General features: G+C 39.4%; 1 protein-coding gene across 1 annotated transcript; it reads left to right on the top strand.

Moving 5' to 3' along the window:
* The first annotated feature begins 21,866 nt into the window (after window positions 1-21,866).
* Window positions 21,867-49,766, top strand: LOC147634715 (zinc ion binding protein). The gene is made up of 7 exons (XM_086803871.1): window positions 21,867-22,221; window positions 29,829-30,066; window positions 30,346-30,491; window positions 42,214-42,301; window positions 48,994-49,140; window positions 49,236-49,388; window positions 49,482-49,766. Exons 1-7 carry the CDS (start codon window positions 21,989-21,991, stop codon window positions 49,530-49,532), a joined length of 1,056 nt encoding a protein of 351 aa, XP_086659997.1. The 5' UTR covers window positions 21,867-21,988; the 3' UTR covers window positions 49,533-49,766.
* The last annotated feature ends 22,323 nt before the right edge of the window (window positions 49,767-72,089 follow it).

Below are 72,089 nucleotides of genomic sequence, written 5' to 3'. Positions count from 1 at the left end.
CACATCCATTCTTCATATACACATCCATATCCATTCTTCACATACGCATTCTCATCCATTCTTCACATACACAATCTCATCCATTCTTCACATACACATTCACATCCATTTTCATCATATACACATCCACTTTCATTCTTTCACATACACATCCATATCCATTCTTCACATACACATCTATATCCATTCTTCACATACACATTCACATCCATTTTCATCATATACACATCCACATCTATTCTTTCACATACACATCCATATCCATTCTTCACATATACATCCATATCCATTCTTCACATACACATCCATATCCATTCTTCACATACACATTCACATCCATTCTTCACATACAAATTCACATCCATTCTTCACATATACATCCATATCTATTCTTCACATACACATTCACATCCATTCTTCACATACACATTCAATCACATCTATCTAATTCACATCGCATCTCATCACATCTATTCACATCACATCTCATCACATCTATTCAAATCACATCCCATCCATCCATTCATTCACATCTATCTAATTCACATGACATCTTATCACATCTATTCACATCGCATCTCATTTCTATGCAAGTTTTAGTTTGATTTTCTTTTGAATACAAGGAGTATTTCTTGAATCAGTATTCCCAAAAATTCTTGATCGGAATTTTGAATTTCATACCAAAATTCCTCGAATTCTATAACCTTGATCCACAGATCAATTCGAAGGGTCTCAAACTTAGTTTCAGATTTGGCAGGAATTTTGAGTGTATTTTTCTAAACTGGTCACACCCTCTTTCCTCGAAACTGACGAAAGAGTTTGGTCTTGGTCCTAGTCTGATTCAAGGTTCGAGTCGGATAAGATTTTTCCTAATCTATCTTTCTCAAAAAGGTTTGATAATTCAGTTACTATTTTACTGAATTTCTTTCTTTGAATATTTACTTAATTGATTCTAAATTAGTTACGAATTCCAATGAGGAATAGATTAATCATTTATCTGAATATTTCGATCTCGATAGATTTCCTAAATTCTCTTTTTATAATTCGTGTGAATATAAAATGATAGAAATTTTTCTCTTAGCGTATTTAATTATTCATTTATCAAATACTCATAAATACAGTTTCTATAATAAACTCTCGTCTTTCCACATTAATCCTCATTTATTTCAAATGTATTCCCATTCTCATCACATCATTTTCCGTCTCATCACAGCTTTCCTCATTTATCCGCATCACATCTCATCCACTCGCATCTACCCATACCACATCTCATCACATCATATTCATTCACATCACATATCCCCAATTTACATCACATCTCATTCACTCACATCCCGATTCACATCACATCACATCTATTCACGTCCATCACATTCATTTACATCACATCCATTTACATCCATCACATCACATTCATTCATATCCATCACATTCATTCATTCATATCCACCACATTCATTCTCACAACCATCCCATCACATACATTCTATCCACATTATATCACATCACTTCTTTCCACATCATATCTCATTCATACACATCTCATCTCATTCATCAACATCTATCCAAAATCGTTCACATGTACGTCTATCCATACATTCATATCTATCACTTCACATCCACATATATTCATGTCACATCACATCTTATTCTTTCACATACTCATCCACATCCATTCTTCACGTACACATCCACATCCATTCTTCACATACACATCCATGTCCATTCTTCACATACACATCCTCATCCATTCTTCACATACACATCCACATCCATTCTTCACATACACATTCACATCCATTTTCATCATATACACATCCACATCCATTCTTCACATACACATTCACATCCATTTTCATCATATACACATCCACATCCATTCTTTCACACACATCCATTCTTTCACACACATCCATATCCATTCTTCACATATACATCCATATCCATTCTTCACATACACATCCATATCCATTCTTCACATACACATTCACATCCATTTTCATCATATGCACATCCACATCCATTCTTTCACATACACATCCATATCCATTCTTCACATATACATCCATATCCATTCTTCACATACACATTCACATCCATTCTTCACATACACATTCACATCCATTTTCACATACACATTCACATCCATTCTTCACATACACATTCACATCCATTCTTCACGTATACATCCATATCCATTCTTCACATACACATTCACATCCATTCTTCACATACACATTCATTCACATCTATCTGATTCACATATCGCATCTCATCACATCTATTCACATCACATCTCATCACATTTATTCACATCACATCCCATCCATCCATTCATTCACATCTATCTGATTCACATGACATCACATCTATTCACATCGCATCTCATTTCTATGCAAGTTTTTAGTTTGATTTTCTTTTGAATACAAGGAGTATTTCTTGAATCAGTATCCCCAAAACTTCTTGATCGAAATTCTAAATTTCATACCAGAATTCCTTGAATTCTATAACCTTGATCCACATATCAATTCGAAGGGTCTCAAACTTAGTTTCAGATTTGGTGGGAGTTTTGAGTGTATTTTTTTAAACTGGTCACACCTTCTTTCCTCGAAACTGAGACGAAAGAGTTTGGTCTTGGTCATAGTCTGATTCAAGGTTCGAGTCGGATAAGATTTTTCCTGATCTATCTTTCTCAGTTACTATTTTACTAAATTTCTTTCTTTGAATATTCACTTAACTAATTTCTAATTTAGATACGAATTCCAATGAGGAATAGATTAATCATTTATCTGAATATTTCGATCTAGATAGATTTCCTGAATTCTCTTTTTACAATCTATGTGAATATAAAATAATAAAAATTTATCTCTTAGAGTATTTAATTTTTCATTTATCAAATACTCATAGAATGTAAACATAGAATTTAAGAGAATTCTAATTTTGATATAAAAATTCTTTATGCATAAAAATCAGCTTTAGTGGGAATAACACTTTTATATATAAAAATCCTTTTATGCATCTATTTATGCATAATGGTAATAACACTTTTATTAAAAAATCCTTTTATGCATCTATTTATGCATAAAATTAAATTTAATAGGAATAACACTTTTAAAATAAAAAGAATTTCTTTATACATCTATTTATGCATAAAAATTATTTTTATAAGAATAACGCTTTTATAATTAAAAAAATCCTTTATGCATCTTTCTATGCATAAAAATAAATTTTAATAAGAATAACACTTTGGTAATTAAAAAAATTCCTTCACGCATCTTTCTATGCATAAAATCAAATTTAATAAGAATAACACTTTTATAATAAAATTTTTCATTATGCATAGACATCAATTTTAATAAGAAGAACACTTTTGTAATAAAAAAATCCTTTATGCATCTTTCTATGCATAAAATCAAATTTAATAAGAATAACACTTTTATAGTAAAAAATTCCATCATGCATCTTTCTATGCATAGAAATCAATTATAAGAATAACACTTTTGTAATTAAAAAAATTCATTTATGCATCTTTTTATGCATAGAAATCAAATTTAATAAGAATAACACTTTTGTTTTAAAAAAAAATCCTTTATGCATCTTTCTATGCATAAAATCAAATTTAATAAGAATAACACTTTTATGATTTAAAAAAATTCCATTATGCATCTTTCTATGCATAGAAATCAATTTTAATAAGAAAAACACTTTTGTAATAAAAAAATCCATTATGCATCTTTCTATGCATAGAAATCAATTTTAATAAGAAAAACACTTTTGTAATAAAAAAATCCATTATGCATCTTTCTATGCATAGAAATCAATTTTAATAAGACTAACACTTTTGTAATAAAAAAATTTCCTTTATGCATCTTTCTATATGCATAGAAATCAAATTTAATAAGAATATTAGTTATATCCATGCATATTCATAGGTGAATATGTACATGAAGTAATTAGAATATTTCTTTTAGATGCAAAAATGGTGGGAATTACTCTTTTGGAATAATATAAAAATAAACTTTCTTTTTCACAAAATTTTAGAAAATTTTACCTTAACCTCCTTTGTATGGTTGACCATTTCTCATTTTTATCATTCTTTATTTAACCTAAATTAACCCAATTTAGATTTATAGAACTCTAATCTACATAATTTTCTAGATTTAAGAGAGTAAACAATAAGAAGAGTTTAATTAATCCCTTAATTTATCTTTCTAGGATTGAGAAAGGTTGGAATGTAAAGAGGAGAAGGGGGTGGCCTTTTTATCAAAGGCATAGCATTTGAATTTAATTCAACATTTGCAAAACATAAAAATTTAAGAAAACCATAGATTTTTTATTAAACAAGTAAGAAAATTAGCTTGCATGAAGCTTATAAGCTCTCCTTTGGCTTGAGGGATTAAGGGTTCTACTCTTGTTTGAAGCAAGAGTGGCCACCAATTCACTTTGGAGAGGATTAGGCCAAAAACAATTGAATTAATAAAAAATTCAATGTAGATGGCTCAGGACATGAGCAGAGTAACAGTGCATAAACACCATTAAGCTTTTACAAAGGGGGAGGCTTCTAATTATAGGAAAAAATGAGCCTCTAACCAAGCAAACTGATTCTAGAATTTTCGAGATCAGTTTGGTCAATTTTTGACCATTTTTGGGTCAGTTCAGCTTACTTTTTAGATCTAGTTTTGAAAAAGGAGAGAGGAGAGATGAAAATATCTCATTTTTTTGATTAAAAATTGAGGGTAATCATGAGAAAAAGGTGCCTACTTCATGAGGGGAGATCCCCACACTGAGGTGTCAAAATTCAGTTTTTAAATTCTTTTCTTTAGTCCTTAGTCCACTCTTCATCTTATGTGAGCATTTACTCATTTTTTTTGGGGGGGGGGTTCTTTTATTTCTTCAATTTATCTCCTCCTTACATTTGGATTAATCTTATTGGTTCATAGGAACCTTAATTGGACCATAATCCAAAAATTTCTGAAAAGGTGGACCCTTAAGCTAAGGTCCTTTATACCTATTTTAAATTAATTTCAATTGCATATTGAAAAGTTCTTTTTAAATTTCTCTTTCAGGGCCAATATCCACATCTCATCACATCATATTCATTCACATCTCATTCACTCACATCCCGATTCGCATGACATCACATCTCATTCATTCACATCCCGATTCACATCACATTCACGTCCATAACATCCCGATTCACATCACATCACATCTATTCACGTCCATCACATTCATTTACATCATATCCATTTATATCCATCACATCACATTCATTCATATCCATCACATTCATTCATTCATATCCACCACATTCATTCACATAACCATCCCATCACATACATTCTATCCACATTATATCACATCACTTCTATCCATATCATATCTCATTCATCCATATCCATTCAATCGTTCAAATGTACGACTACTCACATCTATCCATACATTCATATTATCTATCACTTCACATCCACATATATTCATGTCACATCACATCTTATTCTTTCACATACACATCCACATCCATTCTTTCACATACATCCATATCCATTATTTCACATACTCATCCACATCCATTCTTCACATACACATCCATATCCATTCTTCACATACACATTCTCATCCATTCTTCACATACACATCCACCTCCGTTCTTCACATACACATTCACATCTATTTTCATCATATACACATCCACATCCATTCTTTCACATACACATCCATATCCATTCTTCACATACACATCCATATCCATTCTTCACATACACATTCACATCCATTTTCATCATATGCACATCCACATCCATTCTTTCACATACACATCCATATCCATTCTTCACATACACATTCACATCCATTTTCACATACGCATTCATATCCATTCTTCACATACACATTCACATACATTCTTCATATATACATCCATATCCATTCTTCACATACACATTTACATCCATTCTTCACATCTATCTGATTCACATCGCATCTCATCACATCTATTCACATCGCATCTCATTTCTATGCAAGTTTTCAGTTTGATTTTCTTTTGAATACAAGGAGTATTTCTTGAATCCGTATCCCCAAAACTTCTTGATCGGAATTCTGAATTTCATAGCAGAATTCCTCGAATTCTATAATCTTGATCCACAGGTCAATTCGAAGGGTCTCAAACTTAGTTTCAGATTTGGCGAGAGTTTTGAGTGTATTTTTCTAAACTGGTCACACCCTTCGAATTAATCCACATATCAATTCGAAGAGTCTCAAACTTAGTTTCAGATTTGGCAAAAGTTTTGAGTGTATTTTTCTAAATTGGTCACACCTTCTTTCCTCGAAACTGTGACGAAAGAGTTTGGTCTTGGTCATAGTCTGATTCAAGGTTTGAGTCGGATAAGATTTTTCCTGATCTATCTTTCTCGAAAAGGTTTGATAATTCAATTACTATTTTACTGAATTTCTTTCTTTGAATATTCACTTAACTGATTTCTTAATTAGTTATGAATTCCAATGAGGAATAGATTTATCATTTATCTGAATATTTCGATCTCGATAGATTTTCTGAATTCTCTTTTTACAATCCGTGTGAATATAAAATGATAGAAATTTCTCTCTTAGAGTATTTAATTATTCATTTATCAAATACTCATAGAATTTAAACATAGAATTTAAGAGAATTCTAATTTTGATATAAAAATTCTTTATGCATCTATTTATGCAGAAAAATCAACTTCAGTGTGGGAATAACACTTTTATATAAAAAAATCCTTTTATGCATCTATTTATGCATAAAAATCAACTTCAGTGGGAATAACACTTTTATATAAAAAAATCCGTTTATGCATTTATTTATGCATAAAATCAAATTTATTAGCAATAACACTTTTAAAATAAAAAGAATTTCTTTATGCATCTATTTATGCATAAAAATTAATTTTTATAAGAATAATATTTTCATAATTAAAAAAATCCTTTATGCATCTTTCTATGCATAAAAATCAATTTTAATAAGAATAATACTTTTGTAATTAAAAAATTCCTTCATGCATCTTTCTATGCATAAAATCAAATTTAATAAGAATAACACTTTTATAATAAAAAAATTCCATTATGCATCTTTCTATGCATTGAAATCAATTTTAATAAGAATAACACTTTTGTAATTAAAAAATTCCTTTATGCATCTTTCTATGCATAAAATCAAATTTAATAAGAATAACACTTTTATAATAAAAAATTTTCATTATGCATCTTTCTATGCATTGAAATCAATTTTAATAAGAATAACACTTTTATAATTAAAAAAATTCCTTTATGCATCTTTCTATGCATAGAAATCAAATTTACTAAGAATAACACTTTTGTAACATTTTTGCTTATAATTTCAAGGTCTTAGATTTACTCGTATATACTGCAATAAAGAGCTGCAGTTATACCCTCGATATATACGGATAGTCACGGTCCTTGGAATTTTAAGGTAAATATCATCATGTCTAGGTCTCAAGCAAGTCAAGGATTCCATATAATTGCGATACTTCCATTTGAAGACCCAATTACCTATTTATGAATCTTCATTCTGAATATCAATTTGTATGAATTCCAGATTCATTCTTTCACACTCATCCACATCCATTCTTCACATACACATCCTCATCCATTCTTCACATACACATCCACATCCATTCTTCACATACACATCCACATCCATTCTTCACATACACATTCTCATCCATTCTTCACATACACATCCACATCCATTCTTCACATACACATTCACATCCATTTTCATTATATACACATCCACATCCATTCTTTCACACACACATCCATATCCATTCTTCACATATAAATCCATATCCATTCTTCACATACACATCCATATCCATTCTTCACATATAAATCCATATCCATTCTTCACATACACATCCATATCCATTCTTCACATACACATTCACATCTATTTTCATCATATGCACATCCACATCCATTCTTTCACATACACTTCCATATCCATTCTTCACATATACATCCATATCCTTTCTTCACATACACATCCATATCCATTCTTCACATACACGTTCACATCCATTTTCACATACACATTCATATCCATTCTTCACATACACATTCACATCCATTCTTCACATACACATTCACATCCATTCTTCACATATACATCCATATCCATTCTTCACATACACATTCACATCCATTCTTCACATACACATTCATTCACATCTATCTGATTCACATAGCATCTCATCACATCTATTCACATCACATCCCATCCATCCATTCATTCACATCTATCTGATATTCACATCACATCCCATCCATCCATTCATTCACATCTATCTGATATTCACATGACATCTCATCACATCTATTCACATCACATCTCATTTCTATGCAAGTTTTCAGTTTGATTTTCTTTTTAATATAAGGAGTATTTCTTCCCAAAACTTCTTGATCGAAATTTTATTCCTTTATGCATCATTCTATGCATAAAATCAAATTTAATAAGAATAACACTTTTATAATAAAAAAATTCCATTATGCATCTTTCTATGCATAGAAATCAATTTTAATAAGACTAACACTTTTGTAATAAAAAAATTCCTTTATGCATCTTTCTATGCATAAAATCAAATTTAATACGAATAACACTTTTATAATAAAAAAAATTCCATTATGCATCTTTCTATGCATAGAAATCAATTTTAATAAGAATAACACTTTTGTAATAAGAAAAACTCCTTTATGCATCTTTCTATACATAGAAATCAAATTTAATAAGAATAACACTTTTGTTAAAAAAATTTCCTTTATGCATCTTTCTATGCATAAAATCAATCTTAATAAGAATAACACTTTTATAATTTTAAAAAAATCCATTATGCATCTTTCTATGCATAGAAATTAATTTTAATAATAAGAATAACACTTTTGTAATAAAAAATTTCCATTATGCATCTTTCTATGCATAGAAATCAATTTTAATAAGAATAACACTTTTGTAATTAAAAAAAATCCTTTATTCATCTTTCTATGCATAGAAATCAAATTTAATAAGAATATGAGTGATATCCATGCATATTCATAAGTGAATATGTACATGGATAATTAGAATATTTCTTTTAGATGCAAAAATGGTGGGAATTACTCTTTTGGAATAATATAAAAATAAACTTTCTTTTCCATAAAATTCTGGAAAATTTTACCATAACCTCCTTTGTATGGCTGACCATTTCTCATTTTTATCATTCTTTATTTAACTTAAATTAACCCAATTTAGATTTATAGAACTCTAATCTACATAATTTTCTAAATTCAAAAGAGTAATCAATAAGAAGAGTTTAATTAATCCCTTAGTTAATCTTTTTAGGATTGAGAAAGGTTGGAATGTAAAGAGGAGAAGGGGGTGGCCTTTTTATCAAAGGCATAGCATTTGAATTTAATTCAACATTTGCAAAACATAAAAATTAAGAAAACCTTAGATTTTTCATTAAACAAGTAAGAAAATTAGCTTACATGAAGCTTGTAAGCTCTCCTTTGGCTTGAGGGATTGAGGGTTCTACTCTTGTTTGAAGCAAGAGTGGCCACCAATTCACTTTGGAGAGGATTAGGCCAAAAACAATTGAATTATTAAAAAATTCAATGTAGATGGCTCAGGACAGGAGCAGAGTAACAGTGCATAAACACCATTAAGCTTTTACAAAGGGGGAGGCTTCTATTTATAGGAAAAAGTGAGCCTCTAACCAAGCAAACTGTTTCTAGAATTTTTCAGATCAGTTTGGTCAATTTTTGACCATTTTTGTTGGAATTAGGGTCGCAGGAAAGCACACAAAGCTTGGAGAAGAAGAAGCAAGAATGCACACAACACACTATGTATTAGATTGTGTCAATGTACAAAAGATAAGTTAGCCCTAGAAGGATGGACGTATATACAAGCCGGGAAAAAAAACCTCTTAAAGAGGAAAAAAGTGCCCTGGCGGTCCTAAGTGTGTTCACACACATCATTGCCTATATATATATATGGCAACAAATCCCCCCTAGGAGTGATGGTGTGAACGAGAGCTGGCACTCATGTATAGGGGAGTGCCATGCCCGAAGTAGATCAATCCACAAAGGGGAAGCAAGCCCAAAGCTTTACGAAAAGCTTCGAACTTCTCACGAGGAAGCGCCTTTGTGAAAAGATCGACGAGGTTGTTCTGTGTTGGCACATAGGCCAAGCTGATCTCTCCTGCTGAGAGTCTCTCCCTGACATAGTGATAATGCACCTCAATGTGCTTTGTGCGAGCATGAAACACTGGGTTTCTCGCACAACTGCCAATGCGCTTTGACTGTCAGTGAAAATAGAGGTGGCAAACTCCTGTCCAACACCCAAGTCAGCCACCATAAGCCGTCTGAGCCACACACACTCAACCATAGCTGTGAAAGCTGCCCTGCACTCAGCTTCACAACTAGAAGTAGCCACAGTAGGTTGCTTCTTGCTCAACCAAGATATGCATGAGCTACCGAGCAGCATAATCTTTGATTCCAGCTCTTTACACAGGTAAGAGATTTTTACCTCATTACAACCTACATACAAACCAGTTAGAATATCCCAAGCCTGTTTTGCTGTTTTAGCTGAACGAATATGTGGGGTGATGTTACGTTTGACAGAAAGTGCAATCAAGGCCAACGAGCTTGTTTAGCAGTGGGTAAAACAGTAGCAACAGGTAGAGCTGCTAGAACCTGCAACATCCTCAACAGATCCTACATCCACAGAACCTGGACGTACATCCATACCCTTCACAATGTTCTAGCAACAGTAGAGCTGCTAGAACCTGCAACATCCTCAACAGATCCTACATCCACAGAACCTGGACGTACATCCATACCCTTCACAATGTTCCACACTCCTTTTGCAACTAAAACATGCTACATCATGTATGCCCAAAGTGGGTAGTTGCTGTCTCCATCCAATTTGTCATCAGCAGAGATAACATGCAAAATACATCATTGCTGTTATCAACCATGGCCACTGACTGAAACTGATGCAAAAGCTACCTGTGATGAAGCAAAGACTGAACAGAGAACAACTCGTGCTATGTAGCACGGTCCACAATAGAATACGTATGCCTGTTTTGCAAAAAACTGCATTGTCGAAATTTCTACAGAAAATGACCGAAAACACCTGTGTAGAACTTGCAATGCAAAAACGGAGCCCGAAACGACCTCAGATGTGATTTCCGAGAACGCGTAGCCCTATGGGCTGATTTGCAGAGTATAAGAACCTGCAAGCGCTTGTGAAAGCTCACCTCAATCGGAGAACGTGAGTCGGAGGATGCAAGTGGCGTACCCCTGGGAGCCGATGCCTGTTCTGATACCAATTGTTGGATTGGGGTTGCAGGAAAGCAAGAATGCACACAACACACTATGTATTAGATTGTGTCAATGTACAAAAGATAAGTTAGTCCTAGAAGGATGGGCGTATATACAAGCCGAGGAAAAAAACCTCCTAAAGAGGGAAAAAGTGCCCCGGCGGTCCTAAGTGTGTTCACACACCACTGCCTATATATATATGGCAACAATTTTTTGGTCAGTTCAGCTTACTTTTTGGATCTAGTTTTGAAATAGGAGGGAGGAGAGATGAAAATATCTCATTTTATTGATTAAATTGGGGGTAATGAATGAGAAAAAGGCGCCTACTTCATGAGGGGAGATCCCCACACTGAGGTGTCAAATTCAATTTTTTAATTCTTTTCTTTGGTCCTTAGTCCACTCTTCATCTTATGTGAGCATTTACTCATTTTTTTTGGGGGGGGGGGGGGTTTCTTTTATTCTTCAGTTTATCTCCTCCCTAAATTTGAATTAATCTTATTGGTCCATAGGAACCTTAATAATTGGACCATAATCTAATTTTTTTTAAAAATCTGGACCCTTAGGTTAAGGTCCTTTATACCTATTTTCAATTAATTCCAATTGCACATTGGAAAGTTCTTTTTGAATTTCTGTTTCAGGGGAAACCATTTTAGACACTAGGAGGATTTTTATATCCATATCTCAATTTTGAATTACCTCCCTCTAGACATTTTCTCTCTCCAAGCCAAAACAGGGTAAAATAGGATCTTTCTTTTTTTTGAGAGAGGGGAATAATTATAAGATCAAAAAGAAAGGTTCTTACACCTATACACCTCAAAAGCTGGAGGGAGGAATCTTATAGCTTCCATAACATCAAAAAATGCAATAGAATGTGATTTTTAGTGGTTTTTAGCTCTCTTTAGAGTTAAACATAGAGCTAGAATCATTAATTTTTGTTTGATTTGTGTGTTTTCTGTTTGATTTATATGCATTAGAGTGTTAGCAAGTATTAGGAGTAAATCATTTTAAAAATTTTACAAAAACTCTTTAAAATCCTTGAAATCAACTAATTTCCTTTAATTGACTGTTTTTTGTCATTAAGGGTGATTCATCCAGTTCGAAAGGCAGTTCAAGAGGCAAAAAGATTAGAAATGTATTTTTTGGGATCAAATTTGGTCATGTAAGAAGTCGAAATTAGTGTTTTTGAGTGTTTTGAGAGCATCTAGATGCGTCAAAACACCTAATTACATCAATTAGAGGAATTTTTCTCTTTGCTTAATTTTGTAAAAAGAGAAAAAACTAGAGTTAAGAGTTTCTTTAATCTCTAATTATAAGTTAATTTACACATTAGTTGATGCACATAGCTTAGCAATTCCATGCTCCATCCAATTATGTGCTCATTGGTGTGAATTAATTAGTGATTAGTGGTTAATTAGAGCTCTTAGTTAATCTAAAAGAGAAAAAGATTAGTGGACGGATTAATCTTTGATTAATTCTTAAGCACTTTTTCCATAACTCAGTAAGGCTAATGAGCATGCCAATGAGTTATCAAATTGTCCATTTTGGGGGTCATTTATAAAGGGTGTAAAAAGGGGTGTTATAAAGGGTGTAAAGGGGTGTTATAAAGGTGTTGACTTTTTTGATTTCCACTTGCCTTTTTGGGAAAATGCCCATATCTCCTAAATTTAAAATCTAAAAAATATTCCCTTTACACAAGGAAATTCGAATTTTCCACTAGACTCCAAAAAAAACATCGTTTCACGAGTTCAGGTTTCACAGTGTGAAACTCTACTATTTCACGGCATGAAACAACCCTCTTCAAGAAAATTTTTGTAAAAAAATTGACGTTTCATGGCGTAAAACAGTCCCCACAGCTTCCAAAAAAAATCAACGTTTCACGAGTTAGTGTTTCATGGATTAAGCATTTCATGCCCAAAAGAAAAATTAACTTAATTTTTTACGTGAAGTCCACTTCACGTCATGAAACCCTGCTGGTTCACGTCATGAAAGAGAGTCCGTCGGCCAAAAAAAAATAGCCCTATTTTAGAGGCTCATATCTCCTAAACTGTGAATCCGATGAACGTGCTCTAGTGCTTATCGGAAAGCCGGCATCGAACTCTTCGAAATTGGTCTCGGGTGTCCGAGGGCAAAATCCATCGTTTTGGCTTCCGATCAACAGCCTCAAAATTTGACCCAATAAATAATCAAGGCAAAAAAATGGCCCTTAAAGCACTAAAAATCATCCAAAATAACCAGAAAAAGATTGCAAACCATATTCGGACTACTTTCTGAGTGTCGAAACGACAAAATGATGAAAAAATTAGAGACAAAGTTTTAGTACTCCAAAAATACTACAACTCTCTCATACATAGTTTTTTCAAATTCCTTTTGAAACACATTCAAACATGGGCTGCGAAACAAGAAAAACTTTTCGAAAAAAAAATCATCTTGAGACAGTGATGGAAAATAGATTTTGAGACCTCCTCTTCCATCTGGGACACCAATAGCACGTAATTTTTCTGGAAAAATATCTCTAAGGTCGTTCACGTGCATTTAGCGCCTAAGCTAATTAGGGCAAACAGACACTCATTTGACCAAGTAAGAAAACCTAACAAGCAAAAACAAAAAACACATGTGCTTTCTCATCAAGGAGAAATTGGCAACGTTACGATATGGCAACAATAGAGGAATTACATAGGCTCACACCCAAACTAAACCCAATGGCTGATATCTTCGAGCCATTGAGATACATGCCCCAAATGCAACTCCCAATACCATTTGCCATGCCAACAACAATAAGCATGGCATCGGGTTTTACACCCCTGTCACATCAATCCCTCCGAGGTTTGGTCCTTTGCCTTGCACTAACACAAGTCCTAAACCTTTAGGAGGGCTAGGTACCAACCCTTTGCAACCCCTAGATGCCTACACCTTGGATATATTGACTAATCTAGGAAGAGGGGTTGCCTAAGGACTAAATGAGTCCCTACCCACATTAGCCTCCGTGACTCATACGAAAACACAGTCGTACAGATTTCTAAAATCATGGGCAAATACGATGGAACAATTGATACTGTTCAATTCATACAAATGTTTGAATAGAGATTTGAAGCCTTTGGGAATCCAAACTGCCCCACCAAGGTACATGTGTTAAACCTTGGCCTAGTGGGAAAGGCCAGTCAATGGTTCATCACATTGATGCGCCGACGATCAAGATGAACTTCAGGACCTTAAAAACAACCTTTATCCATGGATTTTCAAGACAAGGTGATCGGTGGAGTGCAGAAAAAGAGCTCTATTCAACTAAGTGTAAACAAAACGAAACCACGAGATTTTATCCTTCGGCTAAAAATCTTAGACTCACGATGTGAGCCATGGGAGAAACTAAATGATGCTCAATTGAAGAGATGTTTCATGATGGGCTTAAAGAATAATAGCTTACACAACTTGATCATTGTATCCAATCCACAAACATTCGATCAATGTTGTAAAGAAGCAATATAATTAGATGACAACATGATAGAGGATGATCACGATATGAGACATTCCTCATCTAAACCAAGTGAAGCAATGGCTAAAGAAAAATTGATCTCAAAATTATCATTCCCTGAATTCTATGCACCCTTACATAAAAGCTTTGAACCAGAATCTCCAAGAGAAGATGAGCCCCCTCAAAACCAACCATCCTTAATGCCTCTCCGAGTGATGGGCGAAATGCCTTGTGTTCATTGGCAATCACTACATCCATCCCAATCCCCATTGTGCGTACAAGGCTCCTATTTTTCTTACTGCATATATTGCAAAACCTTTGGTCACGACATACCCAAATGTCCCAATTCACCTACAATTAACTCAAAACCTCAATCTTCCGTGTCCCAAACAGAAACCGTCCAAAGGGTCAAAATTGCTCAAGAAGCAGTTAAGCAAACACTTCAATGTTTCTATTGTCGTGGATCGCACAAAGTGGCAAAATGTATAGTTTGGAATAATTCTATGCCCACAGTCTCACTGACACTTTGCAACCCATATGTGAACGATGTGTAATCACTCACAAAAAACCCCCACCACCCCCACCCCGTTAGGAATTCCCACTAATCACTAACTAAACTTTTTATTTACTAACTAGCCTTTCTTATTCCTTCTAGAGGAACAAAGACCATTGAACGTCACTCAACACCAAAAGCCATCGACAAAGCTTGCCATTTCTTCCCACAAAAAAGTCTTCAACGCAATCACGAAGATGCGATCGGCATCAGGAAGGGGGGAATGTTAACCCATTCTGAGGGTTAATAAGAGCTACTACCATTATCTTATATCAACAAGGAGTCAATGTAGATACACCAAAAGGTCATACATTCAAGACATGAAGCAATGATGTCCAAATCTACAACTTGGACGGGTGCCTGTAATGGTCCTATGGAATACTTATGGCAATTTCTGCTTTCAAGAGCATTTGGTAGTAAGTTAGGATGAAGTCCCAAGTGATGTACTTCATGGATATATTATGAGATTAGTCATTGTAATAGCATTAGGTCTCTTATGAGCCTAAAGTGCTCGGTCAACCGCCACAGTTTGAGTGTGAACACTTATGGCCATATATATAAGTGAATATCTCTTATGAGCCTAAAGTGCCCGGTCAGCCACCACAGTTTGAGTGTGAACACTTATGGCCATATATATAAGTGAATATCTCTCATAATACAAAGAACTCTCCCATTGTGCAATAGAGTCTTGCTCTTGCTAATCCTCTTACTAACCTCTCTCTAATGCATGCTAGTGAGTGTGTGAGTGAAGGTGAGAGGAGGGACGAGTACACATAGTGTAACGTGGCGATGTTACAACACTTGTGAGAGGTGCGATGAAATTGCTTCTCAAGGAGTCGATCTCAACCATTGGAAAGATCCTCATGATAGTTGCGGTTCACCAGGAAATCTCTTGGTGGATGTGTTTCAAGGGGGGTTTGGGTGACCCATAACAATTATGTACTATAATTATGATCCATCTTCTATGCATCTCAGTGATAGATTAGCATGTTTAGTACTTGGTTGTATGCATGTCAAATGCATGTCAATGATAGATTAGCTTGTTTAGTACTTTGATAGTGGTCCCAACAACCACTACTAACAAAGTGTGATAGATTAGCTTGTTTAGTACTTTGATAGTGGTCCCAACAACCACTACTAACAAAGTGTGATAATGGTGCGAGCAAGCACCAGTATCAAAGTGTGATAGTGGTGCTAGCATGTTTGGTACTTTGATTTTGGTGCTAGCAAGCATATTACTTCTCAGCATGATTTATTTTCCTCACTTGAGTATGCTCCTCAAGGAGAAAGAATCACACGTGTAAAAAACTCCTTTTTATCCAATAAAAGGAGTTGGTAAGATTATTCTCGTTGTTACAAATGGTGGGACAATCACTCTCTCAAAAGTATTGTCTGTGCAAGGCATCAAAAAGAACTTGTTGCCAGTCTTCTCTACTAGATCAACATGTCTAATACTTTGATAATGGTACTATAGCAAGCACATTACTTCTCAACATGATTTATTTTCCTCACTTGAGTGTGCTTATCACAAAACAAGGAGGAACCGTCACATGTGCAAACAATCCTTATAACTAATAAAAATAGTTGGTAAGGTTATTCACTAATATAAATGGTGGGTTATTCACTCTCCTAAAATTCTTATTTGTGCTAGCAGCAGCAGCAGGCATCAAAAAGAACTTGGTGTGAATCTTCTCTACCATTACTAAGGCACATCTAATGGTCAGATTTTTTGATGATAATATATACACTTTATGACAAGAGTGATGGTGGTGGAGACATCATTGTGGTATCTGGTACTCTAAGCCATGGGCTTTATAGATTAGATAGGTATGAGAGATTGGCACATAATGCTTGTTAAGATACTACCACACGTGCTATGAGTGATGCAAAGATATGGCACACCAGCTTTGGTCACTTAAATTTTGGTAGTTTGTTGCTCCTCAAAAGGTAAGGGTGGTGTCAAAGTTGTCAAAGGTTGTTGCCACCATTAAACATATATGTGAGAGGGGTGCATTCTAGGCAAGATAAAATGAGCATTATTCTTAAAAGATGGTTTTAGGGCCTTCTAGAAGTTACAGGTTATACACAATGATGTATATGGTCCCATGAGGACACCACTTGATCGGGGGATATCTCTACTTTGTTGAAGATTACTCTAGATACACCTGGGTGTCTCCATTAAAGGCTAAGTCAGAGGTTTTTACATGCTTTAGACACGTTGTTTCTATGCCAAAAAATGTGTCTACATGTAAAGTTGGCACCCTTCATATAGATCAATAGGGGAGTATATGTTAAAGGAGTTTCATATGTATCTGGTTGAAAGAGGCATAAAACATCAATGTAGAGGGCCTTATACACCTCAACAAAATGGTGTGGCTACTACTAATAACAAGAAGAACGGATTTCTCATGGAGATGGCACATTACATGGTTAAAGGCTAGGATTTGCCTCATGCTTTTTGGTTGGAGGTAGTTATGTATGCCACTTATGTGCTAAAAAAATGGCCTGCCTTGCAGACAATTATCCCTTATGAAGCTTGGAATGGAAAGAATCCCTTTGTGTTGCATGTTTTTTGTTGTCTTGCTTACGCTCTTATACATAAGCAACAACGCTAATAAGTTGGATGATAAGGTGGTAAAATGTATTTTTGTGGGATACAGCTCAGAAGCAAAAGAGTATAAACTCTACCATATCTAGCCACCACAAAGTGGATTTTGGTGAGTAGAGAAGTTGTCTTTGTTGAGAACTAAGTTTAGCCCATGATTTTAGTAAAAAATAGTAAAATGTATGTTTACATGACATCTTCAACACACTCTTACCTTTGTATAATGTCGGGTAGCCATATGTGGAGTCAATTAATGCTTAAAAAGTTGCTACAAACTAGCCCATACTGGTTAAAAATTAGCTTGAATATCAGCCCACAAATTGGCCCATTAATGAGGCAATGATAATGATGCAGATGAGGAAAGGGCAATCGTATATGCGTCTAAGAGTATGTCAAAATGGCTAGTGTGCAGACATTGCAGGATAGCAAATTAGCTACTCCTTTACCTAGCATGACACTTATTTACTCCTATCATGCATCTTATTCTTTTATGGATCATTCTCTCATTGCCAGCATATACAATGAAGAGGAACCTATTGCTTGTTGAGAAATCATAAGAAAATGATCCTTGGATGCAAGCCATGTAGGATGAGTACAACTCAATCCTCAAAATTGACACTTGGTAGTTAGCAGATTTGCCTTATGGTACAAATATCATTGGTATGAAGTGAGTTTATAATTTTAAGCGTAAAGCTGATGGTAGTGTTTGATTGCTACAAGGCAACGCTTGTTGTAAAGGGTTATGCTTAAGATAATTGCATAGATTATGTTGAGACCTTTACACTCACAACTTGTATGGCTAAGATCAAGTGTATTATTGCATTTGGTAGTGCGCATCATGGGGTTAGAATGCACATCAGTTGGATATCAAGATTGCCTTCTTAAATGGTGACTTGTATGAGGAAATTTATACATCTTAGTCTTGTTGTTTTGTTAAGAAGGGGCATGAATCTAAAGTATTCAAGTTAAGAAAAGCTTTATATGGTCTTAAGTAGGCTCCTAGAGCATGGTATGAGAAGATAAATGTATACTTGGTTGCAAAGAGTTTTTGCAACAGTCCAACTGAGAGTACCCTCCATGTAAAGAGGATTAAATATTGTTTTTTGGTCATCGGTTTATACGTTAATGACATGTTTCTCACGGGCCCTAATTAGGAGAATATTTTAGCTTTCAAGGCTACATTACATGTGTCATTTGAGATGATAGAATTGGGCTCGCTGCATTATTATTCAGGCATACAATTTGTGTTGCTACATTTATCTCCACTCCAATAATTCACATTTGCCAAATGAGATACAAACAAAGCTTTGAGTTCATTGGAATTGCTTTACAGAAGGGTGTCTATAAATGCTATGATCCTATAAACAAGAAGATGTATGTCAGTAGATAATAAAATTTCATGAGATGCATGGATAATACATGATAAGCATGAAGAGATCATTGTCAGATAAAAGCCAAGTGAGGTTAAACCTTTACAAAAAAAAGAAAAAGAGGAGAAGATGTTTTCATGGAGAGGTCTTTGCACTATCACTAGTGATCTAAGCACTACTGGTACTCAAGAAGTGATTCCTTGAAGTGAAGATGTTAAAGAAATTCAACCTCGAAGTTTTACAAGGGTAAGGCATCTAGTTCAAAGGTTGACCTATCAACTCTTTTATGGCTAAAAATTATGCTTGTATAACAAAGGTGACAAAGTTGGAAGAACAAAAAAGGTTTCAGAATGCTAGACAAATCCACAAGTGGAAAGTGGGTACGGATTAATGCTCTTCAAGAGAATCAAACTTAGGATCTCACACCATACAAAGATGGCAGGAAAGTCATTGGATGAAAATGGGTCTATAAGATCAAATACAATTTGGATGGTAGTGTAAATAGATTTAAGGCAAGACTTGTTGTCAAAGGATATGCAAATAGGTTTCTGTGTGACAAGGCTTGTTACCAAAGGATATGCACAAACTTATGAAGTACACTATGAAGAAACTTCCTCACCCATTTCAAAGATGGCAATAGGTGAGAACCATCATTGCATTAGGAGAAAAAGAAGGATGGATATTTCATTAAATGGACTGAAGAATATCTTTCTTAATGGTTACTTCAAGGAAGAGGTTTATATGGAACAACCTCAAGGTTATGAAGATCTACATCATCCAACACATGTGTGAAAGTTAAAGAAAGATTTATATGGAGTAAAAAAAGCACCTTGAGCATGGTTTGAATGATTCTCAAATTATTTGAGAAATATTGGCTTCAACAACAACTATGCATATCCTTCATGCTTTGTGAAGATAAAAGGAAGAAATATTATAATTTTGATGCGTTATGTGGATGATCTTATTTTGACAAGAAATGATGAAGAAGATATTACAAAAGCAAAAGCATAACTTTATGCAAAATTCGAGAGAGAGAGAGAGAGAGAGAGAGAGAGAGAGAGAGAGAGAGAGAGAGATGACCTATGAGACCAAAAGTATTACATCATGTCCATGGAATACATCATCATGGGTACTAAAATGGAATGAATGAAAATGACAAAGCTAAAATGCTAGAGCTGATCCATGTGTAAAGAGCATAGAGCATATAGGCTCGCATATCATCCTAAGATATCCTGTATAGGGCGCTGCAACATGGCACTCTGGTGGTAAAGCTAAGCCAGCATGAGGGAGTCCTTTGATGGCATAAAATGATGGCTGTGATCCTCCTATGGTGACGCGGGCGTGGGAGATCTTTTCATTTTTGTTTTGTTCTTAAAGTTCAAGTTTATATCATAGCTTTAACATAAGCCTTAATAGAGACACACCAAAGATGAGGTTGGTTATGAGGTCACCTAAGCGAGGGGGCCACCATTGAAGAGGACCTCCTCTTTGTGTGTTAACAATGATAGATTTATCCATAGTTGATATCTTATTGTGGAGAGAAGAAAGAGAAGAAGTGTAGAGGAAGAGGGGTAAATGAGGACACGCTTGACAGAAACTTGACTATGGCAGGTAGTGGTTAGCTCTTCTCAACTCTGCACCAATAAATGAGGATAACCATCCACACAAGGTGTTTGGCATATGAAGGCATGGCTTTTTTTTTAGTATAGCAATGACCTAATGTCATGTTACTCTTCATACAAAAACACCCTCTTTAACTCTACTTACTAGTGTTAAAAGATAGCGCTAAAATAAACACCGTCTTTAACTCTACTTACTAGTGTTGAAAGATAGTGCTAAAATAAACACCGTTGTCCTTAAAAAATCCATAGAAAATTACTAAATTTGAACTTAAGCAAGAGTAGGAGTGATTCTCATGAGATAGGGTTCCATATCTTAGAGAAAAGGAAGAGAATGGCAAGAAGAGGAGGGAAGATCATAAGTTATATGGTCTTGCTGGTAGTGAGTGGGGGAAGGAAAGGGGAGGAGGGGAGAGATGTACAAGAAAGAAGGATCTTGTTGGGGAGAGGAAAGGAGGAGGAACGATGTGTAGGGTGGTGAATAGGGAGAAGTGAGAGGGAAGGAGAAGAAAAATGTGATGAACCTCAATCATAAGAACTTGAAGTCCTATCAATAGTACTGTATTCCTACTAATTAATAAAATCTTGAAGTCCTATATAAGTACGCAACTGAGGGTTTTATTTGTGATTTAACTTGGGAGGGGTCCAGGAGCATGTGTGGGCAAAATTTCTCAAAAAATTAAGATTTTGGTAACTTTTGAGTAAAATTTTGGCTCCACCACTGCTGTGTAAAGCCCCCTAAGAATGTGATGAACTACAATTATAGGTCCTCCTATCAATAAATAGTATTTTACTCCTTAGATGGAGGATCTAGACTCTAACCTTGTTTGTAAAACAAGGGAAGATATATCCCTTGTTTTTATACATTAGAGCCTACCAATCCTTAAAATAAAAAAAACCATTGTGTTGTCAGTTTACAACAACTTTCGATTGAGTGGCAGGGGTATACTGATCGCGTTACCGTTTTATCGGCAGGAGTCGCAGGAGGAAGAAGGCTTAGGCCACATCACGGACATGGCTTGCCCGTTCGCGAGGCTGAGTATCGCCACCAAGAAGGCGGAGGAGCAAGCAACCGAGAAGGCGAAAGATGATGCTTCCAACAACCAAGCAGGGGCAGCGGTGGGCAAGTGTCCCCTTGGATACGATTCGGGTTCCTCCTTCAAGCTTGGCCCCTTGAGTTGTGTTGTCTGTCGTGCGCTCTTGTTTGACTCCAGCAAGTGCGTGCCCTGCGGCCATATCTATTGCAGGTAAGCGTTCTTTTACCCAACACTTGCAATAGCGCGTTTAAATTGCATTGCACAGTTCCAAAAAATCTTGATCTCTTTCTAGGGTAAGGGATCAGGGCCTATGTAGTCACAGTTGGATGTGTTTTTTTGAAATCGGGGAGATAAACCACCTTTCAGGTTTAGTTAAAAAGGAAGAACCTGGTCATGAAGAGAAGAAGAACAAGATAATGATCTTTGGGAGGGTATTCTGCTTTGAAAATTGCTTGCCGAGCCATTTTTCAAGGTTGGAATGGCCATCCAATGACCGCTATATCCAATGCTCACTATTACAGCATCAAAGACACGCCCAGCAGGAAACGCCGACTAATCAGATGAATTTTAGAGATTCTCGCCATGAGTCATTTTCAATAGGTGGAATGGCCAATCAATGAGCATTATCCAACATCAAGGCTGGGGTGAGCATTAGAATTAATCAGATGAATCTTACTGATTCGATGTTGACATTGCGACAGATGAGAGTCACACACAGTGGTGGTGGTGACAGGCTGGTTTTTCAAGTGTTTGGTATGCTGGTGTGGCAGGAAAAAAGTTACACACCTAGAATTCAAAATTTTGCGGAAATATCAAAGCCGGAGAAAGAACAGCAGAGGGAAGGGTGGATGGTGCTTGAAAATTGCCATGTAGATGATGATGCTTTTGTGAGGAAGGATGTTACGACCCTAATAATCGGAGTACTGGAAAACGTGGAATCCATGGCAGAAAACTAACAATTTGTGACCAAGAAGTCATGGCTTGTAGCTTGTTGTGATACCAAATGTAAGGGCCCAAATCCCTAACTCTAGCCGTCCAGCCGTTCAGCCACAAATATGCAGAGAAGAAGATGAATAGTGCTCACAAAAGTAAGAAATCCTAACATGGCATAGGTTGTTTAACCAACCATCCATATATATATGTATATATATATATATATGTACATATATGTATATATGTACATATATGTATATATGTACATATATGTATATATGTATATATGTACATATATACATATATACATATATACATATATGTACATATATACATATATGTACATATATACATATATGTACATATATACATATATGTACATATATACATATATGTACATATATACATATATATATATGTTATTATATACATACATACATACATACATACATACATACATATACATACATACATACATACATACATACATACATACATACATACATATATATATATATATATATGTGTATATATATATATATGTGTGTATATATATATATGTGTGTATATATATATATATATGTGTATATATATATATATATGTGTATATATATATATATATGTGTATATATATATATATATGTGTATATATATATATATATGTGTATATATATATATATATGTATATATATATATACCAATGACCTCTAGGCATCCGGTGTGAACCTAACCGACCACACCATATTCTCATATCTTGGGCGTCCTCTTATTTTGTCCTACACATCAGAGTCCCTAGGCATATTGGCAGTCACCATTCAAGAACCAGCGTGGACAAGCATTCATTGGTTGATCAATTGTGAGATTTGTAACGATTTCACACAGAAAAGAATGAGATATTATTATCAAAGTAAAGAACTGTTTGAGATAATTGTTTAGAGGCCACTCTTGCTTGAAACTAGTGAGTGTAGCTTATGGTGCATGGCTAGGGAAAAGAGTAAAGAAGTGGAGAAAGCAAAAATAGGTAGAAGCTTTATTATTGTAAAAAATTGTTGGACGGTGCATTTCTCACAAGTGTTTATGGGTTTGTTGGTTGGTAATATATGATGTACCGTGGATAGATTCAACCACGTATCCAAGAGATAAAGATAGAGAGGGGGAGAGAGAGAAGGGATTTTGTTAATTTTACATCAATTTTATGTTTTTCATCGCATTGATCATCTCTTGTTACCCTTAAACCCGTCAATTTCATCTTTGTTTTGTCAATTTTGTTCAATATTTTCATTCTTGTTCCCCCCCAAAAAAAAGAGAAACAAAAATGCTCATTTGAGCCCCCGATCGATGAAATTGGGTGAAACAAACCCCGCCATTGCATCCGGAGCATGCAAATTAGTCTATTTGCACGTGTATGCTTTCAACATGATTTATGCTTCATCTTGAGGAGAGGATCGAAGAGGATTTTACACTAATATTATTGTTTTTGGCAGTAAGAAGAAAGCCAAAACACTCAATTGACCCTTAAAACACAAAGTCAAAGAAATTCAAACATACATCAATAGGCAGTGCGCAAGTAATGATCCTCCTGTGCATGGAGTGTCCTGTCTGGTTTCATCGGAAACCGTGTTGAGCTATTTGGCTCCCAAGGACCCACTCAAACTATCGCTCAAGGCCATCTGGTCACTAGGACCGTCTGAGAATTCATCAATAGTCATCTGGGCCATCTGGTTGCATTGACCGCCCGACTATGAAATCCAATACAATTATTTCGGCCATCTGGTCGCAATGACTGTCCGATTGTGAAATCCAATACAGTCATCTGGGCCATCTGGTCGCAATGATCGCCCCACTGTGAAATCCCATAGTCATCTGGGCCATTTGGTCGCAATGACTGCCCGACTGTGAAATTCAATACAATCATCGAGGCCATCTGGGTGCAATGACTGCTCGCTTGCGAAGTCCAAGATATTTGGTATCATTGCCATCCAATGGGTCATCTGGCATCGTTACCTCCCATATACAAATCTTGCTCCTCGAGCTATCAGGTATTGTTGCCACCCAAATTAGAGCATGTCCAAGTAACCATTATATAAGCAGAATAATGGTCAATTCGAGTCGAATATATAAACAATGAAGAGGGCTAGAGGTACAATCCCTCCCTCTTGAATCTGTCTTGATCACAAGACGTCTATATCCATATATATATGGACCAAACGCTTCCTTATAAGCTCAAAGTATCCCTGGATAGTCCTTGAAGTACTCTTCTGGCATCCATTTTGCTTCCAGTAATAACGAAGAATTCTCAAATTCCAAGAGGAACTTTCTGATCACTATCTGTCACGTGCACACCCAGAAGGTGTACAAGTGACATGGCATATCAGAGCAGCCATAGCCATTTAGTAGGCATTAATCCATTTATCCAGGCATTAATCCATTTATTCAGGCATTCAATCATTTATCACAGCATGTATGGGACTGTTTCAGCCCCATCCTCAGCACATGAGTCATCAAAGCATTTAATAGCATCAGGTCGTGGGCAGCTTATGGCAGCCGACAGAGCATATTGAGTATTTTATGTAGTCGTGAACATTAATGGCTGGCCGACAGCAGTTCTCAGCACCCGACAAGCAGCATCCTCTCCTATAAATAGAAGCGCATCATATTCAGTCCATTATCTCATCTCTTCTCAGCGTATCTAGGGAGCAAGGAGAGTCAGCATATTCAGCATTCTGATCAGTCATCTTCCTACCTCCTACATAGAGGAAAGCCGGCATCTAAGGGTCGATCTCAGCATTGGAGAAGGAATCAGTCATCATCATCAGCATTCAACATATCTCTCTAATCTGAGAAGGATATTCAGCATAGATCTCAATTGTAACCATTGCATATAATATAGCTGCATTGCATTGCATTGACACCATTGTCTTGTCTATCTCATTAAGTATCATTAAGTGAAGTTTAGTATTAGCCTAAGGTTGTTTTACTACGATCAATCTCTCCCGCATGTCACACTGTCTTTCCTCTTTTTTTTATAGAATGAAACTCAATTTGAACTGGTTCTTCCATCTTTGGTGGATCCTCCAATGCAGGTTCCTCTGAGGGTAATCTTGTGTTTGGTTTCCATAAACTGTCATGGAAGGAATTATATTTTCTCCAATGATCTAAAAGTCGATCTTGAAAAAGGTCCAAATACCATCATTCTTTGACTTTGGCAATCCAAAGATAAAATCCATAGGAATATTCTCCCATAGGACATTCAATGGGTGCAATAATCCTGTTAGCTTTTGTCAATCAAACTTGACCTTGACCTTTTGACAAACCAAACATTCTAGAACATATAGCTTATTGTCCTTTCTGCTAGGCCAATAGAAGTAGCTTCTCCCAGACTCGAGTTGTAGTCGTTTTTGGCTTCAAAATCCTTTGTCTCACATAAATGGGTTTGCATTATAAGAAAACCCTTTTTGATGACATAAAAAGTCACCCAATCTTCATTCTGCAATCTGTTCCAGAACATCTTTGAAATCCTCTTTGGTAGCACAAGGATCTTTCATCAAAGTGAAATCCATATGGTAACCCATAGAAATTGCATGGCTTAGGACCTTGTTGTCTTTGACGTTCATAAGCCATAGCATGGCCTTCTTGGTTCAAGACTGCTCCAATGCAATCTCATCATGTTCAACCACAAAAAGGTCTAGAATAAACAACACTGGTTCTTTGTGAGCATAAAGTCTCAATGCTTCAAAAGGGTTGTATTTCAGCTTTGGTCCACAAAGATTCCACGACTTTCTTTGTCGAAACATGCAATGGGTTAAGCACTTCTGCAAATCACTCGTCGAACTTCCTGGCATGATGTCAATTTGATGATCTTCCGATCTCTTTGGCTTCTTTGCCTTCCTTTTCCTTTCCTGTCCTTAGGAAGCTGCATCTTAGAGAGCAGGCCTAGGAGTGGCTTCCGTGTCTCCTCCATGAGACGAGCTCTAGATCCTTCTGTAATGGTGACTTCTTTGGTATGAAGATAAGCTTTAGCAGCCTCAACTCCTTTGGCCTCAGTGGCTCGATCTTTGATGAAATCTTCAAACATATTCCAATCTTTGACCTTGGATGACTGTCATCATCCCCTGTCTCCACATACAGTCTCCCATACTTTTCATTCTTCCCTTCCTAGCAACATTTTCACTGAAAACCTTGCCTTGTCTCTGATTCCACTCCAAATGTGATGTAGAGATCTATGCATTTGTTCACTTTGTCCCCTTACCCACTTGTGGTGTCCCTAAACCAAACATAAATCCTTCTTCTTGAAACTGAACCTAGCACCCTTGGCTCCACCCCTTGGATGAACTTCATCCCTTGGAGTTCTCCATGAAAGCTTCTTGGGCAGCCCCAACTGGCTACCAACTCTCATGAAACCCTCCCTTTGGGTTTGCTTGACACCAACCAACATTTTTGTAGGCTAGAAACATGTTTCTTTGTTTAGGATAGTTCTCTTTTCGCTCTTCAAAGGGATTTCCTAGACATGATGATGGGTTTATTAGGGTGTGTGATTTGTAATGATTGCACACAGAAGAGAATGAGAAATCATGTCAGAGTAAAGAGCCCTTAGAAATGATTATCCTGTTGCAAATCAGGGATTAGCATGGGATTAAGCATGTCCATATGCATGCACATGACACACTCCTTGGTGGCTGGCTACTGGCTACTGACAAGGTTGTTGAACCTTGAGGTGGTGGTTGTAGCCACTTTCAACATGGTGTTAAGAGTTGGGTTTCCTCCCTCAAATTGAGGGGAGTATGTGGAAGAGGAATTTGAAGCAAATGGACGCAAAATAAAATAGCTTAAATTGAGGGAGAGCAAGTTTTCCCTAGGCTTTGGAACATTTTTGTAGGCTAGAAACATGTTTCTTTGTTTAGGAGAGAGCTCTTTTTGCTCTTCAAAGGGATTTCTTAGACATAATGGTGGGTTTATTAGGCTGTGTGATTTGTAATGATTACACATGGAAGAGAATGAGAATCACGTCAGAGTAAAGAGCCCTTAAAAATGATTGCTTTGAGTCCATTGTTGATTGATTCTAGTGAGTGTAGCTTAATGTGCATGAATTTAGAACCCTGTAAGCAGGGGAGAAAAATAAAGAAGTGGAAAAAGCAAGAAGTAAAAGCTTTTTTTTATTGGGAAAATTTGTTGGAGGGTGCATTTCTCATGTGTGATCAAGGGTGCGTTGGTGTTGCGTCATGGCGTGTGAGTTATCCCACATGCAAGAGAAGCTGCGTGGAGGGGGCTATGTAGGCTATGAATTCCTTCAGAAGTCCAGCCAGTCTTTTGAGGAAAGGGAGGCCTTTTTTTTGGGGGGGGTTGGGGGTTGGGGGGGGGGGGGGTTTTCATGCCAACAATGTCGGACCTCCCTGAGTTTGTGTAGATGTAGCACCCCCTGATAGCAAAGCTGTTGAGGCAGTGGTACCGTGGTTGTAGTCCGTAGTTGCTTCTGACATGGTATGTGTGCCGGGTTTGCTGATGCTAGTTACTCTCCATGCTGACAAAATAAAATAGAGAAAAATTGCTTTGGATTGGATGAAATAGTTTTCACCAAGAGATTTAGTGTCTCAAAGGTTTGGTAGGCTAGAATCAGTTTTCTTTTGTTTTGGAAAAAATAATATTTTTGCCAGGTGAAGGGGTTTTTTACTTGGCCAACCCATTGCCAAGGCTTGCGCTTGTCATGTCATAGTGGGCATGAGATCTTAAGTTGTGCAAGCTTTGGGAGTTGGCCTAGGATCATAACGCTACAATCTCTACACCGGGCTACCATAACCCTTGCACGACCAACTCAACAATTGTGGCATTTGCCAGAAAGAACTGTTGAGCGAAGCTTAGCATTGTCACTCAACAATGCAATGTGAGTTCAAGTGCACATTTTAAAACTCAGTGCCTTGTCATGCCATAGTGGGCATGAGATCTTAAGTTGTGCAAGCTTTGGGAGTTTGCCTAGGATAACAAGGCTACAATCTCTACCCAACAATTGACATGCTACCATAATCCCTGCATGACTATCCATGTCCATCAGCCTAAGGACATCGGCGAACATATTTGCAGAATTATTCTTCTGCAAACCTTTGATTACCATGAAGTTAAAACAAAACAAAGCAAATGAGGTTTGACAGGCCATGAGCCATCATTACACTGTGGGGCAAATGTCAGGTTTAAGGGACAAAGATTAACTATGAGGACTTTTTAAGGTTATATTCCTTTTAATTAAAGGAGCCAACAATGGCAGAAAAAGACCCAACTACTCTGATTTTTGCAGATTATGGTAGTTAAAATGATCAAATTTGACACTTTTCTATTGAGAATCTTACAATGTGATGAAGTCAGGAAGCACACAGAAAATGGAATATGCCGATACTTTTTATGGACGTTAGAAACAGGCTGAGACAGCTCTTAATTATGAACTAGGCTGTAGCCCTTATTTCAAAACAAAACCAAGAGTGAATAATCCTTAGTTTATACACAGTCTGATTTGTGCAACATGACGAGGCTGATTGTAGAAAGGACAAGACTTTTATTGGTTGATTGTTTTGCAACATAAGTACCTTTTAGTCTTGGACAAGACTTTTATTGGTTGATTGTTTTGCAACATAAGTACCTTTTAGTCTTGTACAAGAGCTTTATTGGGCTCCTAGTACCAATTTTTTTCTCGTTTTTATCGAGCTTCTACACTTGGCGAAACAAATGATAACTTTGTAATCAGATAAACATGAGATCTATTTAGGACTCTTTTGAGCAAATGCATTATTTGAACCATTTTATGAGTTGTAGAATAATTTGGTTGATTGTTGAACTCTTTTTGATTAATGCCACCAAGATGTTGAATAACTTTTACAATTGTATGGGTTTTGGGACAGATTTTGCATCTCTCGTTTTAAGGATTGTCCCTTATGTGGGGCTGGTATTGAAAGTATTGAAGCTGATGATGAGCTGCAAAGACAGGTTGATCAGTTCATAGAGGGCCATGCTAGAGTCAAGAGATCCATTCCACAAGCCAATGAAAGTGGCTGGGAGAGAGAGAGAGCTCAAAATAATGTGATTTATGAGGATGTATCCTTGGCCAGGGGAACTTTTCTTGTGCAGCAAGCCATGAGAGTGAGTCTAAATCAAGAACTCTGAAAGCAAATTTTCTAGCATTCAAAGTGCCTTTGCTATCCCCTGTTGTATATTTTAAGGGGCAGCTGCACTTGTATTAGTTCAAAGTTTGGTTGGTTGCATTGGTGTGATCATTCAGACATTGAAAACCCGCAAACTTTGCATTTGTCTCATGACTCTGAAGTTTCATGGGCCTTAATGTTGCAAACAAATTATGTTTGTGGTTCTTCTAGTACTTTTAGACAATGAAGTAATGCAAAGTACTTCTATGTTTTTCAGGCATTCCAAGCCCAGAATCTGGAAAGTGCAAGTGCAAGATTGAGCCTTTGTGCAACTGACATCAAGGAAGAACTTGTGAGAAACGGAGCTACACCGGAGGTTTGCTCACAACTCGGAGCTGTTCTTGGGATGCTAGGTGATTGCAGGTACAGGCCATCTTACTAACGTCTGCATTTGATTTTACTTCAAGGTAGCTGATGAAAGGACATGATGCATGTGGGTACATGCAGTGTTTATTGGAGAATGTGTGGTACTACAAGGAACGAACAGTATTATGGTATAGCTGTATTTTAGCTTAAAAGATCTGTGTAATGTCTTAAGTGAATTCGATTGGATGAAATATTCTACCTCTTCCATTCTCTTCCTCTTTTCTCTGTCACCTCATTTTTCCATTTTACCAGAAGGAGATTATTAAGTGTATCACTCCTAAGACTTCTTTCAACAGACTTCTAAACCTCAACTCACTCTTCAATCTCCCAGTTGTCTATGTGTCACCTAGATATGTGTAGAAGAGATCTTTTACAGATTGAAATGATCTTGCATACCTTATGACCAAAGGATGGGGAGCAGCAGTGCCGGAAATAAAAACAATTTAGAAGATGTCACGTGACAAGTAGCAGCCATATAACAGAGCTATAGTGGAAGGCCAAGTTGCACCACACGTCTCAATGGTTTTTTTTTCCATTTAGGCATCTACTTTATTTTAACATTTTTGAAAACAATTTATCAAGAAATTTATATGAAAATGGAAATAGAAGGGGATCTTGTGCTTGCTTCAATTATTTTGCATACAGAAAAATAGGCTCTAACATCTATCACAAATGATCTTATAGTGTTGTTTCGCAACAACACAAGCCCTAGAACAGCCAAAAATCAGCTCAGGGACAGGCTGCCTGGGACAGCCAAATGAGAGCAATCAGGAGTGAGGCAGGAAGGACCAGTGCTTGGCAGACAGCCCAGGTATTATGGTACTATGGTTGACGTAGTGTGTTGTGATCATGACCCTAGTTCACAATAGATGCTGGCATTATGATGTGGTTAGGTCAAAGCATGGACTTATTATCAATGGTCTACAGTGACTTAATCGTTATAACCAGTGTGAAATGCCCGTAAGTGTGAGACACTAGTGGTCGGTCTATATATGTATGAGCTATTAGCGCATGTGGGGGGTTCCCACGAGAGGAGTCCATGGCACACTGGGTCCTAGAAAGAAAGAAAGATAGACGGATCTACTAAAGACCCAAGGGGTCAATAAGACCTTTTTAGGTCGTACATGTGTCCATGAATGGACTGAATGTCAACAAAATATGAAATTAAAGAAGCTAAGTATCCCCAAAAGAGGGTCCACGGCCCACATACTACATGAGCCCTGCATGGACAATAAACAATGAAAGTAACCCATCCCATCATGGAGTATTTTCTTCGAGGACCAAGTAAGTAGTATCGATGTCGACCTCTCGTGGCAGTGCTGCCCTGTGGCATTGTAGTATGTCCTTGTTCTCGAGCTGGTGGGCTTTGGGAGGAGGGTCCGGATCGTGTTCTTTTTGTGAGGACTCCTATGTGTCCGGGTGGCCAGAACCTGTTGGGTGTGGAAAGTACTCTCATCGTTGGGGTCAAGGGGGACTCATGAGCTTGCTGTACCCTCGGAGTGTGCATCGGGTGGGAGCAGAAGAAGCCAATAATAGCTGTCCGGGTGGTATCACGTTGGACCTACGTCCTTGTATGTAACCTCAATAGAGGTTCTCGGTGGTGACACATTTTTAGTAAGAGCAGGCCTACACTGTAATCAAGCCAAACATGTGGATTAGTGGTTAGAATAAAGATTTGTGCGCACGGTTCAGGAGAGGGAGTCCCTTGCCGGTAAACTAGTCACACAAATCTTGCTGGCAGTAAAACATTTTAGGTGAAAACAGTTCTAGGGATGCAAGTATGCCATGCATAAAAATGTATTGGACAGTCTCCATTTCATTTAGCTTGTAGCAGGCGGTCATTCTAGATGTAGACCTTACGTCCCCAGGCCAACCGGAATCCCGTAATTTGGATATGGGTGTAGACCAAAATCCCCAGTCTCTCATATCTAGTCTGTTGGCCCTTGGTGTAGACATCGGTCCCCTACCATTAGGTGCTAGTCCACATGACCCTTGGCATAGACGTAAGTCCCCTGCCACACGAGGTGTCATGTCCACACTATGGAGCAACGAGCCCGTCCATAGGTCCAGAAGTGTAGAGAATGCTAACTAGTGACATTCCCTTGGCTTCTAAACAGTTAACCCGTAGTTGAAAAGCTTCCAAGTATGCTTCTAGGAGTTGCAGATACTCCTGGAAGTATACCTCATCCACCCATTTAGCATCCATGGGTGAATAATTCTTGAACTTCACAAGGTAGCGTCTTTGAAGTTTGTCACCTGCGAGCTTACGCTCTGTTGTGAAACACAATTTGTTCAGGCTATAATAGCTCCTCCAACCATAGTCACAGGGGACGGAAGGGACGAGGGCTTCGAATGGAGGGACGCCGAAATGGGACCGACCGGCGACAGGGACGGACGGACGTCCCCTAGGAATTGTCACTCACAGGGGATGGGGACGGGGACGGGGACGGGGACACCTTCAGGAACGGGGACGCCAGTGGGGGACGGCTTTGTGGGGGGACGGTAGGGAGTCGTTGCGCGTTTTTCTGCCCGTTTCGTTCACTGTTTCTAGCCTTTTATGGCTGTTGGCTTGGCCGTTTGGGGATGGCTTGGCCCTTGGCCCTTGAGCCTTGAGGCTTGGTCCTCTCTCTCTCTCTTGCCCTTGAGGCTTGGTCCTCTCTTGCCCTTGAGGCTTGGTCCTCTCTCTCTCTCTTGCCCTTGAGGCTTGGTCCTCTCTTGCCTATCTATATAAGAACAAGCCTCTACAAGGCCACAAACACACACAACTTTCAAGCTTTCAAGCTTCTTCTAGCTTCCAACTTCCAAGTTCCAAGCCTCTCACACAAGGCCCGCGGGCCACCGCCCTACTCTCTACTATCTAGACTCTCTCTCTCTCTCACCTCTCCCTCAAGCCTCTTGAGTCTTCCAACTTCCAAGCCTCTAGGCTCTAGGCCTCTCTCTCTCTCTCTCTCTCTCTCTCTCTCTCTCTCTCTCCACCAGATCATGGAGTCCGCAGACCAGCGCACATTTGGCTAGTTCTTGTTAGAGACACAGCGCCACAGAGAGACATTGATACAGACTCATACCATAGGGAGAGGTGGGCGACAGCTCCAGCTCCAGCTCACTGATTTCTTCCAGAGATCTATCCCAGTGCCTACCCTGACACAGGAGGGGGTTACACTTCAGCGCGCTGTGGACCTTCGAGCCGCCAAACGGAGACCGAGAGCACCAGGCTACCAGACTCCCAGACTACATCAGAGGGAGATCACAGAGATACGGGCTCGATATCAGCACCATATCCAGGAGCGGCTAGCTCACTTACACTCACACCCGGAGATCATGCTCCGAGGTATTTTTGCCTCGCCATCGCCTATGTATCACATATTACACCCCCATTATGGTACTGGTTGGAGCTAGACAGATCTGCATTGCATTCTTGTATACCCTATGCATATAGGTTGCATACTGAGCCTCTAGCGGTAGTGCTCCATCCATCACACCCCCCCACTAGCTCAGTACTTTCATACTTTATTTCATGTTCATTTTGTCCTTTTTTTTTTGGACATCCAGAAGACATTGACAGTTGTACATTGATTTGTCTCATAGGTCGAGTTCAGCCTCTAGTAGGCGTTAATACAGCTTTCTCTCTCTCTCTCTCTCCCTTTCTCATTCCTCAAGGCTCAAGAGTCAAGCCATCTTCAACCATGGCATCCTCCTCACGTGCCGGTGCTTCCCGTAGAAGGACAACGGGATGGACATGGTGGGAGGAGGTTAACTACACCCCATCCGCTCATGGAGGCGGTTCTCGGCCATGGACATGCAAGCTTTGCCCGTACCAGTGAACGGGTGGCGTTGACAAAGTGCGAGCCCACCTCTTGCATGAGAGTGGACATGAGGTGAGGTTTTGCACGAATGTCACGCCCGAGAAGAGACGGGAACTTCTTGACAAGCTAAGCGTCTACGAGGTGGTCGAAGCGGCAAGGAGGACACCACGAGTGGCCGTGGATCCCGCGACGATGGGGAGAGGAACTCAACCCTCTACAGTGGAGTCATGTGGTGGATCGGGATCATGCACACCATCACCTTCACCATCAAGTCGGAATGTTACTCCATCCACGACGCCGGCACCCTCCATCTCCACGGCCTCTCAACCATTACATGGCCCCCACGACGACAATCTACACTTGGGGAGAATGGGAACCCCAAGTTGAAGGAGGAGGTGGATATGGCGGTGGCCCGCTTCTTCTTCCACGACCACATTGCCTTTCAAGCAGCTCGGTAAGTGCAATCGATCATTGCCAATTCATCATTCATGTTCTCATCATCCTAGTCCCCTTCTCATTGGTAAATTACTTTCTTGAATAGGTCAGAATACTTCAAGGTCATGGTTAAGAAGATTGGGGAGTATGGCTCAACCTATACGCCTCCCTCATCCGAGAGCTTGCGCACTACATTGCTCGAGAAGGAGAAGCGCATTGTAGAGCAAGCGGCTGACAACACAAAGCGGCAATGGGAGAGGAACGGACTCTCCCTCGTTGTGGATGGATGGAGTGACACCTACAAGAGGAGTATTCACGGCGTGGTTGCATATTCCCGCGGAGAGATGTACTTCATCTCATCTCATGATGCATCCGGCACCGGGAAGAGCGCGGATGTGCTTGCGGCGGAGTGGGCTACCACCATGGAGATCGTTGGCCCCGACCCGAGCATGTAGTGTGCTTTGTTGCGGATAGGGAGCCTTCCAATAGGGCGGCGGGAGCTATTCTCCAAGGTATGTATGGACATGTCACGGTGTCCTTTTGTATGGCACATTGCCTAAACAACCTCCTGAAGGACATCGGGGCATTGCCATGGATCAGCTCGCTCATTGAGGAGGCCAACTCCATGGTCTCATTTGTCCTCAACCACCAAAGACTTCGGCATGAGTTCAACAAGAGGTCCTGTCTCTCTCTCCTCAAATATTCTGACACCCGGTTTGTCTACAACTTTCTCATGTTGGACCGGTTGAAGGATTGTAGCGGTGCTTTGAGAGGGCTTTTCCTTAGTGACGAGTTTGTCGCCATGCAAGAGTCCTGTACAAACATTGGCCAAGAGTGTAGGCTACGGGCGGATGACGTCTGTTGGTGGGAGCGTGTGAAGACCACAGATGCTATGGTGAGGCCCATAGTCCACCTATTGAGGATTGTAGACGCTATGCAACCATGCATAGGCAAGGTCTACGAGGCCATGGATCGCATGATAGAGAAGTTGAAAGACTTCGTGCCTGACGAAGACAGATACGAGGAGATCCATGCCTTGTGTCTAGGAAGGTGGAATTCCTACTACTCTCCATTGCATGCAACAGCTTATGTGGTGGTCCCCCGTCCCTGTCCCTCGTCGCCGTCCCCCGTCCCTTGTGACTATGCCTCCAGCTCTTCCACTTCAGATGGACCTTCCATAACTGGTTCTTTAGGCTCCGGTCCGACATAACTTTTTTGATCGGCCACATAGCATTTAAGCAAAACTAACATGGCTGAATTTGCAGCTTCACTTTGTCCATCTGTTTGAGGATGATAAGCTAATGAAAAATTCAGGTTAGTGTCCATATTGTCAAAAAGAGCTCTCCAAAAGAGACTCGTTGTCTTGGGATCTCTATCCCCCACAATTGATTTGGGCTGTTAGCAGCATCTCCTATCTGTACCATATTACTCAGTGAGAGCCTCTGTTGTGGGTGTGCTTGCCCAGGAGTTCTCTCCATTTTTCCCCATTTTTTCCATGTTCTTCTCTGTTTTTTGGTCGTGGGGGTTCTGGCCGACTTGTCTCTGTGCTAGCCGACTCCATTTTTTGTCCTGGCCAACTGCATATGTGCTAGCCGACTGGTGTTATTCTAGTCGTGGACATGTAGGCAGCCTGTCAGCTGTTTTTGGGCTGGCCGACCAGCAGCATAGGGTGGTATTTATACCACCCTTGCCCCCCACTTCATTATTGTACCGGATCTTGTGTATATAGCAGAGTTTATACAGCTTCTCTCTCTCTCTCTACACTTCTGCGTTTTCTTTGTCACAGCAGTTGTCTCATTTTCCGTTGTGCATTCCGACATGGTATGAGAGCCCCGGGTGACTTGAAGCTCGGAGACAATGAGAGCTTGAGGGTTTGCTGTCTTTTGGTGCTTATTCGAGGTTTCTTGGGCTGTTCGGGACTTGGAGAACAGGTAGAAGGCGGCCATCACTGTTGGACAGCCACCTTGCATAGTGTTTGCAGTCTCTTCTTCATTTTTTTCCCACCAACCCTCCCTTCACAAGACCTTGTGAACTCTTGAGATGGTAGATTTGCTTGAGATGGCTGAGAAGCATGTGAAGATCCCCACTCCCCCCACATTCTCGGTGGATTGATAGTTGGACGGGACCAACTATGGCATTTGGAAGGTAATGATGGAGTCTATCTTGGGGTCTTATGATTTAGTTGATTTCATTGTGGTTGGTGTTTCACGGCCAGAGTTGGAGTACGGGGAGCTTTACCCTCTACTAGGAAAGAACGGGAGGCTCAGGCAGAGTTATGGGATCGTGTCAATGCCCGTGTGCGTTCTTTCATCTTCCTTAATTGCACACCCCAGGTGATCAATCACATCAAACACATGACGCTGGCCCGAGGGATTTTGCAGCAGTTGGCTTCTTTGTAGGGTATCACCCATGAAGCGGATTTCCTTGGAAGTGCAGATGTGAGTGATGAATCTTGCAAAGTCTTTGACAGTGCGGGAGCACATCAACAAACTCCAGGCTCTTCAGGAAGAGGTTCTTCAGACTGGGAAGGAGATATCTTGAGAGAATATGGCCAGCACTTTGCTGTCTCATCTAACCTCTCAGTATTATTGTACCGGATCTTGTGTATATAGCAGAGATTATACAACTTCTCTCTCTACACTTCTGTGTTTTCTTTCTCACAGCAGTTGTCTCATTTTTCGCTGTGCATTCCGACATGGGCGTGCCATGATGCTTAAACACCTGTGACATAAAGATTCTTGTGGGCACTGATGACGTTAGTGGGGATGTTGTAGTATCTAGTCCATACTATGCATGATGGAGTTGATGGTTTATTGTCTTGTGGATGACTACCATGAGGTTATAAATTGCACTTACTTACAAAGTGAATTTGGGCATGTTTTTGGATTCATGTAGCTGTACCTGTGATATAAAGATTTTGACCATTATTGCTCAACTTTTATGGTATGACCGTCTAAGAGGCAAGTAGTGAGCTTGCTTGCTAAACTTGTCCACAATGGTCCATATTGTGTCATTGCCATACTGTGTACGAGGCAAATCCATGGCACTGCTTTCCCATGGCTGGTTTGGAAATGGCAAAGACTGAAGCAAACCAGGAGCCTTTTCCCTATCAAATTTCACCTTTTGATTGGTGATATGTGCACGTACATAAGCCTCTGTGTCTCTTCTCATGCCCGGCCAAAGGAAATACCTCTCAATCACTTGAGTGGTAGGCAAAATTCTTCTATGTCTTGCATAAGGAGGAGCATGTCATTTGTTCAAAACTTTTTGTCTCATGTTTGAAACTACACATAGGCAGTTAATTGTCTTTCGTAAGATAGCCATCTTTCACTACATACAAGGTGTGTGCATGACCAGCCATCAAATCAGCCCAAATTCAGCATCCAAATGATACATGTCTCGCATTCATATAAGTCCTGATGTGAGGCACTGAAATTGCAGCCACATATGGTTCTCTTGATAGAGCATTTGAAACCACATTCTTCTTGCCAGGGGTGTGCGCAATCTGAAAATGAAACATAGAGCTAAGAGAGGAAATTGGCCATCCTCATATGCTTCTCTGAAAGCTTGGTTTGCGTCAGAAAATGCCGCAAACTTTGGTGATCGGTCTTGACTGTAAATTCAGCTCCCAATAAGTGGTGTTTCCATATTGTAAGAGCATGAATTACAGCCAATACCTCTTTCCCATAGATGCCAAGAGAAAGCTTAGCATCGTGCAACTTTCTGCTCTCATATGCAACGGCATTTCCTCCTTGATTTAGGACAGCTCGCTCCTATGCAAGTGCCACATGCATCACGTTCAACTCCTTGAAGTCCCTTTTTGGTGGCTGTTGTCACCATTTGGTCCATCTCCTTGTCTGGAGCCACTCTTCTGGGATTGTTACTCCACAGAGCGGCGAGATTTGTGCCATATTCACATGGGGCCAGGCCGGTGTCCCATGTGAAAGGGCCAGTCTTTTGGTGTCACATGGATGGGAGCCAGATTCGTGTCACCCGTGTGTGACCAGTACTGCGTCATATGGACGGGAATCAGTTTTGTGCTATCTGTGTGAGACGTGCTTCGTGCTATATGGACGGGAGCCTGTTGGTGCCACCTGTGTATGGCCAGGATGGGGTCTTACTTATGGGATTGTCACTCCATAGGAAGACCAGGACATACATTCATATTTTTGTCACGCCAGTTTTGTGCCCGACAGGAACTTTTTGTACAAGTTTCATGAAAGGGAGATTTCGTCCATTACATGTGCACATGCATTTATGACTACATGCATAAACTTATTTTCGCATGATTTTTTTGCGTGTGTTTGTGTGTGTTTGCCGTGTCAGTACACTGGATGAGGATGCCCCCTGTGTACCGTGGGAGTGTTGCTTGTTGACACATTGGTGTGGCGTGTGAACAGGTGTTAAGTATTGTCTTTTTGGCCTTTTTCTATTGTAAAATCTATAAAGTAATCCAAACCTTAATATTTATAAGGCTGGGTGTTCACACATTTAAATAAAGGCTAGACATTTATTTTCTAGTGTGGGTGCCCATGAGCTAACCTTTGATTAAAAGATTAATACTATTTAAAACAACTATTGCATGGGCAACTTCTCTTTCCCCACACATGGAAGATATGGAGGGAGAGTGGTTGATGAAAGGTAGGCGACTACAGGATGTGATTTTTGGGGAGTTTGATTTCACCTGTCTGTTGTACCCCAGCTGTACCTGCCTGCAAATCACACCCGACTGTTGTACGCTTGTTGTACCTGCAAACAGTACCTGACTGCTTTACCTGCTGTACGTGTGCTGTACTTGCCGTGTACATGCCTGCAGCTAATGTACCTGTGCTGTATCCACTCGACTGTTGTACCTGCCCTGTACACACTTGTTGTTGTACCAGGCTTTGTACTTGCTGTACCAGGACCTATGCTTGTTGTACCAGGTGGACCTGACTGCATGGTAAAAGGAATGCATCTCCATTGACTCCTGCTACAAGCTATACCAGGTGCCTTGTATTTCTTATTTGTGTAAAATTAAAATTTTTTAAATTAAGTTTAAAGATTTCTTTAAGTTTTGTGCAGAGCAAGAACAAAGCATGTTTATGCTAACCATACTCAGGAAACTTTCCTAGTTTGGTTTGTTTTTCCCTGAGTGGTAGTGCTAACCGCACCCTTAGAATTCTGAGAGCCAGTGAAGGTTAGAAACACTAGGGAGTCCGGGAGCAAAGCTTATTTGGGAGAACCAGGCAATGTTCTCTCTGCGGTGTATCCCTTTGTCTGTGCTAGTATGGGCGTGCCTGTCAGTGCACGGTCCCGGAAGACCAATGAAAGGCAGGTGTGCACCTAGTGAAGGTGGGAGTGTGCCTGTGACTTAGGACTTCTTCAACTGTCCAGATCTCATCGACAAGTACCCAATTGTTTGAGTTGTATTCACTCCATGTGAGGAGAAATCTGGCCTATTGGCCCATGACACTTATACATATAAATACTCCAAGAAATACAAATGTATTGAGGGGGGGGGGTGGTGGCTAGTGTTGGTGTCAAGTGTTATTGGTCATTTTCAGTTTTAATGTTGCTAATAATATCCATTGTTGGTATTAGTTAAGTGATCTAAAAAAATGTGTATTTTGTCTTCTGATTTGTAGGCCTCTTGTAGGGAGCGGTTACAGCTGTCCACCTTTTTGCATGCTAAAATCAGCTTTGTCCTTTCCTTTTTCCATGCTTAGGTTAATCTTTGATTGCACCCATTTGACATTGAGTTGCTCGGAGGCTAAAGTTGAATTTATGAGTTGTTGCAGAGTTTGATTGGGGTAGATTTCGAGTGCATTTTGGAAGATGGGTTGAAGCCCCGACTCAAACTTTCTCTTCTTTTTCTCATCATCTATCTTCATAAAGGAAATGACTTCCATTAGTACCTTCCAAAAGTTTGATACATAAGAAGTGATTGATTCCCCTTCTTTTTGGCCCAGCCAATCCCACTTTTTGCATATGTTCTTCGCAAAATTGGGAGGCCGAAATTGACTATAAAATTTGCTTTTGAATTCAGCCCATGTAGCAATGGTGTTGTTGGAAAGCTTCTCCGCCAACCACCAATGTGTAGCAATCCCCTTTAAGTACATGCCAACATGTCTAAGCTTTGATCCCTCTGTGAACTCTCCCTCATGAAAAGCAATCTCAAATTGGGAGATGAAAGATGAAGCTTTGGTGGACTCATATTGGCCATGGTAGTTCCTAAATTTTATAGATTTGTCTTCTACCTTGAACTCTTTGGCCCTCTTGCTACGATGAACATCCTCCTCACCAATGCTGGCTCTCCTTTTGCCTTTATCTCCATGAGGAATGTAACGGTCCCATTCCTTCCTTGTAGGAACTGAAACATGAGTCGGTTCCTTGCAATGTGTACCTAAAAAGGAAGAAGCATGCCTATGAGATGGGTTTCCATGTGTAGTAGAGGCATGGCGAGAAGTTACTGTCACCTCTTCACTCTCTTGTTGAATTGCAGATTTCAGCTTTGCGGAAGTGGCTCCAAGAGGTTTTGGACGAGGTGGCTTTTTGAACATAAGCTCACCCTCTTTTTTGTCCATCACATCACCTTGATCGATGAGAAAAGAGAGTGCCATCTCGCTTGGTTTGACATCCAATTCTAGTGCAAGTTGCAACAGTTTCCAATGCATCATTCACAATAGCTGAGTGCCTTTGTGCATCCAATACCTGCATAACTTCTGGATCTCTATGCAAACTCTTCAATTGGACATCTTTCTCATGTAGCTACCTCTTGAGATTTTCCATCTAAGCATGCATAGCATCAAGCTCATTAGTGTCTTGCACCTTCTCTTTGACGGTTGTCCCTCATTTATAGTCACCACAGTCTCTTCATTTACTACAGGACGACTGTCCCTCATGTGCATAATCACCATGGAATGCATGGGATACATTTTCAGCATAGTGTTCATTATCTGCATGGGTTCCATGGTGTACATCTTCGACCACCTGTTCTCCACGGGCTTGCCTTGTTGAGTATACATTCACTCTACTACCTGTATGGCTTGCCATAATGTTTAAGAGCACTAACAGTTAGTGTATGTAAGATACGATAAATTTGAAAGAAAAACATCTAATACTAGTGTATGTACATGTAATTAGTATATGATCCTGTGTAGAGTGAGATATGCCGTGATCAGCTAATGGCGAGAGAGAAAAAGCAAGAAAGGTTTATTAATGTCTACAAAAGATCAAAAGTGTGACCAAAAGGTCTGTGAGACTAATAGTTTTACAATGTGTCCATTAAGTGACAGAATCATGGAAAAACATGGTAAAAATAAAAAGCCAACTAGAGCTGAGAGAAGAAACTATAGCCCTGTAAGTGTCAAGTGTCAGGAGTACAATGCTACAAGGATACAATGTGTGTGTGTGTGTGTGAGAGAGAGAGAGAGAGAGAGAGAGAGAGAGAGAGAGAGTGACATTGATTTCAACTGATGTAAACTGTCGTTTTATTGCAGTCGGTCTATAGGTAATTCTGAGGGTGCAATAAACTATTATAATGAAAGTGTGGAAATGCTGTCAAAACTTCCTGAAAAAGATTCAGAGGTGCATTTTATAATCTCTTTTACCTTCTCTTGATTCTCTTACTACATTATACATTACAATACACTTGTGTAAAATTTTCAAACTTGATATAAATGTGCGTCGTATATATTAATAAGTTTTTTGGATTTGAAATGAGTGTGTAGAGCTCCATTCAGGTTTAGTTAGTGAATTTATTGAAAAGTTTCTTGCTTTTTAAAAATTTCTATATATTTACTGAATTTGTCACTACAAGTTTTGACTGAAGGCTGTTCTTGCAAGCTTGCATAGAGAAAGGTGACAATATAAGCAAAGGATGTTTGGGTCACATTCTTTACCACTTGAATTGCAATTGTTCTTTGATGCATGGCCTCTTGATAAGCTCTCAACAATGGGCAAGACTCGTCCGTGAACCAATCCTTGTTAAACGAAATTACCTATTCGATTATATAAGCCTTAAACTTGAGAAGGTATTAGAGTTGCTTTTGATGAGAGCCTCTTTTGTATTCGGTATCAACACCTCCTTAAATTTCTATCATCCACTACTTCTGGGTCATCTTCATCCAGTGGAGTGCCCAACTGTTGTCCATGGTACTCCACAAGGTTGCTGGAGTGAAACACTTGATGGATCTTCCAATTTTTCGTAACTCTAGCTAGAAATTTACGTCATCAAGCTTGAAGATCTTGAATGGACCTTTCTTCTTTGGAGCAAGTTTGGAAGGAAATCCCTTGAACGGCTTTAGTCTCAGCTTCTATTTGATCTTCAAATAAATCCAATCACCTTGTTTAAAAGAGCTATCACGACGATTCTTGTTGGCCTTGCGACCTTACTTTGTTTGAGCCTTTCGCAGCAACATGTGATCCATATCATGAACCACTTTATGTGCACCATACTCGGTGGAAGTTTCTAGGGCTCATGTCATTAGGTTCACAACCGTTTAGAATGATGACTACCAAACCTTGTTCGGTTCACTATACCCAATCCCATGGGCCTTGAGTCTGGGTCCAAGGAGCTCTCCTCCAAACTGACTCTGGAACACTCAAACCTTGCGGGCTGCCTATTGGCATGGACCAATTGTCAGATTCTACCAAGGTACGAATCATCTTGGCAACGCCCTAAATTTGCCTTGCAGAGAACTTACTTGGGAGACTAATGGAAGTAATGGAGAGCTATGGAGGCTTGAAGGCAAACATGGCTATGACATTTGACGAATATAGAGAAGTAAGAGAGAAGGAGAGTTGGAGAGAGAAAGACAATGGTCAAAGAGAGAGATTGCACGACTCAATGATGTGACTTGTATATTACTTCATTGCTATTATAGGCTTAGAGCCTCTCTTGTATGGCATCATTGCTTAAGTCATTACAAGTACAATATCTAGATATTTTAGTGGACCGCTCTAACAGTGGGTTCACACACATTTCATTTGGATAAATCTATGCCTATAACATAGTCTCACTAGAAGTTGTGTTTGGTTTTGTCCTTGGAGTCAATGGTAGTCAAGCCACCTTATGTGTAGTAGACCTTTAAAAGGCCCATGTGTCTTCATACTCTGCAAAGTTTCCATCTTCTTTGCATATTTCTTCTTCCTGCTGTGTGACATTGGCCTCTGCTTCCTTGTGAAAGCAATTCTTCTCATTGTGGTTGTTTTTCCCACAATGTTTGCAAGGCTTCTTTGAATAGCAGTCCTATGCATGATTGTTTCTACCACAAAGGAAACACTTTATATCTATGATGTTCTTCTTTGTAAAGGAGCTGTCTCCCTTTGCTTTGTTCCTAATCTTCCTTTCTTCTTCCTTAAAGGAGGCTATGACCCCTTCTAAGGTGAGATTTGGCAAGTCCTTTAGTGTGGTGATGAGGTTCCTCTAAAGCTCTGCCGGCATGGACTTTATGAGTTCTGCAAGGGCCACATCATCTTCAACTTGTACCTTTAGACCTGAAAGTTGGTTCATTAAGGACTTCATCTTGTTCACATGAGCATCAAAGCTCTCATGTGGTTGCATCAGAAGACCATAGAACTCTATCTACAAAGGAACTTTGGGGTTCTTTGCCTGAGTCCCAAAAAGCTTGTCTAGCTTCTCATAGGCTTATTTGGAGGTTGGAAGATCTGCAGCATGGTGTATAAAATTATTAGAGAGGCCAAGGGATCTTTGATCTGGAAGTTTCCATGTTTTTTGAGCCACATCTTCATTCTCAGGCATCTTCTCTTCCCCTTCAAAGAAAGGCAAAAGGTCCTTCCTTATGAGATAGACTAAACTTCAACTTAGTGTACCAGGTGTGGAAACTTTCCCCATTGAATTTTTCAATGAACATGTGGGTAGCCATGATATGCTATGATGTGTGAATTATAAGGAGTTAAACAAGTTTACTATTAAGAATAGCTATGATGTGTCCGTAAGAGGTGTCACCTTTACATATCATTGCTTACATAAGATCCTTCTAAGAGGTTGTTTCTACACACATAGGAACCCCCACTCTAGCGGCTGTTTACACACACACTAAAGCTGCTTTATTTAAACCTAAGCTTACACACACCAGAGTGCTAGTTTACACAACCACCTAGCATTGGTTTATTCCCACATTAATCACTATTAATATTTAATAGTCGCCAGATACCGATTGCCGAGGAAGATGTCTTTAGGACATGCTTTCATACTCGGTATGGGTATTTTGAGTTTCTCGTATTATAACAAGTGGGAAAGTGTTTCCACAGATTTTGTAGTGGGATTAGCCCAAACCAGCAGAGGACATTATTCCATTTGGATAGTTGTTGAGCGACTAGCCATGATGGTTGAATTTTCATGAACTAGATTAACCATAAAGGCATCTAAATTGGCGCAACAATTTATTGACCAACTTTTCAGATTGTATGGTACTTTGATAGGGAGAACATGAAGTTTTTTGGATACTTCTGGCAGTTAGTCTTCCAGAAATTGGAAACTACACTAAGCATGAGTTCTCGGATCATCCTGAGTCTGATGGGCAGATAGAGAGTGTGAATCACATATTGGAGGATATGCTTCGTGCATACTTCTCCACGCAACCATTCCTATGGTTGAGTTTGCCTATAGCAGTGCTAAAGGATTTGGCTACCTCTTTCAGTCCGTTTATGTTAATGTATGGATATTAGCCTAGATCCCTAGTGGCCATAGGACTAAGGGTATTAAGATTGACGTGGCTACTAGAGATTTCTTGACTGACATGTAGGAAGTACTAGTTTGTGTTAGAGATGCTATTAAGAGTGCTGAGGATAGGGCATGGTTTTATGTTGATGCCTTTTGGACAACCAAACCCTCTTCTCAGGTCCATGACCAGGTCTGATAAGAAACTCCACTCGTGCATGCGTCAAAGACGTGAAAGGCATGATGTATACTTGACATGTACACAACAAAAAGCACCTACTTTTACATAGATATCTAGCGATACAGATATTGCTCCATGCATATCTAACAACACCATCTTCTTGACTCATATCTAACTCTTCTCTATCTCCCGCCCTCAGTGTGCCATACCACTGGGCCTTCGAAGACAAGAAAAGCAGCCCATAGACACGAACCCCGAAGATCCCAGCGATGGATTTTCTCCTCTCCTCTTTTTGGCTCCTTTCCGAGTGTTCCCGACTTAATACAAGCAGGTCTGGCTCCGATATCAATGGAAGATCCTTTATTTAGCATACACTTCCTGGCATCTAGCTCACCGCCCAACTATAGAGCCATTCAAGCTCACATCTGAGCATGGAGGTTAGTAGCATCCGAAACATGGCTCCACATGCAATGCCTCGTCACATCCCATATTGTCGGGACACCCCTCCAAATGTACGCATGGAGTAGTGTCATAGCCCTGAAGTGCAGGTTGAGGGGCTTTCCCCCAAACTAACTCCAAAAGTTAGTTATATAGGCCTTCTATAAACCAAGAGCCATAAACTGCCCATGCCTCATAAATACCACTAACCTCCCCGTAAGATGCCTAATATAGAGTCCCTGGTTAACCTAATCTGATGTTAGACTTGTCGACCTTGGACTTAACATCAAGGGTGAGGATAGGTTCCCCCGCTAGGCTTGTTCTTACCATCCTTGGCCTTGAAATGCGCACATTTCTCCTTGCCCTCCTATTGAGCCAGTTGTTGCATCTCAGGCTAGGGACCCACCTGGGTTGTAGTGATACAAACCATGTTTGAGAGGCTAGGGGTGATGTGTACGAAAGAACATATGCAAGGATGGCTTCAAGCCTCCCATGTGTGCTGAGGGATGAAGAGTCAGTAAGTTGGTTACCTGTCATAGTTGCCAGAAAACACTTGTTGTACTGAACCGAAGCGTACGGGGTTGTACCATAGTGTACTCGTGCAAAACATACAAAACGTTTTTTGGAGTTCTTTCAGCACTTGAAAAAAAGGTTTAAAAACCCCCCTATCTTGTTATGCCCATTTTTACACATTTTTTTTGGGGACTTTATTTCATGTTTTAATGACATGATTCATGGTTTATTATTGTCTTCTGTGTGGCTTGTCTAGGTATGAGCAACAGGCTGCAACCTGCCTCGCATAGCATCACTCTAACCTTGCTATTTTCACATGCAAAGGCTAAAGATATGCATGCTGTGTATGTTTGGACATTCTACAGGTAACAACAGATTCTGCCAAGTATATAAGAGCCAGCCCCTCTTTCCCCCTTGTATGAAACATGGTGGAAACTTTCCAGATTTGTATGAAACATGTTTGAAACGTTTCCAAAACAAACACATTTTAAAAAACGTATGACGTTCACCTTGCTTTTGTGCAAAGTTCTCCCATTGCTTACACAATTCTTGCGGGGTAATCCACAGGAGTAGATTCCTGTAAGATTGCTCAACAGAAATCATCCTAGTTCTCCACCACATAATGCTATAGGTTTCGCACCATAAAAGCTTAGCTCCAGTCAACGCCGTTTGAACAATTGGAACTGCCTATTGCAGCAAGAGTGGTGGACATCTTCCTGGTCCAGTTTGTAACCTTTTTCCCATCCATCTTTCCCTTGAACTTAGGAGGTTTAAGTAGCTTCAACAATTGGTTCTGCCACTCTCATGGCGAAAGGGGTGAGATGAGTCATGGAACTCTGCAACACTGCTGCGACGAACTGAGGTCGGAGAATGGGAATGCTTTGGAGAGGGATCAAGGGGATCAACAGTGACCCCCATTTGAATGGCAACTTCCATGCCGGCTCTCCAGATGCTAGGTGCGTACCCGAGACTGGGAATGTGCTCAGAGTGCTGTTTTTTTTGTTGCTTAGTGTGAACCGGCTTCTTCACCTCCCACTCTGGGTGTGATCCTTCTGTTGTAACGGGTAGCGATGGAGACTGACTTGAGCTGCAGCAAACTCGTGCTGTAGGCGGCTTCTAGGTGGTCCATCCGTTGAGGTTCCCTGTTTGTTATCACTTACAGCACATGAGGTAACATAGTTTTGTACAGCCATAGGCTTCTGTATTGTCATTCTCGTATCAGTAAAGAGCAAATATTTTGCAAAAGGTGCGACTCATGTGCTTGAACTCAAATGCGCTTCAGCCAAACGTTCTGACAATGTGAGTCTTAGTAAGTCATGGGTAGGTCTCAGTCTTTGGGGATTTCTGTTGTTGTATGGTAGAGTTGGAAAGGTTATCGTGCGATACAAGTGGATGGTTGTCTTGCATGGTTGTTGCATGTCCATTTTGTCGCTTATAATACTTGTGGGAGGTTCTTTAGTTGTGGAGTTGGGAGCCCTTACAAGCACAGTAGGCAGGGGTTTCCAAAAATATATTTCTGAAATGTTTCCTACCTTTGCCAGATGTTTCCTGCAATGGGGGGGGTGGGGGGGGGGTGTGCGGGCTACAAGGTAAAAAATATCATATATATGTTGCCTGTATTATGCCATAAAGCTGTACAAATTATGTAAGCTATGAAACAATCAACTTCAGGACAGAAAACATTGAATAGCTTCCTACCAATGGGAGAAGTTTCCTACATGACGTTTTAAGGGGGGTGCGGGTGGTGGTTGCTTTTTTTTTAAAAATCATATGTATGCTGCCTATTATATGCCAAAAAGCTGTACAAAGCATGGAAGCTATGAAACAATCAACTTCAAGACAGAAGAACATTCCCTTAGTGCTAGGCTTCGTTATGACTGAGTCTGCCCTGCATCTCTGGAGGTTTCACAGAAACTCAGTACAAAGGCCTTTGTGAATATATGCTCTTGTGTGTGTGTGTGTGTGTTTTGATTGCGTGTGTGAGAGCATATCTTGATATAGAGTTCTACCCCCACTATTGGGCACTGATGACGTTAGTGGGGATGTCGTAGTATCTAGTCCATACTATGCATAATGGAGTTGATAGTTATATAGTCTTGTGGGTTGACTACCATGAGTATATAACATGCACGTTCCTAAAAGGTGAATTTGGGCATGTTCCTGGATTCATCTAGGTATATATATTGAATAGACACTCCAAAAATCAATGTAAAACAAAAAAACTGATTGAAATTCTAACCTTGAACGTTTCCTTTCCTACAAAAGGTAGGAAACACGTTTCCTTGCTGCTTTGCTTACAGGTAAAATTTACAATTAAAGGAACATAGAAGTAGATTCATGGCACATCGTGGTTTTTCTCTCCAAGAATTACAACTGATCTTTTGATTTAAACTATTGCTGGAATGTAAAGCGGCATTGGTTTGTGTCGGATTTGAGGCTTATTTTCAGGAGCTTTGGTAACAGGTGGTGCATGCATTGTCAGTTTCACTGAATAAAATGGGGGACCTGAAATATTATGCAGACGATCTTAAGTCGGCACGAGCACATTATGCAAGGTCCTTAGATGTGCGGCGAAGTGCTCTAACAGATTTTACGGAGCTATCATCACAGGTCCTAAACCCGATTCCAGGAGCATTATATCGCAAGTTTTTCCTTTTTGTTCTTCATTCTTGATTCTTAAATTTGTTTTATGCATGGCATGGCAGGTATTGGATATTGCAGTGTCTCTGGCTAAGGTTGCGGATGTAGATCGAGTTCTGGGCAATGATGGGGCTGCAAGTGAGGGATTTCAAGAAGCAATAAAGATGCTAGAAAATCTTTCTGGAAAATCGAAGGAGAACGACTCACTTGAACGGCGGGTAGACACACTCAACTTTGTATAAGTTGGTCAAAAAGTGCATGTCAGTTGATTAGTGCCTTTAGCTAATGCAATCTTGTATTTTCTGTAACAGCGTATTTCAATTCTAGAGTTTCTGCACAGCCAGACGAAGGGAGGTGTGTAATGATGGTTAGCCGCACTATAAATGATGAGTTTGTAAAAATGTAAAGGTGCATATGTTTTATGAATGTAAATATAAGGAGTCCTGTGGACTCTGCCAATGAGAATTCAGCAAAAAGATAGTATCATTCTCAGGAATGGAGTCTGATAGGACCTATGCCCTTTATGAGCTACCAGTTCTGTTTTGACGGAGTATAATCTTTGTGTGGTAATGTTCAGTTGGTACTTTTCTGTTGAATGCTTACTCTCCCTGCTGAGTCACAAAGACACAAACGCCCACCCTTAGTTTTTCCAGAAGAGTGTGTAGCTATGGTCTGGAGCGAATTTGACCTGGGTTGTGGAAGCCGAGAAGAGATGTGGCCTAGACATGTCTTGATAAAAAGGGGCAAGATGCTTAAGATGAAGAGAAATTTAGTCTACATTGTGAGGTACATGCTTCTTTGTCCATTTCTTTAAGATGGCCTGGTGAGGTCCCCGTGTTTTTTATTTATTTATTTATTTATTTTTTTGGGGGGGGGGGGACTCAAATGTCAAATCTGTTTTTTTTCCCCTTTAAATCCCGATCTTGAAGAATAATCCTCATTTTTAAAAGCTGGTGAACCCTTGATCTGTATGTCAAAAATTATTTCTTTCTGATAATCATTGACCACTAACTTGTCATTTTGCTACCTAATCCTCTAAAATATGTGAGTATCAAGTACTAGAGGAAGGGTGACCAAGTGGTTTAAGGTATAGCACCAGAAATGCTAAGTAGACTTCTGTTTACCGAGGATTCCAATCCCTCTCCTTCCTTTCCATATTTTTATATCATTGTAGCATCCTCTGTTTACCGAGGATTCCAATCCCTCTCCTTCCTTTCCATATTTTTATATCATTGTAGCATCCTCTTTTTTTTTTTTCATTCTGATTGCAATTTCTTTTGGTAAGGTGCTGATTCATCAAAAACCTGGGATTAGTCTCTGGGGGCACACAAGCTGGCTATACCGGATGGGAGAGCCTGTCAAACAGGATGTAGAAGAGCCCTCCTATCGTCAGTATACAACAGCTGTTTCCGAATATTCAGAGAGTATTCTGGAGATGAGATGTAGGAATCAGCTTAATATTGCTCCCACATTGGTTCCTCTTCCTCACCTTCTTGTTTACCTGGAACAAAAAGTTGAGTTTGGGAGGGCTTAAGCATCTTGAAAGTGGAGATAAGATAACCACTAGACATGGATACGCTCTGCGATTGAGGTGGCTCTGGATCACATATTACATTAGCTTATCTAGTGCTGATCTTTTTTGGGGAAATTGAAGGGCGTTTTCTAGTTCATCTTTCTCTTCTACATTTAAAGTTTGTGATTTACCTAAATACTGTTGCATTCCAATTTGCTGAAGGCATTTGTTATTTTAGAGTATGAAAATATCAAATGCAACCAATTATAGGCCAACACTTTGATAAGATATGCAGCGGGTGTTTTGTTGGTGCCTGTTTTCCTTGTAACAATGTCAGAGTAAACAAGAGTTTGCTGATGTTTAAAAAAACTTGTTCTTCTTGAGATGGTATTGTTAAACAAGTCAAAAAGCTAGTTGGCTGGTTTGGCATTACGATGCTATTGGCAATTAAAGTAGGTTATTTTTAAACAGAGTAAAGCTTAGTAGAAATCGGGAAGGTTAAAAAGCAAAAGGTCTACATTGGTTTTTAAGGAACATAGATGTGAATGTGCACTCTTTTTTTTTGCTTGTAGGAGACTTCAATATTTCTTTCCTTCCTCCTTGTACCACATTCTATTGTTCTCACCCTTTCAATGCCAAGTGTGGGGGTTGAGATCTTCATAGGCTATCAAACCCCCCCCACCCCCCCCTCCCCTCTTGTTCCCTCCGTCTACTTTTCTTGTTACTTGTCAATTATGAAATCACCACCCATGAATAGCTATTTTTACAAATGCCAAAAGGAATGACACGTGTAGTGTTCCTTATATTTGTTGAGAAAACAAGGTGTACAAAGCAACAAAGAGTGAAATCACTAAGGCATGCGATAAGTAAACATTTACACGAGTTGAAGTTTTAAACCAAATTGAAATTAGCTAAATCGCATTGACTAGTCTTTTACCTAGAAAAAGTAAGCCTTATATGCGTAGGGAGGAAGGTTTTATTTGAATGGAACTATCTATTTGAAGCAATAACCCAGAAATGAAATGATGTTGAAAAAAATCTTAAATACACGAGAGAAAAAAAAAAGGATTTTAAGTTTCTTTCTCCATAGGAACACATTTCCATGGAAGGGTTTTCTTTGGGACCCTACTATTATGAAATGCATGTGGTGGTGTCTTATTGAATTGTTAAAGCCAATCCTAGGAGTTGGTGGGTGGAAGGTCTAGGTCTTGTGGAATGGTTGTGTTTGGCTTCGAGGAAGAGATGTGCTCTCTTGGAAGACCCCACAGGTGCGTGGTGCTAGCATGCCGTGCGAGCTTGGTGGGTGCTCGGTCGCTTATCAAGAGAGAGAGGCCTTGGTCTCTCTCTCTTGATAATTATCGTATGGGTTGAGTGTTGGTGCTTGTGATAGCTTTTTGTGCAAGTACCTTGTCTCTAGGGCTATGCTTATCTTTGTGGTGCCTTAGCTGTGGTAGGCATGCTCCCAACCATCTATGATGTCTAGTGTAGGCAGTGTATGTAAATATGTAGTCTCATGGGATGCCCTCTGCTCTCGCTTTCTCAATCGAAAGGCAATCTGATGACACCCTCAACGGACCAAAGACAATCATGGTGTGGGACGTGTGCAGAGGCTATTGTCTTCTTAATGAAATTTATCCCCGATTACACTCAGGAAAGGCTGTATATAGGATTAGTGCTTTAGGGAGAGCTCGGTCAAGGATGGATATGTACGATTTTCATGAAGCCAAGTAAAATCAATGTGGTTGATCTTTTTCGTTGAGAGATGAAGAAAGAGAAGTCTAGGTAGTATACTCAAAGCAGGGAGTATAGCAAATTTGGAGGCCAATGGGTGGTGCGTGCACAACTACTACTATGACCCTTCTATACCAAATGTCTAGAAAACTCCATGGCCTACCATGGGAGGTGATCCCTATGCACATAGTAGACATGCCTTATGTATGTGACGGCAGCCAAGAACATGGCGTCTACAATGATAGGGGCTAAACTAAGCTTTGCTAATACTATGGCATGTGGCACTGATGGCTCTCTCCTATTCACGTGTGTAAGCATCATAACTTTCAATCTCTCCATGTAGTCCTCCCCTCCCTAATTTGATCCTCTAGAAGACACCCCATACATCACTCTTGGGCAAACCAAACTATCAAATAGCCATCTTTTGATACTAGGTTCATGGAAATGGGCATAGAACTCCAAGCGAACAAGGGTGGCATATCCCTTGCACCAACTGTGGTGGCTGCATGGTAGAGTGGGCTAGTAGAAATGATTCCCAGGTATACACACGACCTAACTAGCATAACCTCATCTCGTGTTAGAAAAGAATTTGCTCAATGCTCCACCCTTATGTGCTCTATTTTGCAAGGTTCCCTATATGAGGAGTAGACATTGTGGGCACACCTGATAGTTCCCAGTTTAGGCAGTGGGGATGGTGGCCTTTTGACATAGGAAGGTCACTCTTTTCCTTTGCCAGCTTGCTCATAGGAGGCTCATGGTTAGCACTTGGTGGGCACTCGGCTTGTTGCACCAAATGTGGGCGGCTAGATAGGAGACAACATATCTAGACTTGGCACTTTGCCAAGTCATGCTTGTGCGGGCTATGTGATCGCATTTGTTAGCAATGATAAGCAAACTCAAGACCCATTGTTCTTGGGTTGTGGGGCTCGTTTGAGGGTGTCCAAATAGTCTTAGATGGCCATGGAAGTTATGCTCATTCCCAAAGGGAGAGGGACTTAGTTGTAGTATAATATGGTCCTAGTCGGATGATGTGATTGGTTAGTCATTTTGGACCAAGTTGTGGGTTGGTGGGTATGGTCGACCTTGGGTACTTATTGAAGTTAAGAGCTTGCCTTAGCCTTTCCAAAGCATGTGTCGTGTTGGGTCATGTCTTAGAGCCACAATTACAACTTCCCTATGTGGGTGTGCTAGCTCATCTGTCATATCCTCACTCCATTGTCACACCGAAATAGGTAAAGGTAGAGCTCTCTATGTCTAGATGGAAGCAAAAAGTGATGGTTCTTTGTAATTGTCATGTCTCACAAACGAGAGGGGATGAGGAGAAAAATAATGCAAGAAAAAAACCTACAACTAATTCTATCTAGCAAGCATCCATCAAACATGCAAGATCCAATAGCATAGATGCAAGCATGAGAGGGGAGAGGAGAGCTCAAAAGTATTCTATTACAATCCTCACTCTGTTTGTGACATTGGAATGGGGTGAAGGTAGAGCAGCTCTCTATGTCTAGATGGAAGCAAAAAGAGATGGTCCTTCGTAATTGACCTCTCTCATAAAAGACGGGGGATCAAGAGGAAGCTAATGTAAGTAGAAAACCTACAACCAATCTTTTCTAGGCAAGCATCATCAAGCACGTAAGATTCAATAGCATACATGCAAGCATGAAGAGGGAAGAGGAGAGCTCAAAGTATTCTATTGCAAGGGAATGATTGTGTATTGCTTATTGTAAAAAATGACTTATATATAAGTGACTAGTTTTCACACTAGGTCAACAAAGCTTAAAAATGGTCCGGTCTCTATTACTAGTCTTAAGAAAGTATGTACACGAAGTCTTTAGACTTTTCCTATTTGACATAAGCACAAGGTAAGGCGGCTTTATATGTTCTAATACTGTCTTAGAAAGATAAGAGCTCATTCGAGAGCAGGTAAGATGGTAAAGTGCCTTATGGTAGATCGAGCGGTAGATCGAGCAGTTGAAACCATACTCCCTTTCTAATAAAGATAAGTGCCCGTTCAAGAAGGGAAGATGGAAAAGAACCTTACGGTAGATCGGGCGTTTGAAACCATACCCTCCTTTCTAATAGTGATCGCTTTCTCACATCACCCATTAGTTGCTGCCAGCCGAGGTAGAAAGGTGTGGATGGTCCAAGATATGCCATGAAATTGGCATGCGAGGTTAAGTCGTATGGTTTAGGATTGATCCTCCATAGATGTAGGGCATATTAGTGCAAAGCTTTGCGTAGCCCCCCTGATGGCAGATAGCTTGTGAAGGTATGTCATGAAAGGTATAGGTGATGTAGAAGTTCTTCATGCGAGGCCTCCTTCTATTGTGAAAATAGCTGGGACCCTTCACAATTAGGTAGTTGGTAGAAGCACTCTGTACACTGTGAGTGGTGGAATGAATACCGGGACCACCATGGAATGATTTGCATGGATAGATGGCGGTCTGGATCTTCTTAGCACAACATACTATTATACTTGAAGCTGATAGCGTGATGCCTAGAGATTGGGCTTCTTTGTGGTTGAATACATTGGCTAACGTGATGTTTTGTTGGTGTTGAATTGGAGTTAAAGAAGAGGTTGCATGCATTGAAGCTTGTTGGAGGTACCTTGAAGTTCAAGGGTTCTGTAAAAGTGATGGGTTGTACCATGGGCCAGGCTTACACTCGCCATGTCCCCTCATATAGAGATGTACCTAGAGGGCCATCGACATTGACAAGGTTAGTTGGTAGGTGCATGTGTTTGTGTGTGTTGTGAGGTGTGAGATATGAAAAAATGTGATGCTCATAGTGAAATATTTAGGTGACATGCATGGGAAATGTGGCCTTATGGAGCGAAGAGTGGAGAGTCACTTATCCATCCACGATGAAAAGCCTTCACATCACTATTGCCGATGGCTTCCTTGGCATACTTGATTAAGTTTTTCCTTTTGAGTTCCAAATAGCGAGTTGGTGTTGTGGCATGATGCACATGGGTGACCAGGAATCTCGAGATTACCTTACTAAAATTAGGTTGTCTTATCCTGACGCATCTGATGTAGCGAAACTGAAAAATCTTATCATGTGAAATAGTAGTGAAGCATTTCATAATGTGAACCACATTCTGTTTTTCACGGCGTGAACCATATTTTGTTTCACGACGTGAAGCATTTGATACTTCACGGTGTGAACCATAACCTGCTACTTCACGGGTTAATACTTCATGAGTTAACCGTTCACGCCCTAGCACTTCATGTGTTAGTAGTTCATCACACGAGTTAAGCTTTCATGGACTACTAATTCACGAATTAAGGGTTGTCATACTAGCGGTAAGAGTAGTACCCTAATTACACCATTGGAGTCTATCCGAAGGAATTCTGAGCTAAAAACTTGAAACGTGAAACATCAGTTTCCGCAGCGTGAAAAACAGTTCATAACTTGAACAACATTCTATTTCCACGACGTGAATTGCTGCCTGCTACTTCAACGACATGAACCATTCTCTGTGGTTTCACTTATATCTGCTATTTCAAGGCCAGGAAAGACAGTTTGGTAGAAAAATGGTTGGAGTAGTGATTTCACCTGCCAAAATACACTCATATCTGGTAAACTCATTGGAGACAACCTTACCCCCAACGACAGTGCATCAAATCATCTAGGTTCTTCCTACCAAAGGAGTGTTGGTTCAGGCCGCTCGACGAGCACTCAATTGAGTGTTTCAGCTTCTTGGAGGAATCTGACCACCATAGAAACAAGTAGCAAGGAATCCATGGAAGAAGGGCTAAGATGGCCTTGGAGAGGAAGAAAAACCCTCTCCTCCTGCGAGATCCATGGAAGAAGGGCTAAGATGGCCTTGGAGAGGAAGAAAAACCCTCTCCTCCTGCGAGATCCAATAGAATATTTGATATGGCTAGGGGATTTTTTGGTCTCCAACACGACACGGAAGATGAAGCACAATCTGTGAGCACATGCCCTTTAACAAGCTCAGGAGACACGGTCTAAGACCAGAACTACCAACCCAACCTTCTGGCCCTAGGAATACTAACACAGTAAGGATTAGTACCTAAACTTGAAGAGAAGAAGGATGAGCTATGCCACACTGAGCCCCTTCCATCCATATCCAAGACAAAAGGACAGCCAGAAGTGCCCTTTAATAAGTTGGGATACTATTTTAAAAGTGATGAAACGATTGGTTTGTTACACATTTATAAAAGAATGATGATCTCTGTAATCTTGGACGATGATGTTGGTCTCGTCAAAATCATCAAGGATTGCTGGGAGACTTGGGGAAGTCCACCACTCGTAGGCACGAGCCTCATAGTTAAGCTTGTCGATGGGAACATAGCTACCTTTGGGCTTCGTTTAGGATGCAAGAATTAAGACCTTCAAGGTAAGCCTCCACAACACATTCCTGGTGATGGATTTTTAGAGAAGAGGGTCATACACCAGGATCCTCGGAAGGTCTTACATGAGAGATGCAAGGTTCTAGTTCACAATAAGGAAACTAATCACATGTACATATGCAAGGGTAACCATCCTTGAAAATAAACTCAAAGGGATTGAAAATAGGGAAGACTCGTCCCATGGGTCGAGGCATTGTCGTCTGACACAACTGGTAGGACCACATCAATTGATATCTATAGATCTTGTAAAAATAAGATGTTAGATGGTAAAAATTAGATGTTAGATGTTAGATGGTAGCTAAACATGCATCTTGCAAGTTTAATATGTGACTCTCATAGGTACAATGTAAGCTTCCCATGGAATGGTTACCATACTCTTAGTGGATAAGGGCACCTGCACCTATCAACATCCCAAGCCTCCCCCTCCACTTTCAAGCCATCGACTCAGGTAACCCCCTAACATCAACACTCCTCTCGCCTTGTTGTGTCATTGTTGAGACCACCCCTTAAACCATTATGAAGATATAGAACCTCATTAAGACCACCCCCCCCATACCTCAACCTTCCCGCATGATAGACAACCTAGATTCCATAGATCCTCTGCATAAATATAGATGCTTCTAAATTGAGCATGGACCTTACCTTGTCTTTAGCTGTTGGTGGCTCTCATCTCTACCACCAAGATGTTAGAAGCTCAAGGCTTCTACCATGTTTGGGTCCCAAAAACCTTACAAACTACACCCCAATCTCCAAAGCTAAAGATTCATGTGAGCCTCGAACACCAGTTGTTCGAGCCCAACAGCTGACATTCCATGTTGGGGTCCAAACCAAGCTACTAGAAGTGCAAGGATTCTATGAAAGGAACCCCTACATTTGGGTTCTAAAGTTCATAAGCCTCTATAACCATGCCATCAACCAAAGATGGAGTGGAGACCATAGCCACTATGCCTCCAACGCTAACCCCAAAGCTTAAGCATGAATGCAAAGAAAGGGGTTCCACCTCGATGACTTATGTGCCAACATCATCTTGGTGGGATCATCAATCCTTACCATGGCCTTGCAAATTTGATTGAACTTCAATCTGGGCAAAGATTATATAACAAGAAAAATACATCTTTTATTTCTTCAAAATATTTATTACATTGCAAAGGAAATATTTTAATCATGGGATCTGAAAAGCTGAAAATGATGATACTGGCCTATAATTATAAATTTTCTACTATGAGAGAAATATAGACTAAGATGATTTTTGCTAGCTTAATATTATCCATGGTAAAAAGACTTTTTCCATGAATTCTATACTCTTTTAAAAAATGTAAACTCTCCATAATCATGGGCTAAGCTCATATTAGGCATAGAACTGAAGATAATCTATGTCTAGCATCACAATAATCTTTTCTTTGTCCTTGTCCCACTAGTTATGCCACATGAATAGTGATTAATAAGGCTGTCAAAAATAATGCTCTCTGCAATCGAGACAAGAAGTTACAACCATCAGTTTGTCATTGGTCAAATGCTCAAATTCTCAGATGCAACTCAGATCGCTTGTCCTTCTAAGGAAGAAGGCAAGTTTTGGGCCATAGTGGATTTTAATTTAACACAACATTACTCAAAATAAACGATAAGATTTAAATAGAAGAAAAAGAAATATATATTTATTCCATTTTTTAAAAAAATTGAGTACATCTAAAGAGGTCATCAATGACCGAGCCTAGCTATCATAGAACAAAAATATATGTAAATGGACATGCCATAGTAAACTCAATCAGAGGCTTGGGTGGCAGCCAAGATCGTGTGTGAGGAATATTACGTCTAAGAGTTTATACATCATATTATGAACTCTAAGATCTCACTGAAGCGGATCATAAAGAACTATCCCTCTCACAACATCTAGTCAAATAAGAATCATTACAAGGGCAATGTTCTTTGACAATCGCTCATCCTAGCTATAGGGTGCCATGATCCACTATCATGAGTACCACCTCTACCTCTGATTAGTAGTGGTAAAAAAGAAAAGGCTCTCAAAGTGTTGGGCTAGGGAGACTCTATCTAGCTATAGGGTGCCATGATCCACTATCTTGAGTACCACCTGTGCCTTTGATTAGCAGTGGTAAAAAAGTAAAGGCTCTCAAAGTGTCAAGCTAGGGAGACTCTATCTAATTAATGAGACAAGGAAAGAAGGTTCTCGAAGGTGAAGGTTATCATGTTTTCCTCTGAAGATAAGGACTCTAGATAGATAGGGTCTCACCATCTTCTACTCGATTTGATGACAGAGAAACTTAGTAAAATACTGTAAGTTTCGGTTTCAGGCTGTACACCATGATAAAAATAGATCTAACATCATTTAATCTTGGCCTAGCTCTAATACCAGTTGTGGGACCCCTACCCCTCTATCTATGGTAGCAAAATCACACTAAGGGTAGAGCAACTCACTTGGGGCCTCATTTCACAATATCGTAATGCTTTGCCATTGTCAGCTCCTCTCAGTATTACTAGAATAATTCTTACGTAGGAAAAGTGAATGATTTCTCTAGGTGTTTTTCCATTTATAATTCTCACAAGCAAGTCACATTGAGAAACTCTCCCCGAGGCTCAACACGATGTCATGACTCCTCCATTATGAAGGTAAATCTTCTATCCTTACTTATGATTGCCAACTAAAGTACTTGTCCCAGGTTTTTCTCATTCCAACAACACAAATTTGTTTCGTTTGGAAAGTAGCCAGAGTAGCCACCGTAACTCAAGTCCACCCGACCGCCCACTTTCTAGTGTTTGATTCTTTTTCTACTTTTACCATATCCATAGGCTAGTCCCATCCAATCCCATAGGTTTAGCCTATGCCCACCTACTAGACCTATGGAGCTAGTGTGAACTCACGTACCCATAATTAAAAATTATACTTTACGTAGACACACCACTTAAAAAATAAGTTCACATATTCACTCCATTGAAAAACAATCCTTTTAAAAGAAAACATACATTATACAATTCTTTCCATAAAATGCATCTAACATATATCCATGTCATATATCACATATCACAGGTAACACATCAGTGTCACATTAGCATCATAATTCTCCTTACACCATGACTATGATCCTTAGACTAGGACGGTATGCGCACCAATGAGCCCGAACACTCCTAAACCACCGTGATGACCAGAGGAGCTTTACATTGTCTCACATCCACCTCAACATGAGCGCCAAATAATTTTAGTAGTCACTTCTATTGGTCCGTCACCTATCCCAGAAGTAAAAACACTCAAGGTACCCATGTCACCTATCCCAGAAGCACAAACACTCCAGGTACCCACATTAAGAGCCACGTATGTCTAGTACTAGCACATATACTTAACCACCACACACACTTGTTACAAGTAATTGATGAAGCCTAAATCTTGACTCGTTTATTATGCTTGGGTCAATTGCCTTATATACATGTTACAAAAAAAGCAAATTACTTTTCTAAAAAGTCTAAAGCAAGATTTTTTTTTCAATTGTTATCAAGATACAATTAGCTTAGATCTTGTTTCTATACTCTACATTACTCGAGTTTGTTTTCTTTAACACTCCCTCTCAAAGCTCAAGTTGAGGTGTTGTTCATGTCTTCAAATCTAAGTAGTCTTTGAAACTTTTTAATGTTCTCTCTTACTAATGCTTTGGTGAAGATATCTATAATCTGATCTTCATTCATAAACCTTAGTTCAACATGACCTTGTAGCATTTTTTCTCTAACAAAGTGATAATGTACCTCAATATGTGTCATACAAGCATGAAATACTATATTCTTGGCCAACTAAATGGAACCCATGTTGTCACTGTATTCAAGTATTGGCTCTTGCTCTTCCAAGGTTATTTCTATGTCTGCTAGGAGTTGTTGTGTCTATGCAACTTCACATGATGCTACTTCTTGTGTTGAAGCTTTATATTATGCTTTTGTAGTACTCAAGCCTACTTCTTGTGTTGAAGCTTTATATTATGCTTTTGTAGTACTCAAGCCTACTGTAAGTTGTTTCTTTGATATCCAAGAAACAAAACCATTTCCAATTGAGCAAGACATGCCTGTGATGCTTCTCCTTGTTGATGAATCGCGTGCCCAAACTCATTTTCTATTTTGTTTTTCAAGCTGGGATTAGAAGCAAGCAAGCTCATTCTGAATTTCTCATGTTCAAAAATCTGTAGAAGCAAAAGTCGATCCAATAATAGTCTTTCTTTTCCTTCTCCTACTGAACCCAGGTACTGTTCAGATATAATCTATACAAGTCGTTCTTCCAAATCTACGAGAAAAGATACTCGAACAAAGAAAATCTTTCATCATTAGCTTCATCGTCTACCCAAAATCATCTTCACACCAATAGTGAAGTCCATGATTCACTGTGTTTTTGACATATTTCAAGATTCTTCTCTGCATCCATGTGAGGTTTCCTCGGGCTTTGCATAAATTGACTTACCACTTTAACTATACGAGTAATATATAGCCTTGTAATTGTGAGATAAATGAGTTTTCCTACAAGTTTTCTATATAAGGTTTCATCTTCAAATATCGATCCTTTTAGTTTCACATTTATCTCCAAAGGTGTATCTATAGGTTTTGCAATTTGTCAAACCATATTGTTCTAGCACATATATGATACTTTCTTTGTGAAAGTATGCGGCCTTTATTCACACTTGGGAGCCCAAAACTTAACTAAGGCTTTGGGTGGCCAATATCTCATAATGTACAACTTCTATAGTGCCTTTGCATGACACTTATTAATGTCCTCAAATGGAGGAGCATATTTGTTAATCCAAAATGGAATTAACATCCCCCTACTTGATGTAGGTTCTGTTCGGAACCTGTTACCAAGGTCAAAAGACCTGGTCGCCGAACTTGTACGATAGAAGTTCCGGCGCGACTGAAGCTTTTTCAGGGTTCTTCGGAATGCAGCATGTGATCTCCAGAACCCAGTGTTGACCATATCCTTGAATGTGACATACATATATGATGGTAGACACCTTAGGCAATGATAATATAAGATCATGCCTCTGTCCCTTGGTACTTGATTCATGTCGAATTGCAGCTGATCAGCACCATATCCATCATATCTTTCTTTGGGTTGATCTTTCAGGACCACAAGCAGTTTCAGGAATTGAACACTGGCTACAATTGTTGGGTCCAAAATATGGCGCCATGCATGTATCCAATTCAGCATTTGCTTTCTTTGCTCTCCTATATCTGTAAATGTTGCTGGCATGAGTACGAGGAAGTTGTAGCAGACATGTGAATATTTTTGCTTTGCCTCTTGAAACTCCAATGGTGTCCACCTTCTCTTCAGTGGCATGTACAGATCTACTCTCTGTGTTGGTGGTGCACACATATATTGATGGCTATATTCTATAATTGTAAGGTACTCTTTCCTCCAATCTAGCTATATACTGAAATCCTCCAGTTTGGGGTTAGCATCATCTATGATAATCGCTATATAACCCCCTCTTGTGTGGATAAGATTAGCCTTCCTCTACTTGTGGAAGCAGTAACTGATCATAAATGTAACAAATGTGGGTTTGCTAGCTTTGTGTGTCGTGCCACGTTGGACCATAATGTGCCCTCTCCAGCCACCAAAGGCAATAGCTCTTCTAATTTTGGTCTTCGTGCTCGGAGAGGGTATGGTACATACAGTTTCTTTGTTGCTGTGACATCTGAGTAAGCTTTGGGTAGAATCTGCCTAGTAGGTTCAAGGGGTATTTTTTGCTTTAACACCTTGAACATGAGCTTTGGATTGAGTAGAGGATTCCTGGCTCTTATTAAACCATCGTACTCTATAGAAGACAAGGACTCAAGAATAAAATCATCAGTAAATGGCTCAAGTGAATCTTGTGGTAGAGTGTGACTAACCTCTTGAGTTGGCCGTGGTGGAGACAAGTACTCCTCGACTCCTCGGGGGTGAGTGTTAGTGGGAAATTCTAAGGGTTGAGAAAGAAGTGGAGAAAATATACAGTCAGCCTGAGATTTATCACTTGGTGGAGCACTTGGATATGGATTAAGTAATTTACTAGCGACATTAGAATATATGGGGTAAGTAGGATTAGGTGATGAACTTGATGCTTCTTCTTGACCCTGTTCTGAACTAGGGGGTGGGTGGCTAGGTTTGTGGACCTTCATAAAGTCTTGTAGCTCAATGATATCCTCTGGAGATATGTTAGGATACTCAATATGTGTTTTATCATAATTATAAAGTACGTGGATAACATGGCTTCTAGATGTTTGTGGATATTTTGATATAGTTTAAGAATACCAAAAGGATGATATAATGAGGAATCACATAGATTTAAAGGCTGGTGAGAGTATTATATACCTCCAACCACCCATGGCTTATGATCCATTGATAACTTTGAGTTACAACCTCGTTAGCTGGCTGGTGTTTCAGGAATATCATTGGGAACAAACAGGTCTAATTTATTGATGCTATTGTCCAGGATGTCAGAGTTTTGTAGCACCTGACACCAACTATGAAGGTTGAGCACAATGAGGTGCAAAGGATAAAAGTAAATATCTTTAGGATCAGTTTAGTACTAAGTCCCCCCCTGAAAAATTCCCATGATGATGGTAGGATCAGCATCACGTTTTGTATTTTGTTTAATGTGTTAGTTTTCCTAGGCTAAGGACATCAGACACGTTGATATCATATTGAAGCAAAGAGAGGGTTACTGTAGACAAAAAGAGAGTCAGAGTTTGAGGAGGGGCCCGAGGAGTGACTAGCAACAACGAACCTATCTCCGAGGGCTCACTCAAGGAGTAGTCACATCTCGTTAGTTGGTTCTTATCGTTGACTGCATTCTTGGATGGTCAGCTGGTTCTTGTCGTTGACTGCATTCTTGGATGGTCAGCTGGTTCTTGTCGTTGACTGCATTCTTGGATGGTCAGCTGGCATTCCAATTCTTGTATGTGCGAGTCCTTGGTAGTGAGAAGGTTGGAAATGACGATTTCTCTTACCATCCTTGTAGCATCCAGCTCTTCAAAACACCTTATTGTTTCCTCTTGTGCTCTGGCTGTAGCCTCCCTTCTCTCTGAGCCTCTGTAATCTTGTGAAGTCTTTTTGCGGCTAAATTTTGATTTTCTTGGAGCTGCTGTGTTATTTGCATCATAGCTTCTTGCTGTGTAGCCATCATTTTATGCATTTCGGACTTATTGGTGTGTGCTGATGGTCTCATTGAGTGTTCTTATTTTTTTTGCATTTGCTTTGTTGCTTTGTTCCCTTTCTTGTTGGAGTTGGAGCACTCTTTGTTTTGCTTCCTTCATAGTTAAGGATAGTGAATTTAGTTGTCCTTGTAGCTCTTCTTCCTTGGCTTGGGAGGTGTGATTTAGCTCTTGTAGCTGTTGAGCATGGATAGCCGCTTGTTCCTTATTATGTGTGACTTCCTTTTGAATCTTCTCCTTGGCTTGTTCCAACTGTGCTTTCAAATCTGTATTCTCCTTGATTTTTTTGCACAATGGTTTGACTCAGAACAAGATTATTGTTTTTAAGTGCTTGATATCTGGCCTCCTGCTCCTCAACCACCTTTAAGCTTTTTAGGATAACATCCTTGTGGGTGCTTTTGCTGTTTCTCATCGGAGACGATCTTACGCCTAACGATAGTGCATCGAATCATCTAGGATCTTCCTACCAAAGAAGTGTGGGATTAGGACATTCTGCAAGCACACACCTGAGTGTCTTAAGAAACCTGAACACCATTGAAACTAGTAGTGAAGAGTCCATGGAAGAAGGGCTGGGATATGGTGGGTTTGGGGAAGAGGAGAAATCACCCTCTCCAACCAGGTCCAGTGGTATCATTGATATCGCCGAGGATTTTTTTGGTCTCCAAACCAGCCATGCGGAAGCAGCGCAATATGTGGGCATGGGTCCATCAACCAGCGGCGGCTGAACTCGGTCCACGATAAGAAGTGCCATTCCAATTGTCTAATTCTAGGCTGTTGAATACCGGCACCCCTCGAATAAGACGAGACATGGAAAGTGCGGCTAGGATGGGTCAAATATTCTTCCCCACTACTGAGGAAGTAGAGTTAGACCTCAAACGGAGTGAGGTGGAATGACAACTATGATAATTGAGCTTAAACAAGAGCTTGACACTCGTAGGACAAGAACTGAGAAGAAGGAAACGAGAAGTCTAACCAGTCACACGGGGAAAGGAACCAGAAATAGCTATGGGTAGAAGTCAGGGAGAAATTCCAAACTTGGAACCCATAAACGAGGACTCCAGAATGGAGGAAGAATTTACAACCATAGAAGAAGAGGGTAACCTGGCAGGCAGGGTAGTTAAAGTAGAGAACCGACTCTACACCAAAAAGGATATTGAGCAGATGGTCAATAATCCTATGTTCCTACAAGACGTGGAACTCTTGATTCTGCAAAGACGTATGGAGGAACGAATGGGGGGTCATTCCAAGATACTGCGGGGCTAGACCATCCCATGGACCCGAAATACCTAGAAGGGTCAATACAGGTAGGGGACGTTGCTAGGAAGGGGGGGAGCGATTCCCCAAGGACCTAGGATAGATCCAAACATGGACCTTAATGTAGCTATGAGGGCGGATCTGCAGAATATAGCAGCAGAGATGGGTCAGGGGATGGTCAGAGAACTAGGTACTACTCTTGAATCCTGACCTTCCCAGATAAAAGCACATATCATTTCAAAACTTGTCTAAAAGTTCTCTGGGAGGAACAGGGATCCTATCCAACATGTAGAGATTTTTGAATCCACATGTGAAACCTGTGGGCCAGTTAGTGATGTGACCATGATACATGTCTTCTCACTAACCTTGGAAAGAAAAGCTCATCAATGGTTCTGAACTCTTAAGGATAAAGTTAACTTCACAAGACTAAAGAATGTGTTTTTGCCCATAGCGGTGACAGGTGGAGCCCTGTGGCACAATTACATAATATTAAACAAAAGGAAGAGTCAATGAGGGACTATGTTTCCCGTCTGAAGCACTTAAATTTGAGATCAAACTTCGAGAAAGGTTAACTGATCAGTTGTTGCCTTGTTTCCCAGAGGAGGGTTAGAGACCATAAAATACACGATTACCTCTGGTATTAGCGCGACCTGCTACTCTTGATGCATGCTGTAAATTGGCAATCAAATATGAAGACAATATGTTAGAATTGCCACAGCCAAAAGATGTTAAAACATCTTCAGCAACTTACGACTTTGCATGTCGTGAGAGCCACCAAGAAATTGGAACCCGAAGGCAAGCAAGTTGAAAACATGACGGTTGATGAGCTCAGTAATGCCATACTTGAAAAATTGAAAGTCAAGGAGGGAAGAGAAACATCTGGGCATGGGCATAATCACCTTTACCCCCGCAAGGAATTTGTGTGGTGCTCTATGTGCAGATTAAATCACACCACCATTGAGTGTCCACAGTTGAGAGTGAGGGCATTACTCTATTGTGCTAACTGTGTAAAACTAGGAAATCATGACACTTCAATGTCTAAATATCCAAGGTTTAGCTACCAGCACCACTCAGAGCCCCATTGGCTTTACCGGCACCACTTGTACAGATCACCGCTCCCAATTCTTCTTACTTGCCTAGGGGAATGTTCCAGGTGCAAGGCGCTTCACCCTTGCTACCACCAGTTCTACCGCCACCACAACCACCATAGGCTAAGATCAATCAGGTGTTGATTGAAGAGCCGTCAGAAGATGTTGATATGGTGCAGGAAATAGAACTTAACGGGGAGTATTACGAGGATACGGTGGAAGTTATGCCAGAATACTATGTCCTACATAATAACACGCCAGTACCTGTGTTTCAAACCATGGTACTACAATGGAAGGCCAAGGACATGAACTCGAATTTGAGAAGGGGACCGCTCCAATGCTTTGGCTGTGGAGGGCCACATCGAGTAGCCTATTGCCCTAACAAGAATATGAGTCATACACATCAACCACAACAAGTGGCAGTCTCGCCCAATGACATGCCAGTGCTCACATATACTAAATGCGGTATTGATCATTTGATTAAAGACTGTCCGTATCGAGCAAGTAACCCTGCCTCTTCTACCAACAATCAAACTGCCATCTGGACCATAAGTGTACAACATGGGAAGATCACACTGCTCGATGTCCTGAGACAAGAGCTCAAGCTCTCAACTAGAAAACAAGGGAAGAAATCGAGTGGATGCGACTATTCCCAGAACTGGACGAAGGACAAGAGTTAAAAAAGGGGGTAAGGGTGAGACAAGAGTCACCATCCAAGATGGATCTGAAGAAGATACAATTGATACCGGATCCACCCAATCAAAGGATGAAGGGGGTCAAGAGATCAATCATAGAGGATCAGATCAAGGGAAGCAAGGAGAGCAACCGATGACTCCTAAAGGGGTCGGTGAATATCCCAATGCCAACGAAGAAATAAGAAAGCTTGAAGATGCCAAGGCCTTAGTCGAAGAATACCAATGGCTTCATGATGCCAAGCTAAGGGTCAACAAGGTAAGGGGTACAATTTACCCCCACGAACCGAGCTAAACCAGGATAGGGTATTGGACATGGCAACCCCAATTCCAGAAGGAACAGAGCAGACACAATGTCCAGAATGTTTGAAGAGAAAATGGGTTAGGTGAGTCCATCCATTCCTTCCCTGTTGTAAAATACGAGACACCTACATGGGAAGAGCCCCCTGTCTCCAAAGAACCTAGAGGATAGATGTAAAAGAATGGGTTGTCGAGGGCGGCATCTAAGGCCAGCCGATACTATAGATGAGACTCTGCCACCCCTGGCAGAAAGGACCTTGGCAGCATACAAGGGAAACCCGAGTCGTTAAGATACCAGTTAACCAACTGGAGTTCCAAAAAGTAAGCTAAACTGACCCAAAAATGGTCAAAAATTGACCAAACTGATCTTGAAAATTCTAGAATCAGTTTGCTTGGTTAGAAGCTCACTTTTTCCTATAAATAGAAGCCTCCCCCTTTGTAGAAACTTAATAGTGTTTTATGCACTGTTACTCTATTCCTCCCCAGAGCCAAAAATTATGAATTTCTTAATAATTCATTAGTTTTTGACCATTCCCTCTTCAAAAGAATTGGTGGCCACTCTTGTTGCAAACAAGAGTAGATCCCTCAAACCATCAAGCCAAAGGAAAGCTCTCAGAAATTCATGTAAGCTAGAAATCCTACTTTTTCTTTATTCTTTTTTAATGGTTTTCTAATTTTTATTTTCTTTGAAATGTAAAATGATGCTATGCCTTGTTGGAAAGGCTTTCCCCCTCTCTTCATTCTTAAATTCAGTCTTTCTTTATCCTAGATAAGTAATCAAATTGTTGAATTAAACTTTTCATATTGTTTCTCTTTTAAAAGTGAAATTTGATTAATTTAGAATGATTTAAACCATTTGGGGATAAATTTTAAGTAATTTAAGGTTAGAAAAATTTAAAAAATGGTCAGCCATACAAAGGAGGTTATGGCAAAATTTTCTTAAATTTTGTGAAATAAGTTTCATCTTTTATTATTCAAAAAGAGTAATCCTCATCGCTTGTGTATTCTAAAAGTGTTATTTTCATTCTAGGCATAAAAAAATGCATAGTAGAAATATTTTTTATTATAAAAGTGTTATTTCCATTAAAATTAAATTCTATGCATAGAAAGATGCATATTGATTATTATTTTTATTATAAAAGAGTGATTTTCATTAGATTTAAATTCTATACATAGAAAGATGTATATTGGATAAATTTTTTTAATTATAAGTGTTACTTTCATCAATATTGATTTTTATGCATTAAATGATGCATAAAAGAAAATTTTTTATTATAAAAGTGTTACTTTCATCAATATTGATTTTTATGCATAAAATGATGCATAAAAGAATTTTTTTATTATAAAAGTGTTGCTTTCACCAATATTGATTTTTATGCATAAAAGATTTTTTTATTATAAAAGTGTTACTTTCATCAATATTGATTTTTATGCATAAAATGATGCATAAAAGAGTTTTTTTATTATAAAAGTGTTGCTTTCACCAATATTGATTTTTATGCATAAAATGATGCATAAAAGAATTTTTTTTATTATAAAAGTGTTACTTTCATCAATATTGTTTTTTTTGCATAAAATGATGCATACAAATTTTTTTTAATTATAAAAGTGTTGCTTTCACCAATATTGATTTTTATGCATAAAATGATGCATAAAAGAATTTTTTTAATTATAAAAGTGTTACTTTCATCAATATTGATTTTTATGCATGAAATGATGCATAAAAGAATTTTTTATTATAAAAAAGTTACTTTCACCAATATTGATTTTTATGCATAAAATGATGCATAAAGAAATTTTTTATTATTACAAAAGTGTTACTTTCATCAATATTGATTTTTATGCATAAAATGATGCATAAAAGATTTTTTTATTATAAAAGTGTTGCTTTCACCAATATTTATTTTAATGCATAAAATGACACATAAAAGAATTTTTTATTATTATAAAAGTGTTACTTTCATCAATATTGATTTTTATGCATAAAATGATGCATAAAAGAAATTTTTTATTATAAAATTATTGCTTTCACCAATATTGATTTTTATGCATAAAATGATGCATAAAAGAATTTTTTTAATTTTAAAAGTGTTACTTTTATCAATATTGATTTCTATGCATAAAATGATGTATAAAAGAATTTTTTTATCATAAAAGTGTTGCTTTACCAATATTGATTTTTATGCATAAAATGATGCATAAAAGAATTTTTTTATTGTAAAAGTGTTACTTTCATCAAAATTGATTTTTTTAATGCATAAATGGATGCATAAAAGGATTTTTCTTTTATATAAAAGTGTTGTTTCCATAGAAGTTGGATTTTATGCATAAATAGATGCATACAGAATTTTTATATCAAAATAAGAGTTCTCTTTAATCCTATGTTTAAATCCCATAAATATTGAAAAATGAATAAGTAAATACTCAGTGAAGGAAAATTATACCGTTTCATATTCTCTAGGATGGTAATGATAAAATTCAGAAAAACTATCGAAGTCGAAATTTTAGATAAATGATTAATTTATTCCTCATAGGAATTCGTGACTAGTTTTGAGTTCAGTTAAGCAAAATACTCAATGAATGAAATTCAGTAAAGTAGTAATTGAAATATTACCCTTCGAGAAAGATAGTTCAGGGAGAACCTTTCCAGACTCAAACCCTGAATCAGACTATGACCAAGACGTAACTCCTTCGTTAGTTTCAAGAAAAGACGATGTGACCAGTTTAGTAATCTACACCCAAATCACCCACCGAATCTGAAACTAAGTTGAGACCTTTGATTTTGATCTGAGGATCAAGAATTGAGAATTCGAGGAATTCTGCTTGGGAATCTAGACCTGTGATCTAGAAGTCTTGGGATACGGAATTAAGATATACTCGTTGTATTCAAAAGAAAATCAAAACTGAAAACTTGCATAGAAACCTTGTTTTCTTAAAGGACTATCTTACGCCAGAATGCTGGAGGGAGCATTTGGTATATGTGTTTTCTAAGGGAAGTTCGGTTGCAATAGTTGGCGGGGAGTGTTCAAAGGACCGCTCACGTGGCCAAAAACTTGCCCAGGTCTTGACCAGCCTGGGTAAGGTGAAAAATGGTGTGCTTCTAGTACGATGGGCGAGGGCCGACAAAGCGGTCCCTAAGTGAAGTTCCAAGACACCTAAGGAGGATCCTGGAGGGTTCTGACCAGGCGATGCACGGGCTCATGGTTCTTAGGACACCCATGCGTACATCGTGGTGGAAGATATATATATGTATGATGAGGAGAAAATTATCGTAATCTATTATTGGATCTTGTTGTTGCTGACCTGCTGGTCTCAACGGAGAGTCCAGAGTGATATTGTTTTGTGAGAAACGAGGATTGAATGAAAATTTTGAGTTATGACATCTGTAACCAATAATTGTTTGTCAATGGTTTGTTTTATAAATTAAAGTTTAAAGAGGAGTGTGTGCGTATCTGTATTCTAAAGCAAAAGTTAAGAAAAGCATTCAATTATGGGTGGGTGAGTACTTGTCTGGTTCTACCAATTCCAGTGGTTGGGCGGTGGCTAACCCATAGGCTGGAATTAGTAGAGTTTTAATAATAAAATTGATCAATAGGAATACGCTTAGAACTCGAATAGTTAAATAATAACATGAAGACTTCTCAAATGAATAGATCAACGGCTCTGCCTAAGTCAATTAGGAAAAAAGCGTTGATTCCTTCAAGTTAAGTCTGTAATAGTTTCCCTTCTATCTGGTTTATTCAGATGAAGGTTAGTTCAGTATCTTGACCTTGTTAGAAAAATTCGTTAAGAAATTCAAAATGGTGGAATCGTCCCCGTTTTTCGGGCATGGAAAATTTTCCCAGTTTCGGTTTTCGGAATGACCACCAGCTTAGTCTCCTGTGCCCGGACATTCAAGAGCAAGGCCCCGAGTGGGAAACCCTATCCCGCACAAGAGGGAGCTGCTTTCGCTGCCAGCAATCGAGAATCCGGTGCGCGGAGGGGGCAGTGGGATCTCACAACAATGTGTATGTACATAGGGATTCGCAAATCTTGAAGATTGATATGAGAGCATGGAAAGCACACCCCATGGAAGGGCAGTTGTTTGGTAATGATTCGGTCACAACGGAATGAACCACGTCCATACAGATATGCCAACCTGTAGAGGGGGAATCTAAGGATGAGGAGGAAACAAGAATGTATGCGTCACTACCTCCTCTGGAATTTAGTGAAAACTTGATGCATGTGTTGGCTACCAAGGGGAACCCAGTATTTGGAATCTGGAACCGTCCCTATGACCTCTATCTGCATGGTTAATTGGCAGACCATGGATGAGGAATCAGGAGGGAAAACATCAAGTACAGAAGGTACTGTGGCATGAAGCCATACCAACGCTCAACACCTCAGACGATGGCGGAGACAGAAATGATATATAGCCCGACAAAACACCCTGCTCTACAAAGTAGACCTACAGACACCCAGTGGGCTGAGATACCTTGAGGCTACTAAGGTACACGATGAATTCTTAAAGGATTGGGGTGAGGAGTTGAGTAAGATATTGTTGGAGGGGAGGCATAAAGAGAAGGTTGTCCTTCAAGTGCCAGACGCACCCAAGCTTACAAAAGCAGGATGCTAAAAATGCAATAAAGCCCTAGCAGAGGCAGAACGTGAGGCAAAAAAGATCATGGCTAAAGCCAAAAGTGACAAAGAGGACATGTCAGACTTACTTTTTGTGCTCGACCATTTTAAGAACTACACTGTTGAGACGAACGAAGGGTGGTCCGACTGACAGCTACTAGGGTGAAAG

This window comes from Cibotium barometz, chromosome 10, assembly GCF_041138505.1.
Source record: "Cibotium barometz isolate CiBa-2024 chromosome 10, ASM4113850v1, whole genome shotgun sequence".
In the NCBI taxonomy this organism is placed as follows: Eukaryota; Viridiplantae; Streptophyta; class Polypodiopsida; order Cyatheales; family Cibotiaceae; genus Cibotium; species Cibotium barometz.
The sequence above is the reverse complement of the archived record's forward strand: the minus strand, read 5'-3'. Positions and strand labels throughout refer to the sequence as shown.

Excerpts from the sequence above, each read along its gene's own strand:
- LOC147634715 (XM_086803871.1), top strand. The coding sequence starts at position 21,989 with ATGGCTTGCCCGTTCGCGAGGCTGAGTATCGCCACCAAGAAGGCGGAG. Across the intron at positions 30,067-30,345 it reads TTGTGCAGCAAGCCATGAGA|GCATTCCAAGCCCAGAATCT; the intron begins GTGAGTCTAAAT and ends TATGTTTTTCAG. Across the intron at positions 30,492-42,213 it reads GGGATGCTAGGTGATTGCAG|TCGGTCTATAGGTAATTCTG; the intron begins GTACAGGCCATC and ends GTTTTATTGCAG.